Consider the following 72,089-nt stretch of genomic DNA (forward strand, 5'->3'; position numbering starts at 1 on the left):
CACTAATCATACTTTTTACTGAGACTGTAAAATATTTATATGGAAAATTAAGCAGGAACTAAATAAGTAGAACAGTATTCTTTGTTCATGGATCAGATTGCTCAACATTATAAAGATGTCAGTTCTCCTCTAACTACCCTATAAATTAAATGCAAAAATAATTCTATAATAAATGCAATTTCTATGCAATATCAGCAGCTTTTAAACCTATAATCAACAATATTTTAGCAGAAACTGTCAATGTGAATCTAAACATTTTGTGTAGAATTGAAGGAACTAGAATAGTAAAAACAGTTTAAAAAAGAAGAAAAGAGTTGAAATACATATAATTTAAGGAACTACAAAATTACATAGTGAAGGTAGCATAATATTATTAAAATGATAAATTCATAGATCAGTGGAAGAGAATAGAGACAGGAACTAAACCTACTTGTATATTGTCAGTTGATTTTCAAACATAATTCAAGTGTTGGAATAATTAGATTAGCACTCGTAAAAAGCATCAATCTTGATCTATATCTTCTTCAAAGCTACACTGAGTATATACAAGACACTTTGGTCAGGACCTTCGTCTACATAAGCAATTTGAAGCAGCCCAGATCAGAACTTCAGCAACACTCTGACAGATCATTCATAGCCAATAGTTTTCCAGGAAAAGAAAAAGGAGAAATATTCAAATTAAAAAAACTGAAGAAAGGATGGTTGAAAACTTTCTAGATCTGTTAGTGTCTGAAGACATTCTAAATTTGTAAATCTCTTACGTCTACAGATATAAGAAGCTTAGTACAATCCAAAATAATAATAAATAATTTCAAAGAAGTAAATAACCAGAAAATAAGAATCAATTGTTTTAAACCCAAAGAAAAAGAAAAATCTTAAAGCAGCCAGCAAGAAAGGATGCGTAATCTATAGGGCAGTAACAGATTGAATATCAGAGGATTGCTCATCAGAAGCCAAGAGTTTGGAAGAAAATGACATTTTTCAAATGCTGAAAGAAAAAGATGGGCAACCCATAATTATTTAGTGAAAATATTCTTTAGGAATGCGGGAGAAAGACACTGTCATATGAAGAAAAATTAAGAAAATCTTTTGCTATCAGAAAATGAAAATATATACCTATCTAAATGCAGAGTTCCAAAGAATAACAAAGAGAGATAAGAAAGCCTTCCTCAGTGATCAATGCAAAGAAATAGAGGAAAACAATAGAATGGGAAAGACTACAGATCTCTTCAAGAAAATTAGAGATACTAAGGGAACATTTCATGCAAAGATGGGCACAATAAAGGACAGAAATGGTATCGATCTAACAGAAGCAGAAGAGATTAAAAAGAGGTGGCAAGAATACATGGAAGAACTGTACAGAAAAAGATCTTCACGACTCAGATAATCACCATGGGTTGGTCACTCACCTAGAGCCAGACGTCTTGGAATGTGAAGTCAAGTGGGCCTTAGAAAGCATCACAACGAACAAAGCTAGTGAAGGTGATGGAACTCCAGTTGAGCTATTTTAAATCCCAAAAGTTGATGCTGTGAAAGTGCTGCACTCAATATGCCAGCAAATTTGGAAAACTCAGCAGTGGCCACAGGACTGGAAAAGGTCAGTTTTCATTCCAATCCTAAAGAAAGGCAATGCCAAAGAATGAACAAACTACTGCACAATTGCACTCATCTCACACTCTAGTAAAGTAATCCTCAAAATTCTCCAAACCAGGATTCAACAGTCAGTTCAGTTCAGTTCAGTCGCACAGTCATGTCCGACTCTGCGACCCTATGAATCACAGCATGCCAGGCCTCCCTGTCCATCACCAACTCCTGGAGTTCACTCAGACTCACGTTCATCGAGTCAGTGATGCCATCCAGCCATCTCATCCTCTGTCGTCCCCTTCTCCTCCTGCCCCCAATCCCGCCCAGCATCAGAGTCTTTTCCAATGAGTCAACTCTTCATATCAGGTGGCCAAAGTACTGGAGTTTCAGCTTTAGCATTATTCCTTCCAAAGAAATCCCAGGGCTGATCCTTTCAGAATCGACTGGTTGGACCTCCTTGCAGTCCAAGGGACTCTCGAGAGTCTTCTCCAACACCACAACTCAAAAGCATCAATTCTTCAGCACTCAGCCTTCTTCACAGTCCAACTCTCACCTCCATACATGACTACTGGAAAAACCATAGCCTTGACTAGATGGACCTTAGTCAGCAAAGTAATGTCTCTGCTTTTGAATATGCTATCTAGGTTGGTCATAACTTTTCTTCCAAGGAGTAAGCATCTTAATTTCATGGCTGCAGTCACCATCTGCAGTGATTTTGGAGCCCAAAAAAATAAAGTCTGACACTGTTTCCACTGTTTCCCCATCTATTTGCCATGAAGTGATGAGCCCGGATGCCATGATCTTCGTTTTCTGAACGTTGAGCTTTAAGCCAACTTTTTCACTTTCCTCCTTCACTTTCATCAAGAGGCTTTTTAGTTCCTCTTCACTTTCTGCCATAAGGGTGGTGTCATCGGCATATCTGAGGTTATCAGTCCTGAATAATCACTGGAAGGAGTGATGATGAAGCTGAAACTTCAATATTCTGGCCACCTTATGCGAAGAACTGACTCATTGGAAAAGTCTGTAATGCTGGGAAAGAGTGGAAGTGGAGGGTGACGGGGATGACAGAGGATGTGATGGTTGTATGGCATCCCCGACTAGAGGGACATAAGTTTGGGTAAACTCTGGGAGTTGGTGTTTGACAGGGAGGCCTGGCGTGCTACAGTCCATGGGGTTGCAAACAGTCAGACATGACTACCCACTTGAAATGAACTGAACTGAACTTGCTACCAGAATTGCTGTAAAATAACTTCTAATGGAATTTCTTTACTCATAATGGAAGTTTAAAAAGTGGGATATATAAATGTTTACTAATGACAAAACTTGATTTAATGACTTATTTTAATTAGATTGTATCAACTGTTTCTTGTTGAGCTATGAAACTATTAGCTATTAATTTATTCTCCAAACATTCTGGACTTCACCCAATCCATGAAATAAACAAATTTGTATTAAGTGTCTGGATATCTATAAATGCTATTAACTTTGTAAGCCACAGGATTAATTTCTACCTGTCCTTCAGGTCACAAATGAACAATTTTCTCTGGTTAATTTCCTGAAGTCTCCAAGGTATTAATAATAGTTTATGTTTCTACATATGTTACTGCTACATGGCAATTCTCTTATTATAATACTTATCACTCTTTAAGTTACTGACTTATTATAAATTCCCCTAGGAAGGACTGTGACTATCTTTCAACCTTTTATTCCTTCATCTATCAGACTACTGGCCCATAATAAACACAGAAAATAATCAAATAATAAGTATGATATAAAGGGTACTTTCTCACTATATCTTTTTTAAATACACAAATAAATTTAAGAAAGTATAAATGCTTTTTATTATCACACTAAATTGCAACTATTTGATTTTGCTCTTCTGAAATTCTGAAATCATCAATTTTAAATGGAAAGAAAGTAGAGTATCTATTGAGCACTTAATGTTATATAGATTATCTCATTGAATTCTCACAACAATTTATGAAGTTGGCTCTATTACTTTTCTTACTTTTATAAGGGAGAAAATTGAACCACAGAGAGGTTAACTCACTCTCCTAAGTCATAATTGGTAAGTGACTGGGCAGGGTTTGAATAAATGAAATTTTAAGAGGTAGTTCAACAACTCATTATTTATAATTCCTAGTTTTTATTGCATTTAAAAGAGGAGATTGCTTCTAAAGAAAATTACTCCTCAGTTGACATTTTCATAATTGGTTATTTTTCATGTTGTCCATTTCTCCTAGGTAATATGTTGTGTTATTATAGATAAGTCAAGAATAGTGGTCAGGTATATGTGATGCTTTACCACATTTTTAAGTGTTAACAAAAATACACAATTATATGATGACATTCAAATGTACTTTTGGAAGTGCCACGATTAGACTGCAAGTGTGACCTTAAATAATCTTTACTATCAGCACAGAGTCAAGCCATTGTATAAAGGTTGATTTTGAAAGAATCAAATGTACAAAAATAACATTTATTTCTCACTATGTATTACATACTTTTATGAGAAGTATATGTAATTAAATTAAACTTTTATCATCCCGGTATGTAAGATAATGTTTCCTTGTTTAGTAGAGGAAAAACTGAGTACCAGAGAAAAAACTTAACTTGTTCAACAACACAGGCAACTATTATCTGCATAAATTTGTATGTTTGAGAGGATTTACCAAATTCCCCAGAGCATACTCACAATTAAGTTTTATTTAAATGTTACAGAATGAGAGTATACAGACAAGCACTGAGAATGCATGAGACATCCAGGAAAAATCTCACTAAGGTCTTTATGAACACATGGGCATGATTTGTCTCTGCATTGAAACACCAGTTCTTTAGTATGTGTCCTGATTCCTGGCTTCAGAATAGCTCAGGACACAAGTTCCCCAGAAATGGGGTCTTTTCATGCCCCTCTGATCAGTTAGTCAAGCCCGGCAGTCTAACCACAGAGGTCAGGTGAAAAATAGCAACAAAAAAACCAGCTCTGCATGTCATCATGGGAGTTTTGCACCTTATAAACAGCCCATTATAAATTCCATTACCCTGATATTAGCCAAAGGTCAAGGTCAGATATGCAGGCATCCCCAGAGGTAAGGCTAGCATTTCTATGTCCAGTTGTAAGTGAACATTATTCTCCACCTAAATTTTAATCCCAGCATTCTGGTTCAAGAGACCATGCCCTTAAAACTACGTTACTGTGATAACAGGAGAAATTTACTGTTTCTTTGGCCTAATATTACTTATAAAAGGTGAAAAACCCAGTCTTGGAGAGGTAAATTGATGCACTATGTTAATATATCATTTCATCATAATGTTAATAAGTGACATTTACAATATTATAAAGTAGATAATTTTATAAGTATTCCCATTTTACAGGCAAGGAAACTGAGGCTGAGAGAAGGTATACAATGTTATATAGCTGTTCTTAGAAGATCTATCCATCTATCCATCCCCACTACTGCTTTCATGACAAGTTTACTAAAGCTAGGCTGCTTGGATAGTAGTCCTGGCTCAGCCCCTAACTGTGTTTTTGACCACATTTCTTTACTGCTTTGTGCATTAGTGACCCTATTTCTAAGCAGGAATGATAACGGTACATATGCAATATTATCTTCATTGCAAGGATCAAATGAATTGATATACAGGTGACACATAAAACTGTGCCAGGCATACAATTAATGCTATATCAGCATTAGCTATTATTACATATTCAATATGTGTTTATAGAATGTTTGCAGGACCTATTCTAGACATAGGGGATATAGTCATGAATAAAACAGAAAAGGTTAATGCTTTCAAAGAGTTTACATTCTAGTGGGAGAAGATAGATACGGTCTAAACAAGTGTATATGTACAATATTAAGTGACAATAAGTACCATCAAGAAAATTAAGCAGATAAATGTTTTAGAGGGCAATGAATGAGCCTGCTGAGATATATATGTGTATGTGTGTGTACCCATATGAGGCCAAATCTAATAGAAACTAGGAGAGATGCAATCATCTGGGAAAGAAGATTCCCAGAAGATGTTTGGCAGAAAACAAACTGCAGAAGTGCTGAGGCAGGCTTGCGTTTGGATAGTACAACGGTGCAAGGAATAGCAAAGGAGGACAGTGTGGCAGATACAGCAAGAGAGCGGGGCTGGAGGAGGGCAGATCATGTAGAACCTGTTCACCATGAGGACTTCAGGCTTTATTAAAAGGTTTAAGCAAGATTAATAACAAAATCTGTTATATTTTAAAACAGTCTGTTGGTTCCTGTGTGTAAAACAGAGAGTATAAGCAAAAAGTGGCAAGGATGAGCGTGTATTCTTTGAGGAGGATGCACAATGGCTCAGGTAAGAACAGTAGACTGACATACAGGTAAGTAGTATAAAATTTAGTGTACTGAAATTGTCACACTCAGATTTAACCTGGGCCTGTTTAACTTCAAGTCCCGTGAGTCTAAGACCAGACACAGGAGAAATATCTTTATCTCCTAACTCCCAAGATTCCATGGTTACAGCTAAACCATATCTGCTTCTCCAACTGAGGAAGGACTCTGTTGATGCTAAGCACTTTCCCTACAATGTGCTATACCCTATTCTCTCTCCCAGGGTCTCAAACCATTCTGTATTCTTTTCCTGGGAAAGCTCATTCCTATTCTCTTAATTATCATCTATACATGGATGCATTGCAAATCTATAACTCTGCCTGAAATTTAACATTCCCTAATAAACTGTGGAAAATTCTGAAAGAGATGGGAATAACAGATCACCTGACCCGCCTCTTGAGAAATCTGTATGCAGGTCAGGAAGCAACAGTTAGAACTGGATATGGAACAACAGACTGGTTCCAAATAGGAAAAGGAGTATGTCAAGGCTGTATATTGTCACTCTGCTTATTTAACTTATATGCAGAGTACATCATGAGAAATGCTGGACTGGAAGAAACACAAGCTGGAATTAAGATTGTGGGGAGAACTATCAATAACCTCAGATATGCAGATAACACCACCTTGATGGCAGAAAGTAAAGAGGAACTAAAAAGCCTCTTGATGAAATTGAAAGAGGAGAGTGAAAAAGTTGGCTTAAAGCTCTACATTCAAGAAATGAAGATCATGGCATCTGGTCCCATCACTTCATGGGAAATAGATGGGGAAACAGTGGAAACAGTGTCAGACTTTATTTTTTTGGGCTCCAAAATCACTGCAGATGGTGATTGCAGCCATGAAATTAAAAGATGCTTACTCCTTGGAAGAAAAGTTATGACCAATCTAGATAGCATATTCAAAAGCAGAGACATTACTTTGCTGACTAAGGTCTGTCTAGTTAAGGCTATGGTTTTTCCTGTGATCATGTATGGATGTCAGAGTTGGACTGTGAAGAAGGCTGAGCACTGAAGAATTGATGTGTTTGAACTGTGGTGTTGGAGAAGACTCTTGAGAGTCCCTTGGACTGCAAGGAGATCCAACCAGCCCATTCTGAAAGAGATCAGCCCTGGGATTTCTTTGGGAGGAATGATGCTAAAGCTGAAACTCCAGTACTTTGGCCACCTCATGCGAAGAGTTGACTCACTGGAGAAGACTCTGATGCTGGGAGGAATTGGGGGCAGGAGGAGTAGGGGACAACAGAGGATGAGATGGCTGGATGGCATCACTGACTCGATGGACATGAGTCTGAGTGAACTCCGGGAGTTGGTGATGGACAGGGAGGCCTGGCATGCTTTGATTCATGGGGTTGCAAAGAGTCAGACAAGACTGAGCAACTGAACTGAACTGAAGATTATTTATAATTTTCTATGAAAAACGACAACAAGAAAACTTCAGACAAAACCAAACCACCTACTTCTTTGTCTTTCAGGCATAGCAAACTCAAAACCAAATTCAATATCTAACACTCTCTGCCTGACCTAAGTTTGCTTATTATCCAACAGGCAAACCTAAATTTATGCTTCTATTTTGGTTGCTATTTCAGTGAATGTTAACAATGTTTCAAAAACAGATACCGAGGCATATTGATGACTAGAGATGAAAAGAAGTTTAAGTTATTTATCGACTTTAAATAATCAGTAATAGCTGGCAAGATTAGACAATGAGAAAGCATAACAAAGTTTACATCTCATATCTCTTTAACACAAACATAATAGGAGTTCAGTGTAATTATTCCTTAATTATGCAAAGGTTCCTTTAAGCAAACTGAAATTACATTGATGGTTGGAAGGGTGTCTGAGCATGTGATTTTTATTCTAATTTTTGAGTAAAATCACACGTAGCATGTTATATTACAATACAGGGTAATATTTTCAAAAATTTGTAATGTCATCATATATTTAATTATAGGATATCTATTTGTTTAAGAGACAATAAAAGTACCTTGGGACAGAATGGATCTTAAGGTCTCTAACTTGGAGGTTACAATTAAAAATATCTCAAACAATGTAGGACTCTACTCTAAAACAACCCTTGACAGACTTCTAGACTCTGCATGAGCATGTTCAACAATGTAGTAATGAAGAACTCTTGTGGTGGCTAATGGATTTTAAAAACTCTAATTATTAGACAATTCTTTATTTTTTATTAAAAAGGAGTTATGGAGTTACTTGAGCAAAGAAATATAATGAAATATGAAGTATTTATTATGCTGTTTAAACATTTTTACAAACTAAATCCAAATAGCTGGTCTACCTGCTTCATTGTTTATCTTTTAAATGAACCTAGCATCCCTTCACAAGTGTAACCAGGGTAAATATCTCTAAGCCAATTTTACATTAGTTTTTCTGCTCTCTACCTGAATAAGAACAAGTTTTATCCTCACTATATCTACTCTCTGTATCTTTAAACAAAAGATTGGTTATAAAAAACTCCATCTCTTAAGTACATGGAGATAATTAAATGAATTAATATACATAAAGTGTCTAGGACAATGTTTAGAACAAGTGATCAATTTATGCTAGGCATTATTATTGTTATTGTTGTTTTTTATTAATTATGATAATTTCTTACTTTCTCTTATTCCTACTTTTAATTCTAGTCCATTCCTTTGACTCTTGTTGGCCATATATTCCCATGGATAGGACTCATCTTCGGCACTTGTCATCTGATTTGATTTTTGACATCCCAGACTGTGACTCCTGGTTTTGTCCTTGAGCTTCACCTGCAAAGTCCAAGTTTCATTCTACCAGGAGCTGGCAGTTAAAGTGAGAGAACATTCCTGGAGTCAAAAATGCTCTAGGGCTTCCAACTGCTGCAGGTTCACATACAAAATCTGAGCTCACATTTATTTCTAACGAGAGAAAGTTTTCACTTCTAAAATTCCTATCAGCTATCACTCTTTGGTACAGAATGCAAGCTGTGCATTTCTAACCTCCCAACTTCCATCTTCATGGGCTATTATCTGCACAATTCTTTCTTGGTAAGCTTTGCAGTGTTCTTTGAGACTGTCTGTTGCTTTTGTTAAAATAACAAATAATGAAGACCTAAATTTTCAGGGCATTCTAAGAAATGCTCATCTTTAATGTCTAGCAACAAAGCCAGTGCTTCCTTTCCTGACATCTTGATGCCTATTCTGCATGGACTATTAGGGGTCCAGAGTGGTAAAGTTCACCAAGAATTTTCTACCAATATCTTTTATGCCTTAGGGGCCAGTGTTTTGGTGATCCTCAAATCTACTGATGTTTTCCACTGCTTTCTCCAAACCCAAGTAAAGGTAATTGAATATTCTGAATTTGTTGCTATATACCACTTTTGGCATTAATGGATAACTATGAATCTCTCCTTGTAAATGTTGTACATGGCCATTTAGGAGAGAGCTCAGAGAACTTCCTGTGCAACTCAGCAGTTTCTTTAGATACTCATCACTTTAAGTTTTATTCAAAATAGCTTTTGAATATATTTTCAGATATTTATTTTCAAGCATAGATAACTGCTTGAGTTATCTTCTTTGTATTTATTTGTAACAAATATCAAGTACAACTCATACATCCATTCTTAGCCACTTTTCACAACTAAATCTATTCATGAACCACCATTAGCACTTCAATCCTATTGCAGTTCTTGAGTCAATTCTGTATTCAAGGGTCCTATCCAGATATGACTTTAAAATTATATAAATATATTCTGCATATAACTTTTAAAAAATTATGCCAAAGTCTAGGATATTGCTTCTAAAACCATCCATAAAGAAAAGCCAGATTTTCTTCATCCATGAAGAAAAGCCATGGATTAATTCTACTATAAGACACATACACAAGCAAAAAAAAAAAAAACTAAGAACTAGAAAATTAAATGTAGAAAAATATACACAAATTATAAACTCTAAATTTTACTGTTAAAGTTACATTTCAATAAATACAATTAAAGCTTATCATAAAAATTAAAAATAATCACATAGGCAATAGAGAAAATGTTTGTATATTCACAACTGTTTGATCATCTGCAATGCCCCTGTGGCTGATTCATGTCTATGTACAGCAAAGATCATCACGATATTGCAAAGTAATTATTTTCCTATTAAAATAAATTAATTAAAAATGTCATAAGTGAAAAGAAATTATTCATATTAAGGTATGTTTACACATTTTGAACGTTATACATATAAAGTGTTATGAGTTTGCTTGTTTGTCTTACCTAAGTTGGGTTGATGGCAATGATATAGTGTCTGACACTCTACAGTGAAAGTTTCTATGTTTTATTTTATCATCACTTATAGGAGAAACCAATCTAACTAAATATATAGATGAGAATAAAAGAAAAACTCTAAAGCAATTTCAGCAACCTCAGGATATTCTTTTTAAACTTTTGCTGAAAATGAAGCAAAAGTTGGGATGAATTTTTTTTTCATTTTCCATTATTTATCAATATATAGAACCAACAATTTATTTTATAAATTATAGCTAAATTAAATAATAATTCGATGAAAATAGTAAGTTATGGATTTTTATTACTTATTTTTTCTTCTGGATTAATTAAATTGCCAAATGTTACATTCTTTTTACTAATTGCTCTCTTCTCTCAAAATATCAGGTTACCTTTTTGCTTGTCATATAACTTAATCATGGAAGTGATATTCCATCATATTCAGAGGTTCTGCTTAAATAAAATAACAAGGGTTATTCAACGGTTTTGGTCATTGGCAGTCATCCTAGAATTCTGCATTATTTTTTCCTTTCCAAAGCCAATGCTTTAAACACATAGTTGGCAAGTAACATATACTCATAAAAGACATTTAAAAATAGACTCTAAATATTACATTATTTTATGTAAGAAATAGCAGATTAATTTTGATGACAAGAAACATCAAAATTCATGCCTAAGCCTTAGTATGGTCACCAAAATACTGATGATATGAATTCAGACTAGATGTTTCTAAACCAGTGGGCTTGATTTAATGAAGGGAGCTAATATTTGGCTTTAACAACAGCAGTTTAGCTTAAATACTAGATATAATATAACCTTTTATTTTAATGCAAGCAGTTTTAGTTTTTCCTAATCCATATTAGTATACATGCTTTGCTTATTACTTTCTAAATGGTGTAAGTACCAGCTAAAAATTTTATATCTTAAAAATAAATGTGATCTATTTTAAAGAGATATATGAAAACACATTTGGAGAATTACCTGGTAATACTGTTATAGATTCACATGTTTCTTAGAAAGATTTCACACTCTATGGTAAACTTCAACTTTTTAAATCATTTATCAGCATCTTTATATTCATATACTGAATCCTGTCCCTGGGAATGAACTTTAATTTCTACCATCTGTGCCTTGGCCAGGAATGTCCATATTCCTTTAATGCATAAATACATTCCAGATATTTCTCATTCTGTTAGTAAGAGCTGTGAAGCACAGAAAATAAAGTTTCAAAGAGGAACCACGAGGGATCATTTATTGCTCCAGCACTTTGAAAAATCTATGAAATTCCTTTATGGCTTCTTCATTATATTTTCAATGGAACAATTAGCTTGAGTGGCTACAAACACTGAATTTTCACGATCACATTAGCCTTTGAAACCAAATTATTGAATGTATTATTCTCTATGTAAAATATAGTGGGATGTGGCAAGTTAGAGATTAAAAAGCATTAGTTGCCTCCAACCGGAAAACTAGTTGAGAGTTCATTTCCTAACAGCCTATCTGGTCACACTTTATAATCCACTCAGTTCACATAATTCATTTTTTTGTTCCAAGGATCCATTTTGCAAGTATTGAGAGTAGTAAATCTGGCCTTACCAAAAAAAAAAAAAATATATATATATATATACATATATATATGTATATTTTAGTAAAGCTCTTGTAATGAGCAATAACATCTCAAATAAAAAAGTAGTCCCTTGAAAACTTTGGTTGCAATTTCTAAGGATAATAAGACATTCTCATGCCCAATTCATTTAAACACACACTATAAATACTGCAAAATTACAGAGAGCACAAATTTACCACCAACTGAAGTTATTCCCCATTATTTGACAGAGGGAAAGTATGATGAATATTATAGCTTTACTTTTCCTGGATTTTATCTGTTTCATATTAAAATTCTAGAATGTTTGGGTAACACATGGATGTTTTGATTCTAGACCAATGATTAGGATTTTCTATAGATAAAAATGTAGTAACCAGTTTAGATTTCGGGCCACCAAGTTTGCATGACAACTACTGGACTCTGCCTTTGTAGCATGAGAGCAGCTGTGCACGATGCTTAAGTGAATGGCTGTTCCAATAAACTTTATTTACAAAAAAGCTGGCTAATGGAATTTGACCCCCAAGACCTACTTTGCTAAAGCTTGCTGAAATCAAAAGAATAAGACCCATGCCTCCCATTTTCTCAACCTAAAACTGCTTTTCTGATTGAATAGGCAGTCATATCAGGAAATAAATATATTGTCCTTTTTGGAAATACATTCTATATTCATTGCAGCAATTCTACTTCATTCAGTGAACTTGTGGTTATGTATCAACTGGACAACTCCACTGTGCTTGGATATATGGTCAATCACTGGTCTGGATGTTGCTAAGGAGGTAAACTTTTTGAATGACATTAACATTCAAATCGGTTTGAGTAAAGCAGATTATCCTCCATAAAGTAGATGAGCTTCATCTAATTAGATAGTTAAGTCATCATCTCTGAACATACTGTTGTGTCCATGTCTGCTCAGTTGTATCTGACCCTTTGGGATCTCAAAGGCTATAACCATGTGGACTTCCTAGGCAAGAATACTGGAGTGGGTTGCCATTTCCTTCCCCAGGGGACTGGCCTCATTAAGGGATCAAAGACGCATTTCCTGCACTGGCAGGTGTATTCTTCACCAACTGAGCCACCTGGACCGGACCCTGTTCCCAAGTGCAATTATATAAGTTAGATTCATATCTTTCTTTATGAAACATTGCTTTTCACTTAAATAACTATTCTTCTGCAATGACCTTATTTATTTGAACATGTTGTAAATGATGGATAGATGTTAATTGGTAGGCTTCATTACAGCAGCAGAAGTTTACACAGAACTTACAAATTGTTAATATTATTTCTTCAAATAGAAAAGAAGGTGAATTAAGTCCAACAATGGTTTAATTTTTTCAACTAATTCATGGAATCAAAAACCTTTTGGAATTTCACCCTGGTTTAACATGAAACATCTTGTGTCATTGGGATTATTAATATAAATTCAGTAGGAAAGCTAAAAATTCAGAAAAATTATTTTTGTAATAACACAAGCACAAGCTTTGGTATAGCACATGACCTTGATAAACAAATCACTTAGTAAATTAGAAAAATGTGAATTAAATATATGTAATTATTAGGAACATAAAATAAAAAAATTGCATCTAAACAAGTTGTAATATTAAAGTAAAAATTGTCAAAAGTTTAAAATGTTTCATATGCCTATTATACTTGTTATATAAAAATGTTGAGATAAAACATAAATATATGCATGTAAGAATATGTTTTCTATCTGCAGCCAGCTATAAATAAGACTTTGAAAATATTTGTACCTTTGAGGAACTACTTTATAAATTAATCTAGCTTATATTTTAATATTACATTTTTTGTGCATATTCTAAATTTTGGTTGCAATTTGTTTCAGTTCAGTTCAGTTGCTCAGTTGTGTCTGACTCTTTGCGACCACATGAACCCCAGCACACGAGGCCTCCCTGTTCATCACCAACTCCCAGAGTTTACCCAAATTCAAGTCCATCAAGTTGATGATGCCATCCAACCATCTCATCCTCTGTCGTCCCCTTCTCCTGTCTTCAGTCTTTCCTAGCATCAGGGTCTTTTCCAATGAGTCAGCTCTTTGCATGAGATGGCCAAAGTACTGGAGTTTCAGCTTCAAAATCAGTCCTTCCAATGAACACCCAGGACTGATCTCCTTTAGGATGGACTGGTTGGATTTCCTTGCAGTCCAAGGGACTTTCAAGAGTCTTCTCCAGCACCACAGCTCAAAAGCATCAATTCTTCAGTGCTCAGCTTTCTTTATAGTCCAACTCTCATGTCCATTAGTGAGTACTGGAAAAACCATAGCCTTGAGTAGATGAACCTTTGTTGGCAAAGTAATGTCTCTACTTTTTAATATGCTGTCTAGGTTGGTCATAACTTTCTTTCCAAGAAGTAAGCGTTTTTTAATTTCATGGCTGCAATCACCATCTGCAGTAATTTTGGAGCCCTGCAAAATAAAGTCAGCCACTGTTTCCCCATCTACTTGCCATGAAGAGATGGGAGCAGATGCCATGGTCTTAGTTTTCTGAATGTTGGGCTTTAAGCCAACATTTTCACTCTCCTCTTTCACTTTCATCAAGCGGGTCTTTATTCTTCACTTTCTGCCGTAAAGGTGATATCATTTGCATATCTGAGATTATAGATATTTCTCCTGTCAATCTTGATTCCAGCTTGTGCTTCATCCAACCCAGCATTTCATGATGTACTCTGCATATAGTAAAATAAGCAGGGTGACAATATACAGCCTTGATGTACTCCTTTTCCTATTTGGAGCCACTCTGTTGTTCCATGTCCAGTTGCAACTGTTGTTTCCTGACCTGCATACAGGTTTCTCAAGAGGCAGGTCAGGTGGTCTGTTATTCCCATCTCTTTCATAATTTTCATTGTTTATTGTGACCCACACAATATATTTTTCTGGAACTCTCTTGCAATTTGTTTAAAATTAGTCAGAAGTTTACAGTCATCACAGATAAACAATGCAGTCAAATAACAAGATTTTTGTTAACTAAAATGGATGTAAATAGTGATCCCAAACAGATACAGGTAATTCCAGACAATAATAAAAGAAATAGTACAAGCTTAAAGAATGGGATTTTAAAATTCCATCTTTGAAATTTGTTCTATCTCAGCCTTAAGAGGAAAGTATAATATATTTTCCTACCATGTTAAAAAAAAAAAGTGTGTACACTTTACTGGCATTAAGTACACTCACATTTTTTTTAGCAAACTTCACCACCATTTCTTAAACATTGTTCATTTTCTAAAGCTGAAAATTTATGCCCATTAAACAATAGCTCCTTAGTCCTCCCCTCCACTTCTAGGCAACAACTGAGATAAAGGTGTCTACAGGATCCTTGAGCTGTCATGTAGATACTGAATCCACTCTCCTTCCCCCATCCAGGTGAAGAAGTTAACTACATGATGGCCAGACTATAACCATGATATAAGCTGCCAGAATTCTGAGAACTGGCCTCAAAGAAAGGGAAAAAAACTGACCCTGGAACTGAAGATTAACTATGGTTAAAACAATCAATGTGATGCTCATCAGATCACAACATGACCAATTTTAAGATGATTGTGAGAGCTGACTGTGCCATTTCTGCATGTAGCCCCTCCCTCTGCCTCTAAAGTCTCTTGAATGCTGATTGTCAGTAGGGGGAGTCAGCCTTTGGACAGGAGAGACCCCCACATTCTGTTGCCAGCCTTTGAAATTAAGTTAAAGCAAACTTGCTTTGCTTTCCTTTCCTTTATTGACTTTAGAGCTGTGAGAAGCCAGACCCCACTTTTGGTAACACTATTTTTAAATATTAAAATAAAATTGAGAGATACTATGATACAAACTGTGGAAAATTCTTCAAGAGATGGGAATACCAGACCACCTGACCTGCCCTCTGAGAAATTTGTATGCAGGTCAAGAAACAACAGTTAGAACAGGACATGGAACAACAGACTAATTCCAAATAGAAAAAGGAGTATGTCAAGGGTGTATATTGTCACCCTGCTTATTTAACTTATATGAAGAGTACATCATACAAAATGTCAGGCTGCATAGAGCACAAGCTGGAATCCAGATTGCCAGGAGAAATATCAATAATCTCAGATATGCAGATGACACCACCCTTACGGCAGAAAGTGAAGAACTAAAGAGCCTCTTGATGAAAGTGAAAGAGGAGAGTGAAAAAGTTGGCTTAAAACTCAACATTCAAAAAACTAAGATCATGGCATCCAGTCCCATCACTTCATGGCAAATAGATGGGAAAACAACGGAAACCGTGACAGACTTTATTTTCTTGGGCTCCAAAATCCCTGCATATTTTGACTGAAGCCATGAAATTAAAAGATGCTTGCTCCTTAGAAGAAAAGTTATGGCCAACCTAGACAGCATATTAAAAAGCAGAGACATTACTTTCCCAACAAAGGTTTGTCTACTTAAAGCTATGCTTTTTCCAGTGTCATGCATGGATGTGAGTGTTGGATCATAAAGAAGGCTGAGGGCCAGAGAATTGATGCTTTTGAACTATGGTGTTGGAGAAGACTCTTGAGAGTCCCTTGCACTGCAAGGAGATCCAACGAGTCAATCCTAAAGGAAATCAGTCCTGAATATTCATTGAAAAGACTGATACTGAAGCTGAAACTCCAATATGTTGGCCACCTGATGCAAAGAACTGACTCATTTGAAAAGACCCTGATTTTGGGAAAGATTGAAGGCAGGAGGAAAAAGAGACAACAGAGGATGAGATGGTTGGATAGCATCACCGACTTGATGGACATGAGTTTGAGTGTGCCCTGGGAGTTGGTGCTAGACATGAAAGCTGGCCTGCTGCAGTCCATGAGGCTGCAGAGTCAGATGTCTGAGCGACTGAACTGACTGGTGATCTTTGATATTGTAGCATCTAAATTTGGCAAAATTCAAAAGAATTATAGAAACATCTTAAGTGCCACACTTTTTTCCAGCAAAAATATCCATGTATAATCTCTTTTGTTTAGTTCTCTTTATATAGTTCAATCAACCAGAACTCCTACCTAAAATATAGCAATGCATGAAAGGGGGTTGAACGATGCACACTCCCTTTAGACTTTCATGTAAAAGGAAATAATACTATAAACTATGCTTCATCTGAGATTCTTAAAAATTAATACTAATATATCATAAAGTATAGAGCAAAGAAATACCTATCTTCAAGGTTTGAGGTAAGATCTCATACAAATCTAATTTTCTGTCTAAATAATTCTATGTATCCATTTACTTACCACTAAATATCATGCACAATGTGTTGTTTGAGACCCCAAGAACTGTAGCTCTTCAGGCTCCTCTGCCCATAGCATTTCCCAGGCAATAATATTGGTTGTTATTGTTCAGTCACTCAGTCATGTCTGACTCTTTGTGACCCCATGGACTGCAGCATGCCTGGCTTCTCTGTTTTTCACCATCTCCCAGAGTTTGCTCAAACTCATGTCCATTGAGTTGGTGATGCCATCTAACCATCTCATCCTCTGTCAACTCCTTCTCCTCCAGCACACAATTTTTTCCAGCATCAGGATCTTTTCTTTGAGTCAGTTCTTCTCACCAGGTGGCCAACGTGATGGAGCTCTAGCATCAGTCCTTCTGATGAATATTGAGGATTGATTTCCTTTAGGATTGACTGGTTTGATCTACTCGCTGTCCAAGGGACTCTCAAGAGTCTTCTTCAACACCACAGTTGAAAAGCATTAATTCTTCAGTACCTAGCCTTCTTTATGGTCCAACTCTCACATCCATACATGACTACTGGAAAATAGCTTTGACTAGATATACCTTTGTTGGCAAAAAATACTAGAGTGGTTGCCATTTCCTTCTCCAGGGGATCTTCCTGGCCCAGGGATCAAACCTGTGTCTCCTTCTTGGCAGGCGGATTCTTTACCCTGAACTGCCTGGGAAACCCACATATAATAGCAGACACTACCTATAATATGAATTCCATTCCCTATTTTAGGGTAAATGAGAGACTTACAAGAGAAGTCTCTATTCCATGTTCACGGTGTCCCTTTTTCTCTGCTTCAAGTTCACAGGGACAATCCCAACGGAACAGTCCATAGACACTTTAACAGATTCTTTAAAACTGAAAGAACAGAGTGTAGCAGAAAACAGTATAAACCAGCTGTTTTCATGGTCCCAGACATCAAGCTTGCTTTGCTACTTAGTTATATTTTAGGCATTTAGGAGATTCATCATATTTCTGCAAGAGGAATAATTGTGTTCAGACATAAAAAATTATAGACTGAAGATTTTGAGTATCCTCTGTAGTCAGACAGCTAGGCTTTGTGTAAACAAGTGGAATTAGGAAAAATTGCTCACAGTAACAAGACAATAAACCTCAACAAAATGTTGACCATGAGTTAGGAATCTGCAAGTCTCTGAGGACATTTAGCAGATTTTCAGCAATAAAAACACATTAGAAAACCTGTGGCCTTACTATGCCCCAGTGATATAAAATGAACTGTAAATCATTTATTGAAAATTATTAATGGAATTGAATATTACAGCTAATTGATTTATTCTTTAAGTTGTCCTATCTTAAATTATTTCATTGAAATATATCTATTCATAAGTTCATACTAATAGAAATGTTAAAGATGAAGTAAAAAACTCTTTATTATTCAAGCTAATATGTTTTAAAGAAAAATCCCTTGATGTTAGATTATAATTCCCATTTTTGTATATGTACTGTCTTTTATCTCGTGTTTGTAGGTGTCTTATCTGACAATGTAAATCTAGTTACTATTGCTTTAGTAAAGAAGATTAGTTGGTTTGACTTACCCTGCATTATAGAGGCAATGTTTACCTTATGATAATACATGAGCTGTATATTAAGCTTTATTTCTTACTACTATTTACATGGTAATTGAATCCTTTGAGTCTTTAACTTTAAAACAGCCATTTTCTTGGTAATCAAAAAGGCAATAGTAAGAATATACTAACTGCATAACTGAACTCTGATTCAGTTCAGTTCAGTTCAGTTCAGTTGCCCAGTCCTGTCCAGCTGTTTGTGACCCCATGAATTGCAGCACCCCAGGCCTCCCTGTCCATCACCAACTTCCGGAGTTCACTCAAACTCACGTCCATAGAGTTGGTAATGACATCCAGCCATATAATTCTCTGTCATCCCCTTCTCCTGACCCCAATCCCTCCCAGCATCAGAGTCTTTTCCAATGAGTCAACTCTTTGCATGAGGTGGCCAAAGTATTAGTTTCAGGTTTAGCATCATACCTTCCAAAGAACACCCAGGACTGATCTCTTTTATTTTTTTTCTTTTTATTTTAATATTATTTTTAATACATTTTATTTATTTTAAGTGGAGGTTACTTACTTTACAAGATTGTATTGGTTTTGCCATACATCAACATGAATCCGCCACAGGTATACATGTGCTCCCCATGCTGAAACCCCCTCCCTCCTCCCTCTCCATACCATCTTTAGAATGGACTGGTTGGATCTCCTTGCAGTCCAAGGGACTCTCAAGAGTCTTCTCCAACACCACAGTTCAAACACATCAATTCTTCAGTGCTCAGCCTTCTTCACAGTCCAACTCTGACACCCATACATGATCACAGGAAAAACCATAGCCTTAACTAGACAGACCTTAGTCAGCAAAGTAATGTCTCTGCTTTTGAATATGTGATCTAGGTTGGTCATAACTTTCCTTCCAGGGAGTAAGCATCTTTTAATTTCATGGCTGCAATCACCATCTGCAGTGATTTTGGAGCCCGAAAAAATAAAGTCTGATACTGTTTCCACTGTTTACCCATCTATTTCCCATGAAGTGATGGGACCAGATGCCATGATCTTAGTGTTCTGAATGTTGAGCTTTAAGCTAACATTTTCACTCTCCTCCTTCACCTTCATCAACAGGCTTTTTAGTTCCTCTTCACTTTCTGCCATCAGGGTGGTGTTGTCTGCATATCTGAAGTGATTGATATTTCTCCCAGCAATCTTGATTCCAGCTTGTGCTTCTTCCAACCCAATGTTTCTCATGATGTACTCTGCATGTGAGTTAAATAAACAGGGTGACAATATACAGCCTTGACATACTCCTTTTTCTATTTGGAACCACTCAGTTGCTCCATGTCCAGTTCTAACTGTTGCTTCCTGACCCGCATACAGGTTGCTCAAGAGGCAGGTTAGGTGGTCTGGTATTCCCATCTCTTTCAGATTTTCCACAGTTTACTGTGATTATCCCAGTCAAGGCTTTGGCATAGTCAATAAAGCAGAAATGGATGTTTTTCCAGAACTCTCTTGCTTTTTCGATGATTCAGCAGATGTTGGCAGCAATACAGAGTTACCACCTGGGATACAAAATACAGTTGTTATTATTCTATATTTTTCTATGGAACACACGAAATGATTAATATGTAACACCAGTGTTCCCTTTCCTTTATTTTATGACGTGAAGTCACTTAGTCGTTTCCCACTTTTTATCACCCCATGGACTGTATTCCTTCTCCAGAGGATCTTCCCCACCCAGGGATCAAATCTGGGTCTCCCACAGTGTAGGCAGATGTTTTATTTTCTGAGCCAGGTGTATCTAATATCCTTTATTGTATAGGTGGTGTTTTTAATCTGGGAACTTAGTATAGTTTCTCTACCTTCTCGTATCCCAAACTCCAACATTTTGTTCACAGGAATACTGAACAAATTAAAATAATGAAAAAATCCTCTGAGATGAAAAAATAAAACCTCTCTCTTCCCCCTATTAAATAGAAGTAAAAGAGACAATGGATGAATCATCTGAGAATTTAAAATTGCAATTGTTTCTTTAAAAGGAGCATTTTAAAGTGTTCCTTCTAAGAAGACACAACTACATTTGATAATTGCCTTCCTACTTGATCAATAATAATAACTTCAGAATCATAAAAATAAAACAAGCAGAAAGTACAAGCAACTACTAGAGAATATAAACTGCTGAGAACTTTCATTCTTTATAAGAGACAAATATCATTTATCAATCTCATATAACCTGTATATAACCTTATATAATGAGAGGAGCTACCCCACTCCCAAGGAGCAGAGGCTGCACAGGTGCAGGAGGGCAGGGAGGAGTGTTTCTCATGATGTACACTGCATATTAGTTAATTAGGCAGAATGACAATATACAGCCTTGATGTACTCCTTTTCCTATTCAGGTATGAATTAAATCAAATTCCTTATGATTATACAGTGGAAGTGAGACATAGACTTAAGGGAATCGATCTGATAGATAGAGTGCTTGATGAACTACGGACAGAAGTTCGTGACATTGTACAGAAGACAGGGATCAAGACCATTCCCAAGAAAATCAATGCAAAAAACAAAATGGCTGTCTGAGGAGGCCTTACAAATAGCTGTGAAAAGAAGAGAAGTGAAAAGCAAAGGAGAAAAGGAAAGATATAAGCATCTGAATACAGAGTTTCAAATAATAGCAAGGAGAGACAAGAAAGCCTTTCTCGTTGATCAATGCAAAGAAATAGAGGAAAATAACCGAATGACTAGGGATCTCTTCAAGAAAATTAGAGATAAGAAGGGAACATTTCAAGGCAAGATGAGCTCAATAAAGGACAGAAATGGTATGGACCTAACACAAGCAGAAGATATTAAGAGGTGGTAAGAATACACAGAAGAACTGTACAAAAAACATCTTGATGACTCAGATAATCACGATGGTGTGATCACTCAGCTAGAGCCAGACATCATGGAATGTGAAGTCAAGTGGGCCTTAGAAAGCATCACTATGAACAAAGCCAGTGGAGGTGATGGAATTCCAGTTGAGCTATTTCAAATCCTGAAAGGTGATGCTATGAAAGTGCTGCACTCAATATGTTGGCAAATTTGGAAAACTCAGCAGTGGCCACAGGACTGGAAAATGTCAGTTTTCATTCCAATCTCAAAGAAAGGCAATGCCAAAGAATGCTAAAACTACTGCAAAATTGCACTCATCTCACACGTTAGTAAATTAATGCTCGAAATTCTCCAAGTCAGGCTTCAGCAATACGTCAACCATGAACTTCCAGATGTTCAAGCTGGTTTTAGAAAAGGCAGAGGAACCAGAGATCAAATTGCCAACATCTGCTGGATCATGGAGAAAGCAAGAGAGTTCCAGAAAAACATCTATTTATGCTTTATTGACTATGCCAAAACCTTTGACTGGGTTGATCACAGTATACTGTGAAAAATTCTGAAAGAGATGGAAATACCAGACCACCTGACCTGCCTCTTGAGAGACCTGTATGCAGGTCAGGAAGCAACAGTTAGAACTGGACATGGAATAATAGAGTGGTTCCAAATAGGAAAAGGAGTACTTCAAGGCTGTATATTGTCACCCTGCTTATTTAACTCACATGCAGAGTACATCATGAGAAACACTGGGTTGGAAGAAGCACCAGCTGGAATCAAGATTGCCAGGAGAAATATCAATAACATCAGATATGCAGATGACACCACCCTGATGGCAGAAAGTGAAGAGGAACTAAAAAGCCTCTTAAAGAAAGTGAAAGTGTAGAGTGGAAAATTTGACTTACAGCTCAACATTCAGAACACTAAGATCATGGCATCTGATCCCATCACCCCATGGGAAATAGATAGGTAAACAGTGAAAACAGTGTCAGACTTTATTTTTTGGACTCTAAAATCACTGCAGATAGTGATTTCATTCATAAAATTAAAAGATGCTTACTCCTTGGAAGGAAAGTTATGACAAACCAAGCTAGCATATTCAAAAGCAGAGACATTACTTTGTCAACAAAGGTCCGTCTAGTCAAGGCTATGGTTTTTCCTGTGGTCATGTATGGATCTGAGAGTTGGACTGTGAAGAAAGCTGAGTGCTGAAGAATTGATGCTTTTGATATGTGGTGTTGGAGAAGACTCTTGAGAGTCCTTTGGACTGCAAGGAAATCCAACGAGTCCATTCTAAAGGAAATCAGTCCTTGGTGTTCATTGGAAGGACTGATGCTAAAGCTAAATCTCCAGTACTTTAGACATCTCATGAGAAGAGTTGACTGATTGGAAAAAGCTCTGATGCTGGGAGGGATTTGGGGGCAGGAGGAGAAGCAGACAACAGAGTATGAGATGGCTGGATGACATCACTGAGTCGATGAACATGAATTTGAGTAAACTCTGGGAATTGGTGATAGACAGGGAGGCCTGGGGTGCTGCGTTTCATGAGGTCACCTAGAGTCAGACACAACTGAGCTACTGAACTGAATTGATATAACCTGTGATAACCTGAAGTGACTTAACTTAGTAGTGATAACCTGAGGTGAGAGAAAAATCCCTGTTGCTAAGAGATAGAGAACTATTCTAATTTTCATTTTCAGGATTGCTAATTTTCAAATTCATATATTACAGAAGCCCGTGGAGAATAGTGGAAAACATTCTATAGAGACAGAAGAGGACTTTATTATGTGATATGGGTTAAAAGTGTAACATATAAGATGTATGATTTGGACCAATGATTTAAAATCTCTAGACATTTAAGTGAGTGAGTATATACATACTATTCATAGAACATTTACTCTGAGCCAGGCATTGTGGGTTGTATGCCTCCACATGATCCATAGGCATTTTATGTACCTTTTCTGAAATATATCTTATGACAATATAATAAACTTGAGTAAAAACCAGCATTATCTTATAAATTTGGATTATTTTTGAGAAAGCATAGTAATTTTCTCCAAATAATATGCAAGTAGCAAAGCTAGGATATGAAAGCAATAGTAACAACTATGTTTCATTGTATTAATTTATCAAAAGTGATCTGTTTAAACATATATATTTTCATTGGAGTATAATTGCTTTACAATGTTGTGCTATTTTTTTGCTGTACAGCAAAGTGAATCAACTATACATATACATATATCCCTTCTTTATTGGATTTCCTTCCCATTTTGGTCATTACAGAGCATAAAACTATCCTTGGATTATGCTCAATACACTTTAAAAATTACTATGCAGTATTCCATAGTAATTGTTTCCAAGTATTCCAGTAATAACATATTCCATAGTAATATTATTCCAGTGTTCAAAGAATCAAATTTCAACAACAGAGGTTCTCCAGAATTTAGTTAAAAACAACTTTTTTTTTCCTCAGTGTGTTTCCTACCAGCTATCTTCTAATGTAATCCTTTAATGACAGATTACAACCGTGAGAATATTTAATATAATAGGTGCAGGAAATTTGCATTATCCTTTATACTAAGAATTATAATGTTAATTAAATAGAAGGAAGAACAAGTTCATGTTTCTGGTTATCTTACAAGAAATAGATAAACAAATGCAGGCTGCCTTGTGACACTGTTACATAAAATAACAGAGATTACTTTAGAAAAAAACAAGTCCATAAGAACTTCCAAGATGGCAGAGGAATAAGACAGGAAAAGCACATCCCTCCCCATAAATACATCTGAAATCCATCTGCATATGGAACAGCTCCTACAGAACATCTTTTGAACACAGGCAGAAGACCAAAGACTTCCAAAAAGGCAAGCCAATCTCTTTAGAATAAGAGCATTTAGACCTTCTTAGGGGAGAACAGAATTTCCCACAACATGCTGATGGCCATGTTTCATCACTTCATTCATAAGGTGGTTAAGAAAAATGACAGTGCTCAACAGCAGGAATTCAGCCTTCACACTGCTGGGCTTTTTATCTTCTTGTTCTGGAAGTAGCAGACAGGGTAATTCAATCAAGTTTTCCACCCACTGCTGTTTGACAAATATGTTCAGATTCTATAGAGGAGTGGGCTCAAGAATCCAGCTTGGATGAGAAAAGAAAAAAGAGCAACCAAAAACACTGAGGCCTGCAGGAAAGAGGTGATGAAGACAGATGAGGTTACTAAAGAAGAGGATGAAGAGATAAAGGAGATAAAGAGATTTTTTTTCTTCTTCTTCTGAAGACCATTGTCAAATTATAAATGCCATCTTTCATGTTTGAAGAGCTTTCAAGATTTCTTCCCAAGTTCTCCCTAAAAGAGAAGCCAGAGTATATACATAATTGTGTAGAAAGTCTTTGTTGCATTAGCTAGTTTTGAACCAGTTCTTAATGAATTTCGTGTTACGTAAGCTGGAAATCTCCATGAAGCAAAATATATACCAGAACTGGCCTATCATGGGTTGTGTTTGCTATGCTTCCCTATTCACAGAGAAGGAAACAAGATTCTCAGATGTGTTTTCCATCAAATGTTCTACATTATATTAATGAAACAAGTGAGCAAAGACTGCCATCACAGCCCCCTTGCCATCATGTCTCCAGTTGTCAGCAGTAGAAACCTGGTCATCCAGCTTGTAAGTTCTGGGTGAGTTAAAAGAAACCCTATATACATCCAGTCCTTTGAATTCTGCTACAACACATCTGTGGCAAGGTGTTCAATAAATCTAAATATCAAACCTATGACAATTGCACTCATCTTACACACTAGCAAAGTAATGCTCAAAATTCTCCAAGCAAGTCTTCAAAACTATGTGAACTAAGAACTTCCAGATGTTCAAGCTGGATTTAGAAAAGGCATAGAGACAAGAAATCAAATCACCAACATCCACTGGATCATCAAAAAAGCAAGAGAGTTCCAGAAAAATATCTACTTCTGCTTTACTAACTAGGCCAAAGCCTTTCACTGTGTGGATCACAACAAACAGTGAAAAATTCTTCACGAGATGGGAATACCAGACCACCTGACCTTCCTCTTGAGAAATCTGTATGCAGGTCAAGAAGAAACAGTTAGAACTGGACATGGGACAACAGACAGGTTTCAAACTGGGAAAAGAGTACATCAAGGCTGTATATTGTCACCCTGCTTATTTAACTTCTATGTGGAGAATCTCATGCGAAATGCCAGCCTGGATGAAGGACAAGTTGGAATCAAGATTGCAGGGAGAAATATCAATAATCTCAGATATGCAGATGACACCACCCTTAGGCAGAAAGCAAAGAGGAACCAAAGAGCCTCTTGATGAAAGTGAAAGAGGAGAGCGAAAAAGGTGGTTTAAAACTCAACATTAAAAAAAACTAAGATCATGGCATCCGGTCCCATCACTTCATGGCAAATAGATGGGGAAACAATAGAAACAGTGATAAACTTTATTTTCTTGGGCTCCAAAATCACTGCAGATGGTGACTGCAACTATGAATTAAAAGACGTTTGCTCCTTGGAAGAAAAGCTAGACCAACCTAGACAGCATATTAAAAAGCAGTGACATTACATTGCCAACAAAGTTCTGTTTAGTCAAAGCTATGGTTTTTTCAGTAGTCATATATGGATGTGAGAGTTGGACTATAAAGAAAGCTGAGCACCAAAGAATTGACACTTTTGAACTGTGGTGTTGGAAAAGACTCCTAAGAGTCCCTTGGACTGCAAGGAGATCCAACCAGTTCATCCTAAAGGAAATCAGTCCTGAATATTCATTGGAAGGACTAATGCTGAAGCTGAAACTCCAGTACTTTGGCCACCTGATGCAAAGAACTGACTCATTGGAAAAGATTCTGATGCTGGGAACAATTGAAGGCACTAGGAGAAGGGGATGACAGAGGATGAGATGGTTGGAATGCATCACCGACTTGATGGACATGAGTTTGAGCAATCTCTGCATCTTGGTGATGGACAGGGAAGCCTGGCATGCTGTGGTCCATGGGATCACAAAGAGTCAGACATGACTGAGCAACTGAACTGAACTGAACTGAAACCTATGTGGCTCATTCTCTGGGCCAGCTGCTCAACAAGCTTCCTTGTGAGGAATATGCTTCTTTCATGGCCCAAATTTATGAATTAGCACCAGATGCCAAAGTCCCTTCCAGGTTTCACTCTAGATGTGGCCTTGGCTCTTCTGGAACTACCTGACAAGAGGTGGATGACCCACTTCCCCTGGAGCATGAGAAGTTCCTGAAGCATAAGTTCTTGGTTCAGGAAATCTTGTTTGCCTGTTGTATAGACAAGGACCCAGTGGTCCATAGCAAAGCTGTGTCCAGTTTTGCACATGGCCTAGAGTCCTCTGCCACATCCTCACTGGACAGCATGCAGGCATTTCTGGATAACACTCCTGCAGTTTCAGGAGTAGAGAACCACCAAAAGAGTGCTCAGAAAAATTCAACAGAAGAGGATTTCATGATGATGCTGAGGAACAGGGTTAGTGATGAAAAGATCAGCATCAGGAAATCTGCAGTCCAAGTTTTAGTGAACATCTTGAAATACTGTACCATCTTGTGTATGAGAGGCAAACTGCCTGTCCTGCATAATCAGTGTTTTGATATCAGCATGTCTGTCGGCAAGCAGGCTTTGCAATCTCTACTGAGCTGCTGATGGCCCAATCCTGGTGTGTCCATCTACAGAAGGCCTGGCTGGAGGGGGTTATCCTGGATGTGACAGACAATGAGAGCTCCTGTCTATGCCCACCTCTAGCTCTCACACCAAGATAGGGACACTATTCTTGATGAGGTCCTCGGGCTGTAAGCACAGCTTTCCCAAGGTGATGATGGCTTGTCCTCTGATCACAGAGGGCATGACTCGTGTGTACCTGAAAGAGGGGCTAGAAGGTGGTCATGGGCAAGAATGTCCTTAACAACATTATCCTTTGTGACCTCTGTGTCCACTACACAGCCCCAACAAACAAATACATCCCCCAAATCTGCACACATCTGAAGGAACTGAACCCTTTCTTCCAGAAGCATACACTACTTTTGTTCACCTGACCCCTGCAGGAGAACTTCATGAAGTGAAAGTGTTGCCTGTTCCTCTGTTTCATCAGCACACCAGTAGACCTGAACCCAGAGGTCACCAGCACCAGGGCAGTCTGTCTGGTCCATTGCTCCTGAAGAGGAACCCAAACATATTTTTCCATCACCTCATTGCATTCATTTTGCTCTTCAACAACTTTGAGAAACACAAAAGTTTCAATAGGTTCCCCCAGGTGGAGAGAGAGAGAAGTAGCTATTCCCCCTGAAAGGGAATATGGACAAGGAAAAGTAGATGAAAATCTACAAGTTTCTTCTGGAACACTACTTCACTGATAAGCAGGGGTTCAACATCACTTCGAGAGTCCTCAGCGACATCCTGGCGTACTTCACTGACAGTGACCTCCTGTGGACACAGAAGACAGCAAACTCCTCTCAGACATGTTTGAGGTGCTCAGTTTGAAGGAGATCAGATTGTAGGTATTGAGGGCTAAACCAGACAAGGACCTGGCCCAAGCCAAAGTGTTCATGTAGGAAGTGCAGAAGGAGCTTGTTTTAAGTTCAAAGGAGGAATTTCCTAGAAAGTAATATTCCAATTATCATCTCCCTGAAGTCTGCCCTAGAGAAGAACAAGATCCCAGCACTTTGGGAACTCATGCACTACCTCAGGGAGCAATGTGGAATTACTGAGATGAAATCAAGAACTTTTTTACAGTTGACAAGCAGCTGGTCACAAAACTTGAGTAGGACACCAGGTGCTACTAAGAGCAGCTGACTTAGGAGTAGGAGCTGGGGAGGTAGGCAGCCACAGACAGGATGGTCTCAGGTTCCAAGGAGGCACAGGTCAGGTAGGTTGTTCCAAGTCTGGAAACAGTGTCAACTCCTGCTGGCCAAGAAAGACTCCATGGTCACTGCTGCAGACCATCCGTCCACATCCAGGCCCCATGCTACCCACATGACTGCATTTCTCTTCCTGGTGCCCAAAGACAGGCTCGTGTTAGTGAGCACCAACGTCATCCTGAGTTCCTTCAGGAAGTTTGGGGAGTCATGGAGCTGGTCTTGTGGCTACAGAGTAGAGCTATAAACCTTAGACATGTGTCCTGAGAGCCTGGGTAATCTGGTCAATGTGAGTCCTTAAAGGGCTTAGAGATGGAGTCCAGAGGAGCCATTGACCTGAAAAGGAAGTGAGGGATCAGGACCCCTGAGTGGACCATCCAGAATGTCATGTTCTGAGAGGAAATCAGCTATGTCTCTCACTGGGTTCATCTTTTTCCCCAGAGGCCAGACCCTCCCAACCTGGTCCAGCAGGCTCACCCTGGGAAGTCAGAGGTAGACAAAACCTGGGGACAACATTCTGTGTCTGTCACTGCCTGACTTGCAGACCATGCAGCCATCCTAGACTTCTCAATGGAATGTGACAACCCCCAGGATGTTGGACTGTGAGGCCTGGAAGAAAAAGGCAACTGACCACCTCTCCCTGGAAGCTTCCATTAGGAGCATCAGGGCCACCTATCTGTTCACCTGTGTGGCTGGTCAATACCTAGTTTGGAACTGTAAGATACTGTAAGATACCAGAGAAATGCCTCATGCATTTAATACAAATTTAAATATTTGAAAATATTTGGCTTATTCTATTAAGTTCTATTCTGGTCCTAATCCTGAGCTTTCTCTTCTGTAAATCCAGCTTTTGGTAGCTGTACCTAGCTTTCTATATCTGATGTCAAAATCCTATATATAATATATTTCTGTATCTCCTGCATTGAAGGCAGATTCTTTATTCACTGACCCATCTGGGAAGTCCTAATATGCTTCTAATGTTATTTATATTTTGCAAACTTTTTGATGTTTGTTCGAATAAATAAAGGTGTTTGTTGTTTGGTCACTAAGTTGTGTCCAACTCTTTGAAACTCCATGAACTACAACACTCCAGGCTTCCCTCTCCTTCACTATCGCTAGAGTTTGCTCAGATACATGTCCACTGAGTTGGTGATGCCATCCAAACAAATCATCTTCTACTGCCCAATGAGTGTGCTCTTTGCATCAGGTGGCCAAACTATTGGAGCTTCAGCTTCAGATGAAACTTAAGCATTAGTCCTTCCAATGAATATTTAGGGTTGATTTCTTTTAGGATTGACTGGTTTGATATCCTTGCTGTCCAAGGGATTCCCAAGAATCTCCAGCACCACAATTCACAGCCATTAATTCTTTGAATTGATTAAGGTTAAGCGTGGAAAAAAAAAACAAAACAAACAAACAAACAAAAAAAACCAGTCCAAAGTTTACATGGCATAAAACTGATTTTCAGCTTTATTTGAATACACAAGCTAGATAGGTTTCTGTGGTTAAAATTCAACCCTGATTAATAAAATTTGATTACTCATCCTTATATTCTTCCTCCCTTCCCCATTCCTTCTTTGACTAATTAGATCATCCAAGAAGCCTAACAAATAGTCCAATAAATATTAATTCAACTCCCATAACTCAGTATTTAGAAAAAAATTATATACAATTCATTTCACTACTTATATAATATCTTTTTTAAATTTATCATTTTCAATACATTATTTTACATTTGAATAATCATGTACCCCAAGTTATATTTCAAATCTTTCTTACTGACATTATTTACTTGTGTGTTCTTATCTTTATTTATTCAATCATTCGCTATCCAGGCACTGGAATGTCTACAAAGAATAAGACATGGCTCGTGACCTAGAGGAACAGTATAATGGGAAGGGTGCCTGGCAAATGGACAACTATAATACTGAGAAAAAAAGCTAGCCCGGTTCTGTGGAACTGCAGAGAAAGGAGAATCTAACTGTGCAAGATGGATTACTACATAATGGATTACTTAGGATTTAGCCCTCAAATAGGGTTTGTTTTAGATTAATATATATTTCCTAATCATCTATCTTTTCTGACATAACCGGACTTCAAATTGCCAGTTAAATGAATTGTTATTTCAGCTGTAACAAAATAATTCTGGATTATATCTTGAAAAGTACTTTTTTTTTCCTTTAAACTTTATGGGAAGTGAACTAGAGGTATTAACCAAATCCTGTTTAAAATGTCAAAAGCAGGGAGTATTAAAACAATGAAATTTTCATCTTCTCTTGCTTAGTTTTCAGACACTCTCTGCAGGAAGGCCTTGATCACATCTATGTAATAAAGACACTAAAAGTCTAAAAAGAGGAAGTGGATACCATATGTTTATCTAAGAAATCACAACATTAACAAAAACAAATGAACAAACAAACAAACAGTCTCATGATGAGTAAAGAGCTCGATGTTGATATGTTTTCTCCAATAGAATGCCACCTCTTATTTTACCACAAGCATTTCTGTAAAACATAGTAAAATTAAAAAAAGAAAAAAGAGTTCAAGTATTTCCATTTTGTGGCTGGAAAAGTCAGCTTACACAGCATATTATTTCATAGAGTCTGTTTACTCCTGCAGTTTTAGGGGTCATTAAAGAGACATAAGATGATTTTAAATCTTGGATATAAAAAAAACTGAAAATATGCATAAAGCTTTAAAATTTGTCTTCTTAAACAGACTCGAGTCTTCTTGATCCATCAGTTGAGAGTCTTACATGATAAAGATTATTGCCATTTCTTTAGAGAAAAACAAAACAAATTCTCCCCTTGTTTGGGAAAGATGTTTTCCATGTTACTGACTTTTAGTTTATTGTTAGACCCAGGAACTTATTGTGACATAATATAAATTGACATAAAAAATATGGTGTACACTAGCCAGATTTTTATTCAACATTTTAAAAAATATGTCTAATTTTTACAATTCAGTCACATATACTTTTTACCAGCTTTAAATAAAATTTCCAGATATCTCTAATATTTTGTTTGATATAGAAAACTGCTTTTTTAAAGTTGACAGTTATTAAATCAAGGCTTAAATCAATGAAGGTAGTCAGAAGCCTTTATCCTAAAGACCTAACTTTAATTAATCAGGTCACCTATCACCTTGACAAGTAAAAAGGGCTTTAGAGTAAAGACCCAGACTTTATAATTTTATAGAGTGATTATGAGCATGATTTTAATCCATTGACATTTACATGGGCTAAGTTACAAGATAAAGATCATCTTTCTAAGACTCTCTGGAGTTAATTTATGGGTTTAAAAGATGATTAATAATGCTGTGACAGGAAACAAGAAAAAGAGAAAATGTATCCTGGAACTCCTTTCTCCTATTCTCCAAGACAGGGTCAAAGGTATGATTTGCCCAGGTGCAATCCTGCACAAATCAATTCTATTCTGTTTATGTCTCTCTTACCATCTGTTCCCTCTTTTGAGTTAACTACTCTTGTAGGGGAAGAAATGTTTTTGATAATGGTGAGACACACAACAAGGTCTTCTTAATGTGTCTCTACTCACTGTGAAAAGACATGGTAATCTTTTAAATTGTTTTATTTTTAGGGAGTGAAAACACAGTAAAGTGGAATCATACTAATGAGACAAAATGCACAAACATATTATTTTGTATATATATATATATATATATATATATATATATATATATAAGGAAGTTTTAGGGCAGTGAAATTACTCTTTGTGATATTATAATGATGGATATATATTATTATACATTTGTCCAACCCCTAAACATATACAACACTAAGGGTGATCCCTAACATAAGCAATGGGCTTTGATTGATAATATCAATATAAGGTCATCAATTGAAACAAAAGAATTGCTCAGGCAGGGAATGTTGACCATGGAGGAGGCTATGCATGAGGTGGAACAAGGAATGGACAGGAAATCCCTGCACTTTCTGCTCAATTTTACTGTAAACCTAAGATTGCTCTAAAATGAAAATATTAATAGGTACTTAATAAAAGAATTGTTTACTATAATAATGTATTCTACATGATTTAATACATTTAATGTCATTATTTTCAAAGTATCAATGCACACCAAGCTTAATAAAACACTATATTTATAAAGAATAAAGTAAAACAAGACAGAATAAAATCAAAGTAAATACTGATTCTTGTGGGTAAAATAAATAAATGTATAACTGTGTCAATAAAAATAGATCATTTTTATTAACATATAATTTACATCTGGATAAAACTTATTTTGTTCAGATGTTAACCTGTGATTTATAAATACAATATATGAAACACATTATAGAGTTTTTAGTATGTAGATTATACAGTTCTTGAAGGTGTGTCATATTTATCCTTTGAATGAAATCCTCAACAATTTATAACGGTAAATATTTGTGTTTGTATTATTTTCAACAGTGCTATTGCTATTGTCATTCAGTTGCTAAGTTGTTTTAGACTCTTTGCAACCCCATTGACTGTAGCATGCCAGGCTTCCCTTTCCTCCACTATATCCTGGAATTCGCTCAAACTCATGCCCATTGTATTAGCGTTTAAACAAGGATGTCATTAGGCTGAAGTGGCTCTAATTCCTTGGTAACCTACATAAGCAAACCAAAATCTAAGTTAGAGTCAATGCACTTGAATCCAAGAAAATGAAACAATGGCAATCAATAGTAAATAGTCAAGGAGACTCTGCAAAATAAGGGGGCAGCTTAAGCTATAGACAATCAAATAACTTTCCTTGTTTTGCTTTCATGTGTTTTCTATAAAAAATCTCTCCCCAAGCTCCTGTCACTGGAGTGATCCTACCACTTTTTATTTGGAACTGCTGGACTGAAATATATGCACATTCAAATAAACATTTGAAAAATTACATTGTACCTAAATTTACCTTTTAACAGCTCATAAACTACTTATTCTGGTTCCAAATAGGAAAAGGAGTATGTCAAGGCTGTATATTGTCACGCTGCTTATTTAGCTTATATGCAGAGTACATCATGAGAAATGTTGGGTTGGAAGAAGTACATGCTGGATTCAAGATAGCCAGAAGAAATATCACTAACCTCAGATATGCAGATGACACCACCATTATGGCAGAAAGCCAAGAAGAACTAAGGAGCCTCTTGATGAAAGTGTAAGAGGAGAGTGAATAAGTTGGCTTAAAGCTCAACATTCAGAAAACTAAGATCATGGCATCCAGTCCCATCACTTCATGGCAAATAGATGGGGAAACAGTGGAAATAGTGGCTGACTTTATTTTGGGGGGCACCAAAATCACTACAGATGATGATTGCAGCCATGAAATTAAAAAACACCTACTACTCCTTGAAAGGAAATATATGACCAACCTAGACAGCATATTAAAAAGAAGAGACATTATTTTGTCCACAGAGGCATGTCTACTCAAGGCTCTGGTTTTTTCCAGTGGTCATGTAAAGATGTGAGAGTTGAACTATAAAGAAAGCTGAGCATGGAAGAATTGATGCTTTCGAACTGTGGTGTTGGAGAAGACTCTTGAGACTCCTTTGGACTGCAAGGCGATCCAACCAGTCCATCATAAAGGAGATCAGTCCTGGTGTTCATTGAAAGAGCTGATGTTGAAGCTGAAACTCCAATACTTTGGCCACCTGATGCAAAGAGCTGACTCATTTGAAAAGACCTGATGCTGGGAAAGATTGAGGGTAGGAGGAGAAGGGGATGACAGAGGATGCAATGGTTGAATGGCATCATTGACTCGATGGACATGGGTTTGGGTGGACACCGGGATTTGGTGGTGGACAAGGAGGCCTGGTGTGCTGAGGTTCATGGGGTTGAGAAGAGTAGGACATGACTGAGCTACCGAACTGAACACTACTTATTCTGTACTTAGGAAAGAACACCTGTTCTCCAAATGCTATGGAGCAAATCTGTGGTTTCTTGTTGTTTAGTTGCTAACTCATGTCTGACTCTCTTGCAATCCCATGGACTATAGCCCACCAGGCTCCTCTATCCATGGGATTTACCAGGCAAGAATACTTGGGTAGGTTGTGATTTCTTTCTCCAGGGGATCTTCCCTACCCAGGAACTGAACCTGCATCTCCTGCATTGGCAGGCAGATTGTTTACCATTGAGCCAACTAAAAGTCTCAAATCAATGGTACACGTTTCAAATTCATCCTGGAGTTCTACAATATGTTAGACATGGTGGCATTTATTTTTTTGTGGTGTTGGAGAAGACTGTTGAGAATACCTTGGACTGCAAGGAGATCCATTAGTCCATTCTAGAGGAGATCAGTCCTGGGTATTCTTTGGGAAGAATGATGCTAAAACTGAAACTCCAGTACTTTGGTCACCTCATGTAAAGAGTTGACTCATTGGAAAAGACCCTGATGCTGGGAGGGATTGGGGGCAGGAGGAGAAGGGGATGACAGAGGATGGGATTGCTGGATGGCATCACCGACTCTATGGACGTGAGTTTGAGTGAACTCCGGCAGTTGGTGATGGACAGGGAGGCCTGGCGTGCTGTAATTCATGGGGTCGCAAAGAGTTGGACACGATTGAGCGACTGAAGTGAACTGAACCGAAAGCTAAGAAAAATGTTCAAGTAAACGTAGTACTGTTTAAATACTCTTAAGTAACAATAAATATGCACATTTAATTTCCATTCAGTAGATTAGAAACACCGACTATGTGAATTAAGAGGGCCCACTGAGTCTTTTGTTCTATGCATGATAAACTTTTTCCTGTAAGTACACAACTTCAGTACAGTTCAGTACAGTACAGTTCTTAGTCATGTCTGACTCTGCAACCCCATGGACTGCAGCACGACAGGCCTCCCTCTCCATGACCAACTCCAAGAGTTTACCCCAAATCATCTCCATTGAGTCGGTGTGCTATCCAACCATTTCATGTCCATTGTCCCCTTCTCCTCTCACCTTTAAGCTTTCTCAGCATCAGAGTCTTTTCCAATGAGTCAGCTTTCTACATCAGGTGACCAAAGTATTGGAGTTTCAGCTTCAGCATCAGTCCTTTCAATGAATATTCAGGAATGATTTCCTTTAGGATGGACCGGCTGGATCTCCTTGCAGTTCAAGGGACTCTCAAGAGTCTTTTCCAACACCACAGTTCAAAATCAGAAATTCTTTGGCATTCAGCTTTCTCTATAGTCCAACTCTCACATCCAAACATGACTGCTGGAGAAACCATAGCATTGCTAGTCAGACTTTTATTGACAACATAATGTCTCTGCTTTTTAATATGCTGTCTAGGTTGTTCACAACTTTCCTTCCAAGGAGTAAGTGTCTTTTAATTTCATGGTTGCAGTCACCATCTGCAGTGATTTTGGATCCCCCCAAAATAAAGTCTGACACTGTTTCCATTGTTTCCCCATTTATTTCCCATGAAGTGATGGGACCTGATTCCATGATCTTAGTTTTCTGAATGTTGAGCTTTAAGCCAACTTTTTCATTATCCTCTTTCACTTTCAGCAAGAGGCTCTTTAGTTCCTCTTCACTCTCTGCCATAAGGGTGATATCACCTGCTTATCTTAGGTTATTGGTATTTCTCCCAGCAATCTTGATTCCAACTTGTGTTTCATCCAGCCCAGGGTTTCTCATGATATACTCTGCATAAAAGTTAAATAAGCAGGGTGACAATATACAGCCTTTACGTACTCCTTTTCCTATTTGGAACCACTCTGTTGTTCTATGTCCAGTTCTAACTGTTGCTTCCTGACCCGCATACAGGTTGCTCAAGAGGCAGGTCAGGCGGTCTGGTATTCCCATCTCTTTCAGAATTTTAAACAGTTTACTGTGATCCATGGAGAAGGCAACAGCACCCCACTCCAGTACTCTTGCCTGGAAAATCCCATGGATGGAGGAGCCTGGTAGGCTGCAGTCCATGGGGTCGCTAGGAGTCGGACATGACTGAGCGACTTCACTTTCACTTTTCACTTTCATGCATTGGATAAGGAAATGGCAACCCACTCCAGTGTTCTTGCCTGGAGAATCCCAGGGATGGGGGAGCCTGGTGGGCTGCCATCTCTGTGGTTATACAGAGTCGGACACAACTGAGGTGACTTAGTAGTAGCAGTACTGCGATCCACACAGTCAAGGGCTTTGGTATAGTCAATAAAGCAGATGTAGATGTTTTTTTTCCTGGAACTGTCTTGCTTTTTCAATGATCCAGCAGATGTTGGCAATTTGATCTCTCGTTCCTCTGCCTTTTCTAAAAGCAGCTTGAACATCTGGAAGTCCACAGTTCACATACTGGTGAAGTCTGACTTGGAAAATTTTGAGCATTACTTTGCTAGCATGTGAGATGAGTGCAATAGTGTTGTAGTTTGAGCATTCTTTGGCATTTCCTTTCTTTGGGTTTGAAATGAAAACTTACCTTTTCCAGTTCTGTGGCCACTGCTGAGTTTTCCAAATTTGCTGGCATATTGAGGGCAGCACTTTCACAGCATCATCTTTTAGGATTTGAGATAGCTCAACTGGAATTCCATCACCTCTACTAGCTTTGTTTGTAATGATGCTTCCTAAGACCCACTTGACTTCACATTCCAGGATGTCTGGCTCTATATGAGTGATCACACCATCGTGCTTATCTGGATTATGAAGAACTTTTTTGTACAGTTCTTCTGTATATTCTTGCCACCTCCTCTTAATAACTTCTGCTTATATTAGGTCCATACCATTTCTGTCCTTTATTGAGCCCATCTTTGCATGAAATGTTCCCTTGGTATCTCTAACTTTGTTGAAGAGATCTCTAGTCTTTCCCATTCTATTATTTCCCTCTATTTATTTGCACTGATCACTGAGAAAGGTTTTATTATCTCCTTGCTATTCTTGGGAACTCTGTATTCAAATGGGTATATCTTTCCTTTTCTCCTTTGCTTTTTCCCTCTCTTCTTTTCACAGCTATTTGTATGACCTCCTCAGAGAGTCTTTTTCCTTCCTTGAATTTCTTTTTCTTGGGGATGGTCTTGATCCCTGTATCCTGTACAATGTCCTGGACCTCCATTCAGTTTATCAGGCACTGTGTCTATCAGTTCTAGTCCCTTAAATCTATTTCCCACTTCCACTGTATAATCGTAAGGGATTTCATTTAGGTCATATCTGAATAGTCTAGTGATTCTCCCTACTTTCTTCAATTTAAGTCTGAATTTGGTAATAAGGAGTTCATGATCTGAGCCACAGTCAGCTCCTGGTCTTGTTTTTGCAGACTGTGTAGAGCTTCTCCATCATTGGCTGAAAAGAAATATAATCAATCTAATTTCGGTGTTGACCGTCTGGTGATGCCCATGCGTAGAGTCTTCTCTTGTGTTGTTGGTAGAGGTTGTCTGATATGATCAGTGTGTTCCTTTGGCAAGACTCCGTTAGCCTTTGCCCATTCTTCATTCTGTACTTCAAGGCCAAATACGCCTGTTACTCCAGGTGTTTCTTGACTTCCTACTTTTGGATTCCAGTCTCCTATAAGGAAAAGGATATCTTTTTCACGTGTTAGTTCTAAAAGCTCTTGTAGGTCTCCATAGAACCATTCAACTTCAGCTTCTTCATCATTACTGGCTGGGGCATAGACTTGGATTACCATGTTAAAAATACACAAGTTAATTTAGTTAAATCGCTCAGTCGTGTCCGACTCTTTCCGACCCCATGGACTGTAGCCCACCAGGCTCCTCCGTCCATGGAATTCTCCAGGCAAGAATACTGGAATGGGTTGCCATTTCCTTCTCCAAGGGATCTTCCTGACCCAGGGACCAAACCCAGGTCTCACGCCTTAGAGGCAGACACTTTAACCTCTTAGCCACCAGGGAAGAGCAAAATACACAAGACACCAGTATTAATCTCACAAGAAGATCATTACCACCTAGTCATAACTACCTAAGAAAATTCTCAAAAAGAGAGGCATATTCTCCCTCATCTGGGCCCCCAGCAAAATTTCCCCAAACTTTACTACTTGTCTGTACCTGCCCACCACCTGGTTGCTCTAACTATAACTTGTCTGTCCCCAGAGACCAAGGTCTCCCCAGCAGAGCTTTTAGCAGTGACATTTTTTCCTCACAACTTACATATCTCAACATTCGACAGGAGATGTTGTCACCCCCTTAGTCTTTGTTGCTACAATATCCAGAAAGCCAGCATGACCTTTCTCTTTCTTAGGAATGCTAGTCCTCAAAGGTAGTGACCTCAGTATTCTTTACCATGATATGATGCTTGGTAGTAGTGGTTTAGTTGCTAAGTCATGTTGGACTCTTGTGACCCCATGGACTCTAGCTTGCCAGGCTCCTCTGTCTTTGGAATTTCCCAGGCAAGAATACTGGAGTGAGTCGCCATTTCCTTCTCTAGGGGATCTTCCTGGACTATGGATCAATCCCACATCTCCTGTATGGCAGGTGGATTCTTTTCTGCTGAGCCACCAGGGAATCCCTGATATGATGGTTAGATAACTAGAGTTGGCTTTCCTGTTTATACCAGGCATTAGATTGCCTTCATTTTTCTGTCCTTAAAGGCTTTTGCTGATGTTAAATAACTTCTGTGCTGTGCTTCTTATCTACGATTCTGCTCTCAGTTGAGTCACTAGTTTCTTCAATTTTACCTGGGTGATTTAAGTATCCCAGTGATTTTGTATATGCATGTCTTAAGCTCTGGCTGTTATCTTAAAAAATCGAGGGATTGGGTAGCTTAAATAAAATATAAATTTATTTACTACAGTTCTGATTGCTAGAGCATCCTAGACCAAGATCCTGGCCAATTGGTTCTTGATGAGAGCTCTTTTTCTGGCTTGCACATGGCTGGCTTTTTGATGTACCTTGATAGAGAGCACAAGCTCTCTAGTCTCATTTTATAAGGAAACTCATTCTGTCACGAAAACTTCATTTTCATGACTTTACATAAATTGAATTGCTTCCTTAAAATTCCATCTCCAATTACCATCACATAAGGGCTTCAACTTATGAATTTTGGAAAGGACCAAGACATTCAGTCCATGCTGCTGCTGCTGCTGCTAAGTCACTTCAGTCATGTCTGACTCTGTGCGACCCCATAGATGGCAGCCTACCAGGCTCCTCCATCCATGGGATTTTCCAGGCAAGAGTACTGGAGTGGGGTGCCATTGCCTTTTCCGATTCAGTTCATAATCACTTATTAATCTATAACTTTACAAAGTTAATTTAAAGAGGCAGTCAACCACCTTATATCTAGCAAATTCTAGCTTTAACCTACACTCTCCAGAAACACAAACCTGCTTATAATCCCTTTACTCAAAACTGGCTGTTTGTAGGTTGTATCCTTCATAATTTTGTTCCCGTCCCCCTGCAAATGCCAATCCTCATCACCTGACCTTTACATAGACATAGACGATATGTACATAGACCTTTACATAGACAATATCTACTCTGCTTTAAAACTCAGACCCATCATACTGAAAACCTTTCATTTCTATTTATATCTTGTCTTCCAGACTAGGTAAGGTGAATATGCTACTATGATCTGTCTCATATAAAGATTTATATTTGCAGTGTCCAGCACCCAAACTCAATTGATGTTTAATAAAACAATGTATGAAAGCCCATGGGATAATTTTGTTGTTGTTGTTGTTGATCCCAAGGTACAAAGAGAGCCAAGGAGGAAAAAAATAATGACAAAAATAATGGGCTAGGTAATAATGGGCTAGGTAGTGCAGATTATCTCCTCTTCAATAAAAGCTGCCCACTTCTTCCTTGTCTCTTTTATTTCATTTGGGAGTGGCAATGTTCCATGTGCCAGGGTATGAAACATATTTCCTCTATGTCACTTGCCAGTAATTAGCCTATGAGTGAGCATATGACACATGCTTGGCATTTAATTATGGGAAGTGGATGCAGATCTTCCAGGCATGATTTTCTTCTCCAAGCAAAACAAATAAACAATCCTTTCCACCTTTCTGTTTCAGTAACTGAAACAAAGAAATGGTCCTCAGAGGCTACTGCAGTTTTCTTATAACCAAAATGAATAAATAAAAATAGACCAAAGAAGTGAATATGGAGAACTTATTTGTTCAAGTGCTGTATCAGGTCTGGATTTCCTAGCATGGACTACTGCTAACATGGAAATGCAAATTTCTATTATTTAACATACTTCAAGTCAAGTATCTTTTCTTGCAATGAAATGGATCCTATGTGACTCAAATGGACCTCGAGTAATAGATCTTCACCTGTTAAGAAGCACATCTGGACAGAGCAGCACATCTGGACAGAGACATTCCCTCCTGTTAGGTCCCCTCTCACCTGGCTTTCAGAAGCAACACTGGAATTGGAGGCCTTAGGTACAGATTTTCCAGGATGTTGCCTATTTTATTTAGGCTTTTATAGGGACTTTGTACTTTGTTTCCAGCATATACTATCTTTTAATAATAATAATAAGCTTCTATTGCCAACCAAGGAATTTCTTCCCTTTGCCTTCCTACAACAGGAGTTCATTTCTCTGAGAAAGTGGTGCAGGGCAAGTCCTTGCACTCACTGATAAATGGTTACAGAGGCATGACCAATGAAATAGATAACACAATCAAACCACTGTTTGATTAAAATACTATTAAGGACTATAGTACCTAAATAGCTTACTATTTCTCTTCAGAAGAGATCAACTATCCCACTACCTATGATAAAGGACAACTTTCTTCCTTTGAAGGAACTCTATTTTTCATTTAGCATCCAGCATTGACAGGAAGTACCTTTTCCCTCTCCTTTTGCTCCTTTAAATTTTGAATTTAAAAATAAAAAGACATTATGCTTTACTAACATTTAATATTTTGACCAATAATGGCACATTTTCTAAGACCATATCTATCAGAAGGTCATGTGTGATGTTCAGAATAGGATATATCCTTAAGGAAGTGTAAAGTTCCATGAGGTAGTAGGTGAAAATTGTACCCTCTATGGCTTCTTTTCTCTCATTGTGTTTTGACAAAGTACAGCATACATATGCCAGATTAACATGATTTATATGCTATAATGGCTAGCTTAAGCTAAATAAATCTTGAATAATGACCTAAGGATCTTAAAATATTCTTGTAAGGAAACAACTTATTAAAAATAGCACCAGTGATTCAAACAAAATGAGAAAAAAGCAGATAGGACATTTAGTATATTCCAGTTAAAGCTTTTCATCTGCTATATCATGAGACAAAATGATGATTATTTTAATCATATCTAATAAAAGATTGGCAACAGATGGAAAATATCAGATTATTGGAAAAAGGGATTTATATTTAAAAATAAACAGTGCCCTATCTTGTGGTTTAATTTCTGAGTTAAGAATGTGCTGAACTTCTTGTGATTAGAAATATATTTATAAAACTATTTCCTCTTAAAGACTTGTGAGTGTTCTGATAAAGTTTATAAAACATGTGCCATATGAGGATGGTGAAGTTGCTCAGTCATGTTTGACTCTTTATGACCCCATGGACTGTAGCCTACCAGGCTCCTTGGTCCATGGGATTTTCCAGGCAAGAGTACTGGAATGGGTTGCCATTTCCTTCTCCAGGGGATCTTCTTGACCCAGGGATTGAACCCGGGTCTCCCGCATTGCAGGCAGATGCTTTACTGTCTGAGCTACCAGGGAAGCTCTGCCATATGAGGATAGTCACCCCATATACAATTTAAAATATTTATATTTTAGAGTACTGGTTAATAACAATTTAGTAACTAATAATAGTAAAATAATAAAATAGAGCAAAGTAGTAAAATAATAAAATATTTAGTAAAATAATTTACTAAAAATTATTCAGTAAAAGGTTTGGAATTTTTTCTGAAATTTAAATACCATTACTCTAAAAGATGACACACTTAATTAAGGTTTTAGTGAGAATGTGAATTTAGTTTAATCTACTTCTAACTGAGTAATAAGGACTTCAATCCAAATCTAGTAAACAGTCTATAAATGTCACTATTTTTAAAGTAAAATATATTAATTATACAAACTGGAAACTTTTTTTTAAATACTTATCACATAATACCCATGCAATTAGTATCTGACAAACCTGATTATAATCTGTTCAGTTCAGTTCAGTCACTCGGTCGTTTCCGCCTCTTTGGGATCCCATGAACAGCAGCATGCCAGGCCTTCTTGTCCATCACCAACTTGCAGAGTTCACCCAAACTCATGTCCATTGAGTCGGTGATGCCATCCAACCATCTCATTCTCTGTCGTGCCCTTCTCCTGCCCTCAGTCTTTCCTGGCATCAAGGTCTTTTCCAATCAGTCAGCTCTTCTCATCCGGTGGCCTACGTATTAGACTCTCAGCTTCAACATCAGTCCTTCCAATGAACACCCAGGACTGATCTCCTTTAGGATGGGCTGGTTGGATCTCCTTGCAGTCCAAGGACTCTCAAGAGTCTTCTCCAAGGCCACTGTTCAAAAACAATGCTGTTCAAAAGCATCAATTCTTTGGCACTCAGCTTTCTTTAAATTCCATATCTAACATCCATACATGACTACTGGAAAAACCATAGGGAATCCTCCTACGTTGTTGTTGGGAATGTAACTGGTACAGCCACTATGGAGAACAGTATGCGGCTGCTGCTGCTGCTGCTAAGTTGCTTCAGTCATGTCCGACTCTGTGCGACCCCATAGATGGCAGCCCACCAGGCTCCCTCATCCCTGGGATTCTCCAGGCAAGAACACTGGAGTGGGTTGCCACTTCCTTCTCCAGTGCATGAAAGTGAAACGTGAAGGTGAAGTCACTCAGTCGTGTCTGACTCTGTGCGACCCCATAGATGGCAGCCCACCAGGCTCCTCTGTCCATGGGATTTTCCAGGCAAGAGTACTGGAGTGGGGTGCCATTGCCTTCTCCGATGAAGAACAATATGAAGACTCCTTAAAAACTAAAAATAGAACTACCATAGGAACTAGCAACCCCACTCTTGGGCATACATCTGGAGAAAACTGCAATTTAAAAGGATGCAAAATAAATAAATAAATAAAAGGATGCATGCACTCCAATGTTCAATGAAGCACTGTTTACAACAGCCATGACATAGAAGCAACCTAAATGTCCACCAATAGAGAAATGGCTAAAGAAACTGTAGATAAAGATGTGGTACATATATACAATGGAATATTAGGCATAAAAATGAACAAAATAATGCCACTTGCAGTGACATGGATGTATCTAGAGACTGTTGTACAGAATGAAGTCAGATGAAGGCGTATATATAATATCTATCATTTGTAAGTCTTCCTTGGTGTTTCAGACCAGAAAGAATCTGCCTGCAATGTGGGAGACCCAGTTTTGATACCCAGGTGGGGAAGATCCCCTGTACAAGGAAATGGCAACCCACTTCAGCATTCTTGCTTGGAAAAATCCATGGACTGAGGAGCCATAAGGAAAGCTGAGTGACAAAGAATTGATGATTTTAAACTATGGTGTTGGAGAAGATTCTTGAAAGTCCTTTGGACTGCTAGGAGATCTGACCAGTTAATCCTAAAGGAAATCAGTCCTGAATATTCACTGGAAGGATTGATGCTAAAGCTGAACCTCCAATACATCGGACACCTCATGCCAAGAACTGACTCATTGGAAAAAAAACCCTAATGGTGGGAAAGATTGAACACAGGAGGAGAAGAGGATGACAGAAGATGAGATGGTTGGATGGCATCATCAACTCGATGAACATGAGTTTGAGCAATTTCTGGGAGTTGATGATGACAGGAAAGCCTAGTGTGCTGAAGTCTATGGGGTTGCAAAGAGTTGGACATGACTGAGCTACTGAACTAAACTCATATGTAAAATCTAGAAAAATGATACAGATGAACTTATTTGTGAAGCAAAAGTAGAGTCACAGATGTAGGAAAAAAAGAATGGTTACCAAGGTGGGTGAGAAGGGCTTCCCTGATGGCTCAGTTGGTAAAGAATCCACCTGCAATGCAGGAAACCCCAGTTAAATTCCTGGATTGGGAATATCCCCTGGAGAAGGGATAGGCTACCTGCTCCAGTGTTCTTGGGCTTCCCTTGTGGCTTAGCTGGTAGAGAAACCACCTGCGATGTGGGAGACATGGGTTCAGTCCCTGAGTTGGTAAGATCTTCTGGAGAAGGGGATAGGCTACCCACTCCAGTATTCTGGCCTGGAGAACTCTATGGACTGTCACAAAGAAACAGACATGACTAAGTGACTTTCACTTTCACCAACGGGGGAAGGTGGGGTGAGATGAACTGGGAGATGGAGATGGACATATATATATATACACATACTATATCTATATAATAAAATAGATAACTAATGAGAATCTAGTGTATAGCACAGGGAACTCTACTCAATTCTCTATAGTGACCTAATGGGAAGGAAAATGAGAAAAAGAATGGATATATGTATAAATGCTTCACTTTGCTATGTAGAAGAAACTAACAACATTATAAAGCAACTGTACTCCAATTAAAAAATAATTTCAAATAGAGTCCAAGTTAGACTAAAAATACAGAGAAGCTGGAGAGAAGTAGATATATGTAAAACATGTTTTGGAAAAAACTGATATATGGATTAGAAGTCAATAAACAGAAAAATAGAGAAGTCAAGGATGACCTCTTGGATTTGACTTTAGCAACTGGGGAAGGGTGGTGCCCCTCTCCCTGGTGGTGCCAGCAGTAAAGAACTCACCTGCCAATGTAGGAGACATAAGAGACATGGGTTCCATCCCTAGGTCAGGAAGGTTTCCTGGAGGAGGGCATGGCAATCCACTCCAGTATTCTTGCCTGGAGAATCCCATGGATAAGCAGCCTGATGGGCTATAGTCCATAGGGTCACACAGAGTCTGATATGCCTGAAGCAACTTAGCACACACATAAAACTGGGGAAGGATGCTGCCCCTCTCCAAGACAGTGAACATATCTAGATATGTTTTAGATAAATATATTTAGAAATATGTTTATATAAGGAGAAGGAATTGAGATCTATTTTTAAAGTGTTTAAATTTAAATACTTAATAGATGCGAAGCAGCAGTTACAGTTGAATATCTATTATGTTTGGGAATATGGCTAATGCTTTGGTGTAATGAGAGCAGTGCCAAGTGACATCACTGAATGCATCAGACCAAGGGAGGAAAATACATATTCCCTGACTTAGCCTAATAATTCAACTCAAGGGACGCTGAACATTACCCTGGAAGTATCAAGAATAGCTTCATGAATGATCTGAGGTATTTAAGTTAGGGAAATGGAAAAAAAGACATTCCACAGGGGTGATTGTAAAGCCACAGAAGGTTGAGTTTTGCAACTGTTATTTTGGATTTTTTTTTCTTCTTTTAAGCTAGTTCAATTTCAAGCATGTTGTATGTTATTAGACAAGACAGATCCTTTAAGGGATTCAAGTAGAATGTGTATGTATGTCCCAATGTTGTAGTTAATCCTGAACATATATTACCTATATTTCTCTAGGAAGTATAAGCAGGGAGGCCAGGTTTATATTAAAACTAAAAAAAAAAAAAAACCACATATAAAACTTTTATAAGTTAATACATATTTTCTAAAACTTCAATTTGTTTTATTTTTATCTTTATAAAGCTTCAAGTTCTTTTGCTATAATGAACATTCATTACTTTGGGATTTTTTTGATAAAAAATTAAGGAAAACATTTAAGATTTTTCACTTCTATAAGAATTTAAATTCCTGTTACTCTTTTGGAAATTGAGTTTGCCATGTAAATTTGCATTCAGCAATTTCCTTGTATGAGGTCTATATGCAAAGAAATTCAAACAATGATTTAGGTACAAAGATATTCATGACAACACTATGTACAAAAACCCCTAATATATGGGACATTTAAAGGAAGATGCATCTCAATAGTAGACAATAATGGGATAACTAAGGTCAAGCTTATTGGGCATCTTATGAGCAAAGGACGTGTTTATCATGTTTGTTAATTGATTTACCAATATGCAAATTGTATTTTTGACATAATCACAAATGTTTAAAATAGTAATTAAGAACATATTATGCTATGACAGCGTATTAGCTAAAGTTATTCCTGAGTGTTGGAATAAGCTATTGTATTTCTTCTATGTTATTATTTTATATTTGAGTATGTTTATTACATTTCTTACATTTTGTTCTCAGTAAATTCCCAGCAATATATTTTAGCTCTGTAATCAGATAAAACCAACAAAATAAAAAAAAAATAACAACAAGATTTTGGGGGAGAAATTTTGAGTTATGTTTTCAATATCTAGAATCCAAGACACTAGTGAACTTAGAGAAATAATAAATAATATGTCTCTTCTACCTAAAGTTTGAACTAAATGAGAAACATAGCAAAAATAGGAACAGAACGTGCGAAGTCAAAATACATTGTTACAGATAAAGCTAGCATCCACAAGTTAGTTGATTTAATAGTGAACTTCAAAATTCGATGTCCTCCCTCCCCAGTTACAGGCTTCCCTAGTTATTCAGCTGGTAAAGAATCTGCAGGCAATACAGGAGACCCCGGTTCAGTTCCTGGGTTGGTAAGTTCTCTTGGAAAAGGGATAGGCTACTCATATTTGTATGTTGGGCTTCCCTTGTGCCACAGACAATAAAGAAATAGCCTGCAATGTGGGAGACCTGGGTTCAATCCCTGGGTTGGAAAGATCAGTTGGAGAAGGGTATGGCAACCCACTCTAGTATTTTTGCCAGGAGAATCCCTATGAACAGAGAAGCCTGGTGGGTTGCAGTCCAAGGGGTTACTTTGCAATTCTTTACAGTCGCAAAGAGTCAGACATGACTGAGCAACTAAGCACAGAACAACAAAGACTCCCCAGTCACAGGTAGTGTTTGACCATTTCTAATACACCTGCTTTTGTGAAACTAATCACACGGAGTTAGAAGAGAATGGCTGTTTCTGTGGGAGTTTGGCTCCCACAAACAAAATAACAGCAAAGAAATAACAAGCCTTCATAAATGTCAAGTTCTGCTCTTAAACTCAATGGCTAAATAAGTCACTAATTTTTGGAAAAGGAATGAGTTGTGAGAGGTAGAGAGCAGAGACTAGTTAATGTCGCACTTTTGAAACTCCCTCCATGTGGAAAAAATACACCAGAAGTTAGACAATATGCACATGAACAACATCAGATATAGGGACAAATTTATTGTTTATTAATTGAATTTATTTTTCTTTATGAACTTATACTTCTGTCAGGGGAGTTTGCAATTTTCTCAATTCTGTCTTGCCACAACAAAAATTTGAAGTGATGGATGGACCAGTGTTACAGCTCCGTGTTACAGCTTAGTTTTATTTGGTAAGTAAAGGAAAATATATCCTCGAGGTGAGGGCAGGCTGACCCAAAAGACATGAAGAGAAGGGAAGCCCCCAGCTCAGTTTTGGCTCCTCTTTTTATATATTTTTTCTCCTCCCCCTGAGCCTGACCTATGTAAAGTGGGCTAGCCAGGAGGGCTGTTTGTTTTACCTGAGGTCCTCACTCTGGTCCTCAGACCTTCCTTTATTCTATTTTCACAGGATTTTCCCTTCTTTGTCTTTTAGCCACTGCCATTTTGGACTCCTTTTTCCTTTTCTAACTACCTAACATTCTCCCCTCAAGAGATGAGAGGCCCGATTCTTTGGGAATAGGGGCATTGAGGTCTCTCTGGCTACTTCTTGCTGAACTAGCAAGCTAGTCTCAAGCATCAGAGTCCTTATAGTAATGTAAATCTAAGGTGAGTGGTATTTTTCATGGCTGGGTGTAGTATTATATATCTGTGTTGAACGGGCACTCCATGTTGTAGCTTGTTGACTTGGGCAGAGAAAAAACAGGTTAGACGATTGATAATACATGGAGCAATCATAAGCAGAATCAATATGGTGATAACAAGGATTAGTAGGGGCATTAGGCAAGAGTGAACGGAGAGAGAGCCCTCGGGGGTAGGCAGGAGGATGGCATGGTTAAGAATCTCACAAAGGGTTATAGTTAGGTGTGGGTTTTCCATCAGCACTACTTGATATCTGAGGATTCTTTGATCAGACATCCATAAATGGCCTCTCCCATTTAGGAGTTGTTTCACTTGGTAGCTGGTAAAAATAGTTAGTTTGCCCCCAAAAGAGAGTTTTAAAGCATCTTCTATCAGGATGGCAATAGCTGCAAGAGTTTGAAGGCAGGGAGAGATCTCTTCCCAATAAGGGAGTATCCAGGTACCACCAGAAACTGGTGGGGAAATATTTGTCCATCCCAGCAACAAAGAAGTGGTCGGATGAATCATTTGTAATTGTTTTTCTTGTAGCACCCAAAATAGTACAGGTTTGGGAGGAGAAGTCTCTGGAATAGGAGGTTAGGACAGCATAGGTAGCTCCTGCGTCAACCAAGAAATTCTCGGACTTACCCTGCCACATCCAGTTGTACCCTTGGCTCCAGCCCCATGACATGATGGCTATCTGTGACAGGCGGACTGGCTGGGCCACTTCAGTCCTGTTGAACCTTCCTGAGAGAAGGTTTGGCTCTTGACCTTGAGGCTCTTGGGTCCCAAGGGCAGAGTGCCACCCAATATCCCAATTGATGGCATTTGTAGCAAGTGCTTTTAGGAGACCTGTCTCTGTGTGGACACTCTTTGGCCTACTGTCCTGCCTGTCTGCAGATTAGGCATTTGCCTTGTCCTTCAAGGACTCCGGGTTTGCCAAAGGGCTTCCCTGGAGGGCAGCCAGCATCTGGGCATGCCCTATCTCTTTCCTTCTCTCCCTTTCCTGTGCCTTGGCCTCCTCCTCCTGTTCTCTGTTATAAATGGTACTGGGGGCTGTCTGGACCATCTCATCTAATGAGGCAGCAGAGTCTTGTTCCTGTAGCTGTTGTAACTTTATCTTGATGTCTGATGGACCTTGGGACAGGAATTTGTCCTTTAAAAATCACCTGTTCCTTGAAAAAGCCTAAGTACATATTGGTAAATTTTTAGAGGATTTCTTTTAGTGGGTTCACTGAGAGATGCTATTGTTACACATGTTGCAGAAAACATGGAAGATGAAGGTCTGAATATCTAGACGAATTGGATATTATACAGTATTTCTCTCCAAAAGGCCAGCTATTTTCTGGTTGTCCTTCCAGAAGATTGTAAGGTAACATTGTGAACCTGGAAGGGGCTCAGGAGAAGAGCATGAAACAGGAGGGAAAGGAGCAGGGCACAACTTTTGAAAGAATGACAAATCCAAGGGCATAATATAAAGCAATTAAAATCAAATAGGTCCAAGAAGACAAGCTAAATTCAACTAAACCTTGATCCTCAATCTGCAAGCTAAACGACACACCCAGATGCCCCAGGACAATCCTAGTTCAGTTCAGTTCAGTCACTCAGTCGTGTCCGACTCTTTGAGACCCCGTGAATCGCAGCACGCCAGGCCTCCCTGTCCATCACCAACTCCCAGAGTTCACTCAGATTCACATCCATCGAGTCAGTGATGCCATCCAGCCATCTCATCCTCTGTCGTCCCCTTCTCCTCCTGCCCCCAATCCCTCCCAGCATCAGAGTCTTTTCCAATGAGTCAACTCTTCACATGAGGTGGCCAAAGTACTGGAGTTTCAGCTTTACCATCATTCCTTCCAAAGAAATCCCAGGGTTGATCTCTTTCAGAATGGACTGGTTGGATCTCCTTGCAGTCCAAGAGACTCTCAAGAGTCTTCTCCAACATCACAGTTCAGAAGCATCAATTCTTCAGTGCTCAGCCTTCTTCACAGTCCAACTCTCACATCCATACATGACCACAGGAAAAACCATAGCCTTGACTAGACGGACCTTAGTTGGCAAAGTAACGTCTCTGCTTTTGAATATGCTATCTAGGTGGGTCATAACTTTTTTTCCAAGGAGTAAGCGCCTTTTAATTTCATGGCTGCAATCACCATTTGCAGTGATTTTGGAGCCCCCCAAAATAAAGTCTGACACTGTTTCCACTGTTTCCCCATCTATTTCCCATGAAGTAATGGGACCGGAAGCCATGATCTTCCATTTCTGAATGTTGAGCTTCAAGCCAACTTTTTCACTCTCCTCCTTCACTTTCATCAAGAGGCTTTTTAGCTCCTCTTCACTTTCTGCCATAAGGGTGGTGTCATCTGCATATCTGAGGTCATTGATATTTCTCCAATCTCAAAGAAAGGCAATGCCAAAGAATGCTCAAACTACTGCACAATTGCACACATCTCACATGCTAGTAAAGTAATGCTCAAAATTCTCCAAGCCGGGCTTCAGCAGTACGTGAACCGAGAACTCCCTGATGTTCAAGCAGGTTTCAGAAAAGGCAGAGGAACCAGAGATCAAATTGCCAACATCCGCTGGATCATGGAAAAAGCTGGAGAGTTCCAGAAAAACATTTATTTCTGCTTTACTAACTAGGCCAAAGCCTTTGACGGTGTGGATCACAATAAACTGTGGAAAATTCTGAAAGAGATGGGAGTACCAGACCACCTGACCTGCCTCTTGAGAAGTCTGTATGCAGGTCAGGAAGCAACAGTTAGAACTGGACATGGAACAACAGACTTGTTCCAAATAGGAAAAGGAGTATGTCAAGGCTGTGTATTGTCACCCTGCTTATTTAACTTATATGCAGAGTACATCATGAGAAACGCTGGACTGGAAGAAACACAAGCTGGAATCAAGATTGCAGGGACAATCCTAAGACACTATCAAAAGACCAAGGAGTGGGTGGTTCCCTAACTGTTGAAATGATCCTGCCACTTATTAGCATATGAAATCTTCCAGCTAGGGAAAACTAACCACACCACATTCCATGGCCTCTGCACTCACCCTCTGCTATGGCTCACCCCCTGTGGAGTATGCTTCTCTCTGAATCCAAACAAATCCACCTGCTACCTGTCTCTGTATCTCTCACTGAAATTTTGCAATGAGACATCAAGAGCCTGAGTTCATTATGTCCTAAAAACAGGCACCATGGGTTTTGGCCAGGCTCAAGTCCCAGGAAAGGGGAGCTGAAGGACAGGAGGAAAAAGCAGCAGGGAAAAATCATGCCAAGGAATCCCCTTCATAACCTGCCAGGAAATCTGCTAAATACCTGACCTGCACTCACATTTTTCATTGGCCTGATCATTGACACAAAGAAAATTAAGGCCAGAAAAACCCCCACCAGCTTGGGCAACAACAACTATGGCACAGCAGATGTAGAGCCTTCAGGACACCCTGGTACATCTACTACTGCTTACCTGTTCACAGGGGGTTCAAGGAATGAGAGATTATATAGGAATCAAGATTTTGTTAGCCATATGTCCTTCCAGTCATAGGGGTGAGGACTTTCTACCTCAACCAGAGTTTTCCTGGAATCTGACACTGAGCTGTGTGAGCTTTCTGCTGAGTTTGTTTTTGCTGTCCTGCTTTCCAGCATGCTGGGCTTCCTGTCATTTCCACTGAGCTGGGTTTTTTTTGGTTCAGCTTCCACTGTAAGAACTTTCACAGAGTTGGGCTTCTGCTGAGTTTGGCCTCTGCCTCACTGGGGCCAAACTGAGGTTGTTTCAGCCAGTTTAAATCCAAGAAATGGCACCATATATATTGGGGGAGTTTGTAATTTCCTCAGTTCTGTCTCGCCACAACAAAAATCTTAAGTGAGGGACAGACCCAGTGTCACAGCTCAGCTTTATTTGGTAAGCAAAGGAAAATACATTCTAGAGGTGTGAGGGTGGGCCAACACAAAAGACACAAAGAGAGCCAGAGGCTCAATTTTTTAAATATGCTTTTCCTCCTCCCCCTGAGCCTGCCCTATGTAAACTAGGCTAGGCAGGAGGGATATTTGTTTCACCTGAGGTTCCCGCTCTGGTCGTCAGACCTTTCCTTTGTTCCATTTTAGCGGGCTTTTCCTTTCTTTGTCTTTTAGCCCCTGCCATTTTGGCCTCCTTAATCCTATTCTAACTACCTAACATATCATATAAATTTATACTTCATCTAATTCTTCTTGAGTAATCAAACCAAATTTAGAAAAAAATTTCAGAGTATTTACCAAAATCATTCTGAAACTGGTGATATATTAAAGTTTCTAAATACACCTTTAATTTTGATATGTTCTAAAAGAGAAGTATACTTTTTACGTTAAAGGGAAAACTATTCTTCCCCTAAATGAAAAATTTTAAAAATGATTGTTAATTACCTCTCTTTTTTTTTTTTTAACAGAAATTAAATGATGTTCTATGGTTCTAATATATGTCACTTAATATATGTTGGACATCCTTCCATTGCAGCATATAAAGAATGATTGATTTTTTATAAATGCAAAGCAGTCCATTAAATGGGCATGTTTTTATTTCTTTACCTAATTTTCCCTTAGTAAACAAATTGAGAGATATCAAAAATTCAGCAAATAAATATCTTTTTTCACTTATCAGATTACTTTCTAAACTCCTAATATCAAAATGTCTAGGTAAATAAATGCATAGCTAATATTCTAGAATTGGTACTCATAAAAATCTTAATTGAAAAACATTTCCACCAAGAGCAATTATTATTTTGTACAGATTTCCAGCTCATTAACATTATTGTGTACTTTATTTTCACTGCATTTGAATTAAAAAAAAATTATTGTATTAGTCATGTTATTCTAGATTTCTTTAGTCTAGTAAAACATGAGTATAATATAGAGTCCCTTGGACTACAAGGAGATCCAACCAGTTCATTCTGAAGGGATCAGCCCTGGGATTTCTTTGGAAGGAATGATGCTAAAGCTGAAGCTCCAGTACTTTGGCCACCTCATGCGAAGAGCTGACTCATTGGAAAAGACTCTGATACTGGGAGAGATGGGGGGCAGGAGGAGAAGGGGACAACAGAGGATGAGATGGCTGGATGGCATCACTGACTTGATGGACGTGAGTCTGAGTGAACTCTGGGGGTTGGTGATGGACAGGGAGGCCTGGCATGCTGAGATTCATGGGGTCGCAAAGAGTCGGACACAGCTGTGTGACTGAACTGAACTGAACTGTACAATATTTCAGGAGCAAATCAGCAAAACTTAATGAATTTTTTTTGTTACAAAATTTAATTTTAATGTGTTTCCAATCAAGATATTTAATGAGTAAAAGAATAACTGGCATGTTTTGTTTAGAAACATCTCTAATAATTTGTCCAACCAAAGCTTGAACGAAGAGAAATATTATCCTCCTTGACTATGTATTCCTAAAGCAGCAAACATTCTTTAAACATATTTAGAAGCTTCATTATGTCCCAATTTCTAACCTACAATGTTTTTGGAAATATCTCATTCATTCATCCATCTATGAACAACATATACCTTCCAATGTTTCAATTACAGTGGTAAATACTAAGAACACATAGATGTGTCAGACATGACCTCTACCCTCTAGGATTTAATAGAAACTGATTCATTCTGTTAAAAAAGAGAGAGAGAGAGAGAAAAAATAAAAGAAAAGATAGGTGTTGTAGAATCAGGCAACTTCAATAATACTTTCTACATACTTATATCACACAGGATTTATTCCTTGAATGAATGTGTGAATTGCACCATTCTCTGATTACTAACCTGAAACATGCAAATAATGAAGTATTCAAGTGTGTCTTCAGAAACCCTCCATTTTAGTGTTTAAAGTTTAATATTTGTGGTATATATTTTACCCATCCTCCTCTCTTCTTCCATAGAAAAGCAATATTTTCATGACCATCAGATTAACTGTTAATCTATATATAGAAACATCAGTCTGTCATTGCCTTTTTCCTATCCAGGTTTCTATCATGAAAACACTGTCCATTACATATTTGGTACATCATAGTCTTACTCTTAACTAAGTAATTAATGACCTACTGAGAGGGATTAAACAAACAAACAAACAAACAAAAACCTTATTCACTTGTATAGGTGATGCTCATCTTATCTCAATGTATTTCACCCACAATTTGCTATTAGCTATTTTATGGTAGTAAACACAAACTATTTTCTTATTATGCCCATTTGGACAGGTAGACATTTCTCTGTTTAAAATGGATAACTAACAATGACATCGACAACAAAATCAGATTGATTATATTTGCAGCCAAAGATGGAGAAGCTCTATACAGTCAGCAAAAAGAAGACTGGGAGCTGACTGTGGCTCAGATCATGAACTCCTTATTACCAAATTCAGACTTAAATTGAAGAAAGTGGAGAAAACTACTAAACCATTTGGATATGACCTAAATCAAATCCCTTATGACTATACAGTGGAAGTGAGAAATAGATTTAAGGGACTAGATCTGATGGACAGAGTGCCTGATGAACTATGGATGGAAGTTCGTGACATTATATAGGAGACAGGGATCAAGACCAACCCCAAGAAAAAGAAATGCAACAAAGCAAAATGGCTGTCTGAGGAGGCCTTACAAATAGCTGTGAAAAGAAGGGAAGTGAAAACCAAAGGAGAAAAGGAAAGATGTACCCATTTGAAAGCAGAGTTCCAAAGAATAGTAAGGAGAGACAAGAAAGCCTTCCTCAGTGATCAGTGCAAAGAAATAGAGGAAAAGAACAGAATGGGAAAGGCTAGAGATCTCTTCAAGAAAATTAGAGATACCAAGGGAACATGTCATGCAAAGATGGGCTCGATAAAGGACAGAAATGGTATGGACATATCAGAAGCAGAAGATGTTAAGAAGAGGTGGCAAGAATACGCAGAAGAACTGTACAAAAAAGATCTTCATGACCCAGATAATCATGATGGTGTGATTACTCACTTACAACCAGACACTCTGGAATGTGAAGTCAAGGGGGCCTTAGGAATCATCACTATGAACAAAGCTAGTGGAGGTAATGGAATTTCAGTTGAGCTATTTCAAATCCTGAAAGATGATGCTGTGAATCCTTTGGCCACCTGATGCGAAGAGCTGAATCATTTGAAAAGACCCTGATGCTGGGAGGGATTGGGGGCAGGAGGAGAAGAGGACAACAGAGGATGAGATGGTTGGATGGCATCACCAACTCGATGGACATAGGTTTAGGTCGACTCTGGGAGTAGGTGATAGGGTGGCCTGGCATGCTGTGGTTCATGGGGCGGCAGAGTCAGACACTATGGACTGACTGAACTGAACTGATCAAGGACATATTATACAGCAAAGGGAACTCTGCTCAATGTTACCTGTCAGCCTAGATTGGAGGGGCTTTGGGAGAGAATGGATACAAATATACGAGGGGCTGAGTCCCTTTGCTGTCCACCTGAAACTACCACATACGTTAACTTCCTAATTTGTGCTCTTATACAACTCAAATCCTGCCTTGTGGATTACACGTATGCCTCTTTGTAAGACATGCACCATGAAAACAAAAACCAGCTCAATGTTTTGGTAGCTTTAATCCATAGCACTGTGCCTCCACTACAAAAAACAAAACATTTAAATAAAATAAAGCAAAATCAACAATAAACCTCCTCCACCAGAATGCTAAAAAATATGCATAGTGATTTTCACTATTTCAACCAAATAAAAGTAAAAGTATTTTATTTATATATGGTGGGCAAGATGAAAAAAAACTATATATATACGCACATTTGCCACTTGAACTGTGGAAACGAGACTCATTATTACCTGGAAATTTTCTTCAAATGGAAAATCTCCAGTCTCATTCTGAATATGTACTTCAAAAATCTTTGGGTGTCCATATTACTGGTATAATAAAAGTAAGAAGTATGCCCTATAGAATTTTGTAGGGATTGAAAAAGAATGAGATACAGTTACACAGAGAGATAAAGTGCTAAAAGGAATGGCAGGTGAAACGGGAGATATATTTGAACACTAGTGCTTCCATGTTATCTCACTTGGTAAAGAATCTGTCTGCAGTCTGGGAGACCTGAGTTAGATCCCTGGGTTGGGAAGATCCCCTGGCGAAGAACATGGCAACAAACTCCAGTATTCTTGCCTGGAGAATCCCCATAGAAGAGCCTGGCAAGCTACAGTGCATGGGGTAGCAAAGACAGGACTGAGCCACTAAGCCCAACCCAGTGTAGTTCAACGGTCAGCATGGCAGTGGCAGAGAATGAATGGAAACTGTAGGCAGATGTGCTGATCGACTGCTCTCCTTTAGGATATATAAGCAATGATCATGGATCTTTCACAGAAGCTCATGTTGGGCTCATCAACTCAGGCAAAATAAAATTATACATCCAGAAGCTTCAGTTCAGTTCAGTTCCTCAGTCATGCCTAACTCTTTGTGACCCCATGGACTGCAGCATGCCAGGCCCCCCTGTTCATCACCAAATCACAGAGTTTACTCAAACACATGTCCATCGAGTTGGTGATACTATCCAACCATCTCATCCTCTGTTACCTTCTCCTTCCACCTTCAATCTTTCCCAGCATCAGGGTCTTTTCCAATGAGTCAGTTCCTTGCATAAGGTGGCAAAGTATTGGAGGTTCAGCTTCAACATCAGTCCTTCCAATATATATTCAGGACTGACTTCCTTTAGGATGAATTGGTTGGATGTCCTTGCAGTCCAAGGGACTCTCAAGAGTCTTCTCCAATACCACAGTTCAAAAACATCAGTTCTTCAGGGCTCAGCTTTCTTTATAGTCCACCTCTAACATCCATAGATGAGCACCAGAAAAACCATAGCCTTGATGAGACAGACCTTTGTTGGCACAGTAATGCCTCTTCTTTTCAATAAACTGTTAAGGTTGGCCATAGATATTCTTCCAAATAGAAAGCAACCTTTAATTTAATGGCTGCAATCACCATCTGCAGTGATTTTGGAGCCCAAAGAAATAAAGTCTGACACTGGTTTCCACTGTTGCCCCATCTATTTGCCATGAAGTGTTGGGGCCAGATCCCATGCTCTTAGTTTTCTGAATGTTGAGCTTTAAGTCAAATTTTCCACTCTTTTCTTTCACTTTCAGCAAGAGGCTCTTTAGTTCTTCTTCACTTTCTGCCATAAGGGTGGTGTCATCTGCATACTGAGGTTATTGATATTTATTCTGGCAATCTTGATTCCACCTTGGGCTTCATCCAGCCCAGAATTTTTCATGATGTACTCTTCATATAAGTTAAATAAGCAAGGTGACAATATACAGTCTGGACATACTCCTTTCCCTATTTGGAACCAGTCTGTTGTTTTTGTGTCCAGTTCTAACTGTTGCTTCCTGACCTGCATACAAATTTCTCAGGAGGCAGGTCAGGTGGTCTGGTATTCCCATCTCTTTCAGAATTTTCTACAGTTTATTGTGATCCACACAGTCAAAGGCTTTGGGATAGTATGTAAAGAAAAAAGTAGATGTTTTTCTGGAATTCTTTTACTTTTTTGATGATCCAGTGGATGTTGGCAATTTGATCTCTGGTTCCTCTGCCACCAGCTTGAACATCTAGAAGTTCACAATTCACAATTTTGTTTAAGCCTGGCTTGGAGAATTTTGAGCATTACTGCACTGGTGTGTGACATGAGTACAATTGTGTGATAGTCTGAACATTCTTTGGCATTGCCCTTCTTTGGGATTGGAAAGAAAACACCTTTTCCAGTCCTGTGGCCACTGCTGAGTTTTCCAAATTTGCTGGCATATTCAGTGTACCACTTTCAAAGCATCATCTTTTAGGATTTGAAACAGCTCAACTGGAATTCCATCACCTCCATTAACTTTGTTCATAGTGATGCTCCTAAGGCCCACTTGACTTCACATTCCAGGATGTCTGGCTCTAGGTGAGTGATCACACCATCGTGATTTTCTGGGTGGTGAAGATCTTTTTTTGCATGGTTCTACTATATATTCTTGCCACCTTGTCTTAATATTTTATGCTTCTGTTAAGTCCATACAATTTTAGTCCTTTATTGAGTCCATCTTTGAATGAAATATTCCCTTGGTGTCTCTGATTTTCTTGAAGAGATCTGTAGTTTTTCCCATTCTAATGTTTTCCTCTATTTCTTTGCATTGATCACTGAGCAAGGTTTCTTATCTCTCCTTGCTATTCTTTGGAACTCTGTATTCAAATGAGTATATCTTTCCTTTTCTCCCCTGGTTTTTACTTCTCTTCTATTCACAGCTATTTGTAAGGCCTCCTCATACAGCAATTTTGCTCTTTTGCATTTCTTTACCTTGGAGATGGTCTTCATCCCTTTCCCCTGTACAATGTCACAAACTTCCGTCCATAGTTCGTCAGGCAATCTATCAGATCTAGTCCCTTAAATCTATTTCCCACATCCACTGTATATTTGCAAGGAATTTGACTTAGGTCATACCTTAATGGTCTAGTTGTTTTCCCTACTTTCTTCAGTTTAAGTCTGATTTTGGCAATAAGGTTTTCGTAATCTGAGCCACATTCAGCTCCCAGTCTTGTTTTTGCTGACTGTATAGACCTTTTCCATGTTTGGCTGCAAAGAATATAACCAATCTGATTTTGGTATTGACCATCTGTTGACTTCCATGTGTAGAGTCTTCTCTTGTGTTGTTGGAAGTGGATGTTTGCTATGACCAGTGTGTTCTCTTTGCAAAACTCTGTTAGCCTTTGCCCTGCTTCATTCTGCATTCCAAGGCCAAATTTGCCTGTTACTCCAGGTGTTTCTTGACCTCCTACTTTTGCATTCCAGTCCCCTATAATGAAAAGGACATCTTTTTTGGATGTTAGTTCTAGAAGGTCTTGTAGGTCTTCACAGAACTGTTTAACTTCAGCTTCTTCAGCATTATTCATCCTAGAGCTACAAGTCACTTAACCTAAATGGTATCTTTAGTAAGTTGACTGTGTTAAGGTATTTTAGAACAATTATCAACTTCAATTTTTTTTTTTTTTTCTGTTATACGTTCACAACAATGACTGTATGACAAAGCCACTGGGCAACTAAATCCTACCCTTTCATGAGCCTTCGAGAAGATCCTTAGTAAACATTTTAAGTGGACTCATTAATTTATACTATTGTAGAACTCAACTCCTGCCTTGTGAATTTTATGTCTGTCTCTTTGTAAGACATGCTTCATGAAGGACCAACTCTGTTTCTATAACTTTAATCCATCGCCCTGTGCCTACATACAGCATGTTCTCTGTACCTGCTTAATTAGGGACTGTTTGGTTAAATGACAGAGTGAATAATAGACTAAATAGTTTAAATAAGAGGGATTTTACTGGTCATCATGATCTAACAAAGAGAGAAGGAAGACACATGTCCTCAGCAGTGGTATGAAGAGAATCATTAAGCTATAGGTGCCATGCCTTTTTTTCTCAAGTAGCAGCTTCTCCATTCCCTCAGCAGGTAATGCCAGATACTCCATCACTGATAGCCCCAGGGAAGCCCACTTAAAGGGTAACTGCCACTTTAGAAGGGTCTCATTCATAGAGAGAGCAGGCTACCCAGTCTATTTTCTATACATTTACCATACAACTTCTGAACATAAACCAGTACTTGTAAAAAAAAAATTGTATTGAATTGTATTGTCCTTTCTGCCACAGCCAGGGTTATTGGGTAGTATAGATGCACATTAGAGAGTTACAGGAGTTTGCTTGAAAATAGAAAAAAAGAGAGATGCAAGGTAATGTAAGTAAAATCGTAAAACGAATTTTATGTATCATTAATTCTGATAACTGATTTTATTGCTTTGGAAAATTATTATGGCAGTCTGCTACAAAATATGCAACCTAATTTAAATTTCAGAACACAGTTTTTGGCAAATCACTAGAAGCAATATTTTTAATCAATGAAGTGGATCTAATTTGGATTTCAGATGCACAGAGAACAAAGTTTCCTAAGGTAAGCACTTTGTATTTCACAGCTGTGTTTTAAATGTTGTTTCAAGGAGCAAAATTAAATAATGGCTTTTAATTTATATACAGAAAACTCACAAAAGATCAAAGTCTAAATTATTTCCTTATTGCAGATTTTAATTGATATTTTATACAGTCAGTATGGTTCCCAGAAATATTTTATGACCATTGCACCCAATAGTTTTGCCAAGAACCAGATGATGTTTAGGGGTTCTGTTAGAAAATCTAGTAAATATTGCTTTAGGTATTAGGATATTTAAATTGCTCTCACTTGGCTCAAACCAACAACCTAACTTTACAAGTTACTGATTCTCAAAATTTTAAAGCAGGAAAGACAGGACCATGTTGTTTTCTAAAGTTTAATTTTTTCTAGTCAATTCATACTTTTTTGATGACATCACCTTTTTCAAAAGGTTTGGCTACACCAAACAGCAATGCTACAAATGTAGGTCTCATACAGTGGGAAAATAAAATCTCTGCTTTCCTATTTGCTCAACTACTAAGTGTTGCTACATGTGAGAAAGGCAATGCTCATATCAGTTGGTTGACTACCCACTGTGAGATGCAGACAGCATTCACAGAATCCTGGCTTTGTTTTATTATTCCTAGAGCAATCACCCATGATACTAGCAGATAAAGCTATCCACTAGATGAGGTCAGTGGCTGTTAGCATGGAATGAGAGCTAGTAGTGTATAATCTGGCCCTTCCTTTGGTCATCTTTGAGGAAGGCAAACATCTTTTCAAAAATGATGCCTGTATGATGATGGGAGGAAGAGTTAATTAACTCTGCTTCTTGATGGGAGATGACAGGCTTTAAAATCACTGGGCCAAATTCTGTTTTTACTTATGTATCTATTATTCCTGATGAAGTCAAGATGTACATAAATGAAAGCAGAAGGTGGCCCAACTCATTCTAGATACCAGCATGTTTTAGCTTAGTCTTAAAATGGCTTTATATTTTGAATGAAAAAGACATGTCCAGAATGCCGATTTTTAGGACCTGTGATTTACAACCTGTTTTTCTATTGACATAACTTTCTTTACTGTCTGAGCCACCAGGAGCCTCCTGGTAAAGAATTTGCCTGTAATGTAGGAAACATGGGTTTGATCCCTAGGTCTGTAAGACACCTTGGAGAAGGGAATGACAACCCACTCTAGTATTCTTGCCTGAAAAATTTCATGGACAAGAGGAGCCTGACAGGCTATGGTCCATGGGTCACAAAGAGTTGAACAAGACTGAGTATCACTTTCACTTTCTTTATGGGCTTCCCTGGTGGCTCACTGGTAAAGAATCTACCTGCCATTGTAGGACATGTGGGTTCAAACTCTGAGTCAGCAAGACACTCCTGAAAAAGGAAATAGCATCCTAGTTCAGTATTCTTGTCTAGGAAATCCCATGGACAGAGAAGCCTGGCGGGCTATAGTCCACGAGGTTGCAGTGTAGGAGACCACTTAGTAACTGAACAAAACCTTTCTTTAGGATGTACAGAGTTAGGTGAGAAGACTTAGCTCCCCTCAAATGACTTTAACATGATTTGGTGCAAAAAGTACCATATTTTCAAAATGTCAGGAACCAATTTGCTAGGTAGTCCTCAGACAAAAAGCAGGTCACCTGAGTCTCCTGGGGAAGTTATCCCCTAAGGAAATGAAATGTCTGATCCTCTGAGCTGACAGAACACACTGGTAACTGAATTGAAGAACTTTTGAACAGAACATGAGAGCTGCATTTTTCACAATACAAGTTCAAAATGTTCAATCTTTGTCATGCAGAGCAATTCTAGGAAATTCAGTATGCCATCATCAAGGGGGAAGTAAGATTATCAGGAAATCATAAGAGACTATTGATGGTTTAATCTTTTCCCTAATAGACCACTTTAGGAAAGGCACAAGTTTCATGCGATAGCAGCAGCTAGAGAGGATGATACTCTGACAAATACCCTATAATTAGGTGATATTATTTGAAAAACCGTAATATCCTCAAAGTATCAGAAGACATAGAAGAAATGCATTTGAGTTTCTTCAGAAGGTGGTGAAACAATATGGTTCATACAAAAGGATGGTTCATCCTTTTTTAAAGATAGTGGATCAAAATACACAGAATAATTCCACAATAATACATGAATACTGTATATACTCATATGCATTAAAGGAAAATAACCAGAAGGAAATAGAGCAAAATACTGAATGTCTGTCATAGGAAAATTAAGAAAGATTGTCTTCGTTATTGTGTTTTACATACATTATAATAAAATGAAATTCTTAAATATTAGAATGGGGTATAATTAAAGAATTGTATTTTAAATATTTGTGCAGTGAAACTGTAGTACATCTAGGCATCTAATTTATAGGTTAAAGAATGCCTTAAATGTAACAAAGTGAAATTTCTTATCACTTAATCAGGAAGATCATTTTTATACATGAGTGCACTTAAATGGAACATTCAGATCATTTCAGTATGTGCTTACCATTTGCCAGTCCTATCCTGGATAATAGGATACCAAGAGTTTTTTGAACTCTATTAATAATTCAAAAAATTATGTTAAAATAAAGCATGCTATTTAATCTTTACAACTCTGTAAACTTTTCAGTTCAGTTGCCCAGTTCTGTCCAGCTCCTTACAACCCCATGGACTGCAGCACACCAGGCTACCCTGCCCATCACCAACTCCTGGAGCTTGCTCAAACTCATGTCCATCACATCAGTAATGCTATCCAACCATCTCATGCTCTGTCATCCCCTTCTCCTCTCACATTCAATCTTTCCCAGCATCAGGATCTTTTCCAGTGAGTCAGTTCTTTCCATAAGGTGGCCAAAGTATTGGAGTTTCAGTGTCAACATAGTCCTTCCAATGAATATTCAGGGCTGATTTCCTTTAGGATGTATTGACTGGATATCCTTGCAGTCCAAGGGACTCTCAAGAGTCTTCTCCAATACCACACTTCAAAAGCATCAATTCTTCGGCACTCGGTTTTCTCTATAGTCCAGCTTTCCCATTCACATGTGACTACTGGAAAAACCATAGCTTTGACTAGACGGACCTTTGTTGGCAAAGTAACATCTCTGCTTTTTATATGCTGTCTAAGTTGGCCAAAACTTTTCTTCTAAGGAGTGTCTTTTAACTTCATAGCTGCAGTCACCATCTGCAGTGACTTTGGAACCGCAAAAAATAAACTTGTATTTTCAACAAATGTGCAATGGAAAAAAACAAAGGATTTGGTCACAGTTATGAAGAGGAGAGGCAGAAATGAAAACCACAGTTTCCCCTGCAATTTTCTTTCTGCTTTATAATTGCTTCCCAACAATTGAAATAAAAGTTTCAGTCTTTTTGATTCACTATAGCCTAAATGTATTATTCATGGAAATGTTGAGATAAAGTGACTAACCTAATTCCTTGTAGAACAGCAATGACCAGAGACAAATTGATTCCACAAAATGAGTATGCTTCCTGCACTATATGAAGGTACCAAAGAAGGTAGAAAATGTTAACAGAATAGCGCATGGCACATTTTATAGTCACAGAAAGAAGACCAGTGCAAATGATGTAAAGGGAAGGAGAGACAAAGAGGAGTGAGATGTACTTAGAGAAACAGGCAGAAGCCCTCAGCATCAAATGAAGGCAATATCAAGAACTTTAGTCTTCATCACACATGACTAGAAGTATCAATATGTTCAAGATAGATGAAGTAAAAGATTCTAATTAAAAAATATGACTATACCATGGAAAATTGTAAGAGATGTGTCAGAGAGGAAAGGAAATGATTAGTTTAGGAGTTTTTATAGTATACAAACTATATATAATGGTGCTGAATATGTGACTTATGATTATGGTCATGATTAGGCCTTAATTAAACCAGGGAGGGACAGCCTCTGATTAATCACAGGATGATTATCATCCCCGTCCATTTATTAGCCAACCAAAATGTCCACACAAGTCACTTAGGAAGAAACCCATTGGCCTCTTTTATACAATTATCCTCAAAGCTGGGCCATATTAGCTCATGACTATCCACTATCACTGACAGATTTCCCTAGTGGCTCAGATGGTAAAGTGTCTACCTAAAATGCGGGAGACCCAGCTTCCACCCCTGGGTCGAGAAGATCTCCTGGAGAAGGGAATGGCAACCCACTTCAGTATTCTTGACACTCCCCCCCGCCCCCAACCCCACAAAAAAAAAAAAAAAAAAAGCAGCTCAATGAAGACTTAAAAGACCTTTTAGAACTAAAACCCACAAAAGATATCCTTTTCATTATAGGGGAGTGGAATGCAAAAGTAGGAAATCAAGAAACACCTGGGGTAACAGGCAAATTTGACCTTGGAATACGGAATGAAGCAGGGTAAAGACTAATACAGTTTTGCCAAGAGAACACACTGGTCATAGCAAACACCCTCTTCAAATAACACAAGAGAAGACTCTACACAGGGACATTACCAGATGGTCAACATCGAAATCAGATTTATTATCTCCTTTGCAGCCAAAGATGGAGAAGCTCTATACAGTCAGCAAAAACAAGACTGGGAGCTGACTGTGGCTCAGATCATGAAATCCTTATTGCCAAATTCAGACTTAAATTGAAGAAAGTAGGGAAAACCACTAGACCATTCAGGTATGACCTAAATCAAATCCCTTATGACTATACAGTGGAAGTGAGAAATAGATTAAGGGACTGGATCTGATAGATAGAGTGCCTGATGAACTATGGATGGAGGTTTGTGACGTTGTACAGGAGACAGGGATCAAGACCATCCCCATGGGAAAAAAAATGCAAAAAAAGAAAAATGGCTGTCTGAGGAGGCCTTACAAATAGCTGAGAAAAGGAGAAGTGAAAAGTAAAGGAGGAAATGAAAAATATAAGCATCTGAATTCAGAGTTCCAAAGAATAGCAAGTAGAGATAAGAAAGCCTTCCTCAGTGATTAGTGCAAAGAAATAGAGGAAAAACAACAGAATGGGAAAGACTAGAGATATCTTTAAGAGAATTAGAGATATTAAGGGAACATTTCATGCAATGATGGGCTCGATAAAGGACAGAAATGGTATGGACCTAACAGAAGCAGAAGATATTAAGAAGAGGTGGCAAGAATACACAGGAGAACTGAACAAAAAAGATCTTCATGACCCAGATAATCATGATGGTGTGATCACTCACCTAGAGCCAGACATCCTGGAATGTTAAGTCAAGTGGGCCTTAGAAAGCATCTCTACGAACAAAGCTAGTGGAGGTGATGGAATTCCAGTTGAGCGATTTCAAATCCTGAAAGGTGATGTTGTGAAAATGCTGCACTCAATATGCCAGCAAATTTGGAAAACTCAGCAGTGGCCACAGGACTGGAAAATGTCAGTTTTCATTCCAATCCCAAAGAAAGGCAATGCCAAAGAATGCTCAAACTACCGCACTATTGCACTCATCTCAGATGCTAGTAAAGTAATGCTTCAGCAGTACATGAATTGTGAACTTCCAGATGTTCAAGCTGATTTTAGGAAAGGCAGAGTAACCAGAGATCAAATTGCCAACATCCGCTGGATCCCTGAAAAAGCAAGAGAGTTCCAGAAACACATCTATTTCTGCTTTATTGACCGTGCCAAAGCCTTTGACTGTGTGGATCACAATAAACTGTGGAAAATTCTGAGAGAGATGGGAATACCAGACCACCTGACCTGCCTCTTGAGAAACCTATATGCGTCAGGAAGCAACAGTTAGAACTGGACATGGAACAACAGACTGGTTCCAAATAGGAAAAAGAGTACGTTAAGACTGTATATTGTCACTCTGCTCATTTAACTTATACTCAGAGTACATCATGAGAAACCCTGGGCTGGAAGTAGCACAAGCTGGAATCAAGATTGCCGGGAGAAATATTAATCACCTCAGACATGCAGATGACACCACCCTTATGGCAGGAAGTGAAGAGGAACTAAAAAGCCTCTTGATGAAAGTGAAAGTGGAGAGTGAAAATGTTGGCTTAAAGCTCAACATTCAGAAAATTAAGATCATGGCATCTTTGGTCCCATCACTTCATGGGAAATAGTTGGGAAACAGTGGAAACAGTGCCAGACTTTATTTTTTAGGGCTCCAAAATCACTGGAGATGGTGACTGCTGACATGAAATTAAAAGATGCTTACTCCTTGGAAGGAAAGTTATGACCCACCTAGATAGCATATTAAAAAGCAGAGACATTATGGATGTGAGAGTTGCACTGTGAAGAAAGATGAGCACTGAAGAATTGATGCTTTTGAACTGTGGTGTTGGAGAAGATTCTTGAGAGTCCCTTGGACTGCAAGGAGATCCAACTGGTCCATTCTGAAGTAGATCAGTCCTGAGTGTTCATTGGAAGGACTGATACTAAAGCTGAAACTCCAATACTTTGGCCACCTCATGTGAAGAGTTGACTCTTTGGAAAAGACTGATGCTGGGAGGGATTGAAGGCAGGAGGAGAAGTGGACGACAGAGGATGAGATGGCTGGATGGCATCACCGACTCAATGGACATGAGTTTGAGTGAACTCCGGGAGTTGGTGATAGACAGGAAGGCCTGGCATGCTGTGATTCATGGGGTCCCAAAGGGCCAGACACGACTGAGTGGCTGAAATGAACTGAACTGATCCACTATCACTATGGATTATAAAGTAAAATAAATATGATCCATTAACTCCAGAAATTTATATTTATTTTAATGGAAATATGTATTTTTCTAGAGCATATGCAATGTTTCTAAGAAAAAAATGTGTTTTCAAATTAATTTCTGTGTTTATTCATTTAAATAAGTATCACTAAAAACTATTTAATTACATATGTGCCCAGTTACTGATTGAATCGTTTCGCTAAAGGACTTATGTGATTTTCTACTCAACAATAGGACATTTATAAAAATAAATGTTTTCTTATTATTTGTGTATAGTCAAGAATAGGCTCTTGATCAAAATATTTGAAACAATTTAACTGATTAAACATGTCAAAAGCCCAACTCCACTTTACCACTGAGGCTTACTTAAATTACTATATAGCCATGACTCAATATGCTAATCTTGCTTTCTAAAGACCTGCTAAATTGCTGTACCTAAGAATGCTTAAGAGCTTATTATCAACTATGCATTGAAAGCATCTGAGGCATACTTGAAAATGCCCCACTTAGCTGAGGAATTTATCTGCTGTCCTTCTAGATTCCCACCACACTCACTGCCAGGCAATGCCTGTAGTGCAGTACTTGCAAGGCAATGGGTGAGCACTCCGAGGGTGCAAATGAAAACCAATGCTTTGAGGATTCCCCTAGTGGTCCAGTGTTCCAGAATCTCCCCCCATGGCAGAGAACATGATCCCTGGTCCAGGAAGATTCCACCTGCCTTGGCACAATTATGTTAGCACAGCACAACTAAGCCAGCACACCACATGCCACAACTACTGAGTCCATGTGCTCTGGAGCCCATGCTCTGCAATGAGAAGCCACTGCAGAGAGAAGCCCACACGCTGCAAATAGAGAGTAGATGTAGCTCACAGCAACTAGAGAAAGCCAACTGACAGCCATGAAGATCCAGTGCAACCAAAAAAAAAAAAAATGGCTTTGCATTGCAGGGCTTATCTGAAGAGTGACTTTGGCTCTAGGACTCCTAGCTGATCTTGACAAACTTTCTTGAATGTGTACTGCAAATTCTGAGACTATTTATCTTCAAACATCCTACTTTTCCCTGTTATTTTTCAACATCTTTATAGTTATGGGCTCTCTGCACTTTTTTCATTTCTCTCCTTTTTATTTTTAATCTGCATTCCCTGTAATCATTCCCTCATATGTCTAATTCTGTCTTTGCAGATGTTTCTCAGAGGAACCCTACAAATTGAAGCATTGCCAATAGCAATCTGAGAAAACAGGCAGGATAACAAAAAGCCGGCAAGACCCCAACTGGTAAAGTTCTAATTACTAAAGAGTTCACTGCCAGTGACCTGCAAAGATATTCCAGGAATATCCAAGAATACCCAAGGGGAATTGCCTCCTAGGTAAAATGATGTCAGATTTTAAAGATATATGGGTAAATGGGTTCTGATCCCAGTTTCCAATGTGTGTGGATGTGGGGGAGTGGTTACCCCACACCACAAAACAATTCTCTGCCACCAACTGGCTGTCTCACAATTCTACTCAATTCTGACACTATCTACCTAGAAATAGTATCAGATTCCACAGACTTATCTGATGGCTCGGTGAAGAATCCCCTGGCAATGCAGGAGACACGGGTTTGTTTCTGTTTGGGAAGCTCACCTGGAGGAGGAAATGGTGACCCACTCCAGTGTTCTTGTTAGAAAAATCTCATGGAAGAGGGGCCTGGCAGACTACAGTCTATAGGGTCATAAAGAGTCGAACACATGACTGAATGACTGAACGCACACCACAGGTTAAGGGCTCAGCACCACAATACCTCCTGCATACCAGTGGCAAATGCAAGCTTGTTTCTCTGGCCAATCAGCTATAAACTGGGCTTCCCACTCCCTCGTTGGCTTGATTAAATTGCTAAAGCAGAGCGGCTCACAGAACACAGATAAATATTTCACTTGCTAGATAACAGCCAGATGAAATAGATGCAAAAGGCAGGGGATGGGAAAAGGACTCAAAGCTTCCATGCTTTCTCTCTCCAAGTGCACGACTCTCCCCAAGTCTCCACATGTTCAGCAACTCAGAAGTTCTATAAACCCCAGCCTTTTGGGTTTTTATGAAGGCTTAATTACATAGACATAGTTAATTAAAAAAGGCCACAGGTGATCCAACTCAACTGCCAGCCCTTCTCTCCTGTTTGGAAGTCAAGGGGTTAGGACTGAAAAAAAAAAAATGAAAGTTCCAATCTTCTAATCATATGGTTGCCTCCTCTGGCAAACAGTCTGCATCCTTAGGTGGGGTCCAAAGGTCACCTCATAACATAACAAAACATGGCTATTAGGGAATTCCAGAGGTTTTAGGAACTCAGCCAAGAACTGGGATGAAGACCAAATGTATATTTATTATTATTGATCACAATATCACAAGAAGGGGCACAATGTCTATAACAATAGTAGTAATCTCAGGGTTAGAGCTGAGTTGTGATAACGCATCGTGGAAAAATAATGAGAAACTGAGGTTTGTTACCAAGTAGGTAAAGGCCACCTATGAAAGTCATGGAGGAGCTTTTATTATTTTACAAAGAGGCAATTTTCTCCTAGAATGGATGATTAGACACAGTTGAGCAGCAGACTGAGGTCCAGATAGAATAACAGAGCTCGTGCGACAATTTCCAGCTCAAATAGCTCATTATGCTAAAATGAAGTCGCTCAGTTGTGTCCAACTCTTTGTGACCCCATGGACTGTAGCCTACCAGGCTCCTCCCTCCATAGGATTCTCCAGGCAAGAGTACTGGAGTGGGTTGTCATTTCCTTCTCCAGGGGATCTGACCCAGGGATCAAACCCAGGTCTCCCGCATTCCAGGCAGACGCTTTAACCTCTGAGCCACCAGGGAAGCCCCCGTTATGCTAAAGTCAGAAGTCAGACCCTTATTGTTAAAACCTGCACCCTAGTAATATGGGGATGAGATTTTCTAGAAGACAGACATCTTTAAACTTTCAGGCTCACGGACTTGCTTAACCCACTTCTTCCAGCATTACCCCCATCCTGGAAGATGCAAGGGAAGAGTTGTCTCCAAGAGTCAATAAGTATTCAGCTCAGTTGTCTCCATCTCCTCTCTTGGTTTCCAAGGGAGGAAAGTGCTAAGGTGTTCTAAGTGCTTAGGTTAGAGTCCCTAAGTGCTAAGGTTAAATTGAAGGAAAAATCAGCTGTCGACTTTTCGGGCCTGATAAGCAAAGGAAGAAACTATATTCCAAAAGAGCTGCCAGGGACTAAATATTGAGTCAAGCGTATCCCTGTGACCAGGTTAGAATATACTTGATTACTTGGACCAGAATGTAAGACTGGGTTCCTAAGAAATTATTGATTGGAAAACACTTTTTTTCTTTGGATACCAGACTTCAGCAGATAAGATGCTGGAGAAAAGTCGCTGCTGGGGTAGCTCTTAAAAGTGGAGAAAGTGATGATCAACACTGAATGGAGTATAAGCCCCTGAGTTGTCATGGCAAGTGGTATAGAGAAGCAAATATAGGACTAAAAGTAATAAAAATAGTGAGATATTAACAGAGTATCATGTGAAGCCAGACTCACAGAGGTTAATTTTTCACAGGAGATCCTAGAAGACAATCTGTTCATTAGGAATACAATAATCCACTTATTAAGGAGTACTGTCAACATTAAGAAGGTCAACAGTGACTATGTAAGCTAATCCTGAGGTTATAAGAGTAGCCAGAGAACGTGATGATTAAATGGATGGAGATGAATATAGCTGTAAAGTAAAAGAAACCAGGTTGCAAAATTCAGAGTTCTAAGTTGTCAAAAGCCAAAATTCTGTGTTAGCTTAAATATCAGCCTGGTAGAGGGATATTCAAGAAAGGTTGACACATGGTAAGTCATGAAACTGGAAAATAGAGCATGATGTCAGTGGGGAAAAAATAGATAGGCAGTCAATAACTGTGGTGCTAAATATCTATAACCAGAAAAAAAGTAAGAACAGAATGAAGGCAGTTCTGTCAATGAAAAGACATGATCTGTTGTTCAGTACCTAGACCAGACCCAATTTTTATGTCAAAAACTCTGATTGAAGAAGTATCTGGGTCCTTAGAAGAAAAGTCCCTGCAACACAATGCAAGAATCCCTCTGTCTCCCTCAAAGGGACCTATGGTCATTTAACCAGGCGACTTCACAGTGGGAAAATGAACATAGTCAGATACTAAGGGACAAAGAGGATAATACCTGAAGAACCACACATCAAGTTATCTTCCCGTTGGAATGGCATATTAGCTAAATTTCTGCTCAAAGAGGAAAAAAGCCAATAGGTTTTGAGAGCCTATGATTTTTTACCTGCTAAGTCACTTCAGTTGTGTCTGATTCTGTGACCCCATGGACCATAGTCCACTAGGCTCCTCTGTTCATGGGATTCTCCAGGCAAGAATAACAGAGTGAGTTGCCATTTCCTCCTTCAGGGGATCTTCCCCAGCCAGGAACTGAACCCAAATCTTTTACATCCCCTGCATTGGCAGACAGATTCTTTACCACTAGGACTACCCCTGGTGGCTCAGATGGTAAAGAATCTGCCTGCAATGCAGGAGACCCAGGTTCCATCCCTGGGTTGGGAAGATCTCCTGGAGAAGGGAAAGGCAATCCATTCCAATGTTCTTGCCTGGGAAATACCATGGACAGAAGAGCCTGGTGGGCTACAGGCCATGGAGTTGCAAAGAGTAGGACACCACTGAGCGGCTAAGATGCACACAACTCATTTAATAATATTCTTAATTTTTAAATTTACATTGACTATATTATTAGATGCATGATTGGCAGGCACCTTGGCATGACATGCAAAGCATGGTGTTTAGGCCCAATGCATCCAGGGGCCCATATAATGGATATTCTTCCAGTCTTTAGTGAATAATTGGAATTGATACACTTGGCAAGGTAGTAACCTCCACATTTTGTTCTTGACCTATGTGGTAAAAGCTATCATAGCAGGAAAGCCCATAGAGAAATTTTTGAACCTGTACTCCGTCACACATTTACTGAGATAGCAGATCCAAAACCATGAAGTATTCTGGAAGGAGAAGGAGATATTATGGAGCTTAACACCATGATTCAAGATGTCAATGACACACAGTTACTGACTCTTATCATACCTACATCTATTTTGCTCTTTAGTCTCTGCAGAAGTGGAAGGATCTGAAGAGTAAGTATAAACTACTATAATGAGTAGTATCCCGCTATAAACAGCCAAAGGAGAGGGGAATGAACAAAGTTGATTTACAGATAGTTTAGCTTGCTATGTGGGTGCAAAAAAATAAATAAATAAATAAAGTAATCTTGAAAGATAATGGAGAATGTCAACTTTCCCAATAGGTGGAGCTGCAAGCATTGCATTATTCATTTACTTTATGTTGAACAGGAATTAGTTCAATATGGGGACATGATAGATATACAGATGATATGAAAGTGAAAAGTGAAAGTTGCTCAGTTGTGTCTGACTCTTTGCAACCCCATGGAATATACAGTTCATGGAATTCTCCCTGCCAGAATACTGGAGTGGGTAGCCATTCCATTCTCCAGGGGATCTTCCCAAACCAGGATCAAATCCAGGTTTCCCG

General features: G+C 38.5%; 2 pseudogenes; both read left to right on the top strand.

The window, feature by feature from the left end:
- The first annotated feature begins 5,879 nt into the window (after positions 1–5,879).
- Positions 5,880–27,190, top strand: LOC138442834 (condensin-2 complex subunit D3 pseudogene; annotated as a pseudogene).
- Positions 27,191–27,313: 123 nt separating this feature from the next.
- On the top strand, positions 27,314–28,225 carry LOC138442835 (condensin-2 complex subunit D3 pseudogene; annotated as a pseudogene).
- Positions 28,226–72,089: the final 43,864 nt, after the last annotated feature.

Source organism: Ovis canadensis, chromosome 6 (genome assembly GCF_042477335.2).
Source record: "Ovis canadensis isolate MfBH-ARS-UI-01 breed Bighorn chromosome 6, ARS-UI_OviCan_v2, whole genome shotgun sequence".
NCBI classification, from domain to species: Eukaryota; Metazoa; Chordata; class Mammalia; order Artiodactyla; family Bovidae; genus Ovis; species Ovis canadensis.